This window comes from Lampetra planeri, chromosome 69 (genome assembly GCF_965212315.1).
Source record: "Lampetra planeri chromosome 69, kcLamPlan1.2.h2, whole genome shotgun sequence".
Classification (NCBI taxonomy): domain Eukaryota; kingdom Metazoa; phylum Chordata; class Hyperoartia; order Petromyzontiformes; family Petromyzontidae; genus Lampetra; species Lampetra planeri.
The window spans coordinates 2769457-2841545 of NC_136174.1; the positions used below are offsets into that span (position 1 = coordinate 2769457).

General features: G+C 52.5%; 1 protein-coding gene across 1 annotated transcript; it reads left to right on the forward strand.

Annotated features, from left to right (window-relative positions):
• Nucleotides 1-16899: 16899 nt before the first annotated feature.
• On the forward strand, nt 16900-58627 carry LOC144737430 (uncharacterized). The gene is made up of 44 exons (XM_078620108.1): nt 16900-17028; nt 24959-25121; nt 28588-28761; nt 29072-29228; nt 29965-29992; nt 30861-30963; nt 31428-31451; nt 31666-31686; nt 31818-31910; nt 32176-32239; nt 32377-32475; nt 32591-32734; nt 37710-37805; nt 38157-38275; nt 38535-38687; nt 38937-39110; nt 39268-39441; nt 39550-39664; nt 40206-40426; nt 41181-41302; nt 41579-41648; nt 42408-42568; nt 43282-43390; nt 43514-43645; nt 44304-44510; nt 45737-45874; nt 46089-46212; nt 46507-46678; nt 46816-47028; nt 47663-47807; nt 48415-48621; nt 49756-49860; nt 50199-50351; nt 50721-50980; nt 51385-51595; nt 52152-52364; nt 52598-52759; nt 53393-53521; nt 54276-54364; nt 55461-55584; nt 55867-56075; nt 56313-56421; nt 56589-56761; nt 57978-58627. Exons 2-44 carry the CDS (start codon nt 24960-24962, stop codon nt 58057-58059), a joined length of 5940 nt encoding a protein of 1979 aa, XP_078476234.1. The 5' UTR covers nt 16900-17028; nt 24959; the 3' UTR covers nt 58060-58627.
• The last annotated feature ends 13462 nt before the right edge of the window (nt 58628-72089 follow it).

The window sequence follows — 72089 nt, forward strand, 5'->3', positions numbered from 1 at the left end:
CAATGTTTTTTCCTACAACATCAGAGTGCAGCGCCACATTAAATACGCACTACAATGGCAATCGTTTAAAGATATTTGAAGCATGTTTTCGGTTTTTTGGAGAGGGGAGGGGGGCAGAGCTTTGTGACGTCATATTTGAGGGGGGTCTGACTTTATGTGACGTTGTGTGACGAAGGGGGGGGGTCAAAAATCGTCCAAAATAGCGTGACGTCATTTATGGACGGCCTCTATGGCAATGTGTCCTACAGCAGAAAACACGCGCTACGGTGGCTCGGTGATGTTGTTTACCTCGCCTAATATACAGGATGTCGTGGGTTCGATCCTGACCCTGACGCCTGCTGTATATTTGGAGTTTGCGCGTCTCTCTCTGTGGTTACGTGGAAGTTTGTTTGGGTCCTCTGTTGTTTCCCCTCCACGTTTACAATCAATCGCCACACGTTTGAAGTATTTGGTTACTACTAGAAATTTCCACGTAATGATATCAGCCACTTTCTTTAACGTATTATTTGTGATAAGCCAGGACGCTGGTTCTTCATGTACTGCTGATATATATTCCACTGATTCACGTTCTGTAGCTGTAGATACCACTGGTTCCCCATGTTCTGCAGATGTAGATGCCACTATTTTTCAAGTTCTGCAGATTTAGATGCCACTGGTTCTTCGTGTTCTGCAGATGTAGATGCCACTGGTGTCTTCATATTATGCAGATGTAGATGCCACTGGCCTCTTCATAGTCTGCCGATATAGATGCCACTGGTTCTTCACGTTATGTAGAGGTAGATGCCACTGGTGTCTTGATGTTCTGCAGATATAGGTGGCATTGGTTCTTTACGTTCTGCAGATGGAGATGCCACTGGTTCTTCACGTTCTACAGATATAAATGCCACTGATTGTCACGTTCTACAGATGTAGATGCCACTGGTTCTTCCCGTTATGCAGACGTAGATGCCACAGGTTCTTCACGTTCTGCAGATGTAGATTCAACCACCGCCATTTATTGCACGGCGGTTGAACTTATGAACTGTCGGTCTGAGCAGGAAACCGGACATTATGGATAGCTTTGTTCGTATTTCTGAAAATTAGTAAGTCGTATGATCGTAACCTCGTGAACGCAGTGCCTTCCCGTCTGCCGATTGGCCGAGAATAATTTTAAATGAACATTCTATGACCCATCCAATTCCACAAGGCAACTTTTCGCCGGATCCCACCGTCTACACTTTCTGTTTTTAATTGCTGCAATCATGACACATGTAGAGTATATGTACGTGCAGTATGTCCACCATTTAAGTTGCTTGTAATGTAGTGTGTATAATGTACCGTATATAAATATTTGACACTGAAATCAAGTATAGTTAATTTTTTATGCCATGTACATTAGTGCCGATCGCTCGACTGGGTTTGGGTCTCTGCGTGAGTCTATGGGTATCTGTGTGAGTCTGTAGGTCTCTGTGTAGTGAGTCTATGGGTGTCTCTGCAGGAGTCTGTGGGTCTCTGTGTGGTTCTATGAGTATCTGAGTGAGTGTGAGTTTCTGGGTGAGTCTGCGAGTCTCTGTGTGAGTATGTGGGTCTTTGTGTTAATGTATGTGTTTCTGGGTGAGTCTATGGATCTCTGTGTGAGTTTTTGGGTATTTGTTTATGCGGGTATCTTTGTGGGTCTGTGCGTGAGTTCATGGATCTCTGTATAAATTTATAGGACTCTGTATGAATATGTGGGTCTTTGTGTGGTGATTTTATGAGTCTATGTGTGGTGGTTATTCTTTGGTTCTTTTCGGTTAAGTCACGTCTAAAAATAAAATAATAAATTAAAATAACATATTACGACGTTCCGATTGCAACACAAGCAATCATCATCAGGTATAAAAGAAATAGCAACAAAAATCTAACTAGAAAACTATAGACAGACATACAAGCAGACAGACATCACAACGGCACACTAAGTTAGATTCTAACTTATCAAATTTTGAAACACGTAATCAACCAGGCTATGCGTTAATTGTGTGTTAACCGACTCTCTGTGTTGTATTACATCACATTTCGATATTTTGCTAGGTTATTTAATTTTCGTGTGCCTGTCTCCTAATTTTCAAGCTTGCGTGCCCGTTCCACATTGTCATCTTACTTGCAACAGCAGTACGTTGCCGTACACTCAATGATATGCTAATTCTCTCTGCCCCCTCCCTCTCTCCGTCCCCTCCCCCCCCTCTCTATATTTAAGGGACCGTCACAGAAACGACCCCTCTCTTTGTGCCGATTTGTGTCCTCTCTCTGTGTGCCGTTGTGATGTCTGTCTGCTTGTATGTCTGTCTATAGTTTTCTAGTTAGATTTTTGTTGCTATTTCTTTTATACCTGATGATGATTGCTTGTGTTGCAATCGAAACGTCGTAATATGTTATTTTAATTTATTATTTTATTTTTAGACGTGACTTAACCGAAAAGAACCAAAGAATAATTCCTGCAGTCACGAAAGCTCCTAAATTAAGATTATGTGTGGTGGGTCTATGGATCTATGTTGGAAGCCTTTAGGTCTCTGTGAGTCTATTGGTGTATCTATGTGACTCAATGGGTCTCTGTGTGAGTCTATGGGTCTCTTTCCGAGACTCTAGGTATCTTCATAATGGTGGAAGCAGCCGGATAATTATCGATGATCAGCTGTGTGTACGTTGGAAGCTCTTTCGCTACACATTTATCATTTTCCACGCAATTGATAGTGAAGAATATTGGTCGCCTAAGCCCCACGAGTACTACTCTTACCACCACGTGTTAAACAAGTCCAAGTCCGTTCCGCATCTTTCTATCCCCCCCGGATTTATCGTAACCGGTGTGGCTTATGTTTGACGGTGCGTACGTGCGTCACAAGGCGATGTAGTGGGCCTGATGATGCTGACGATGCTGCTGATGGCGATGGTGGTGGTTATGCTGATGATGCCGATGATACTGGTCGTGGTGATGGTGATTGTGGTGATGATGATGCTGATGGTGGTGATGATGGTGGTGGTCATGATGCTGCTGATGCCGATGATCCGACTGATAGTGATGATGGCGGTGATGATGCTGCTGCTGGTAGTGATGATGATGATGATGATCACGCTGATGATGATGCTCATGGAGGTGATAGTGGCGGTGGTGGTGGTGATGATGCTGTTGCTGGCAGTGATGATGATGCTGATGATGGTAGTCATGATGATGACGCTGGTGATGGTGGTGATGGTGGTGGTGATGATGATGATGCTGCTGATGATGATGCTCATAGTGGTGATGGTGGTGGTAGTGATGATGATAATGATTGTGCTGCTGATGGTGGTGGTGATGGTGCCGGTGGAGGTATTGATGATGCTGATGATCCTATTGATGATGGAGGTGGTAGTGATGATGATGATGCTTCTTCTTGGTTCTTTCGGTAAAGTCACGTAGAAGGGAAGTAATAAAATAATACAATTATTTCATTTTATTATGTTTTATTTTTATTATTTTATTACTTCCCTTCTACGTGACTTTACCGAAAGAACCAAGAAGATGAATCCCTGCAGTCACGAAAGCTTTAAATCGATGATGATGCTGATGATGGTGGTGATGGTGGTGGTGATGGTAGTGGTGATGGTGGTTGTGGTGATGATTGCAGTGATGATGATGATGATGATGGCGGGGATTGTGGTGGCGATGGTGGTGGTTGGTCTCGCCATGGAGACCACTGATCTTTGCAAAGAAGACCCAGACGCTGCTGCTGCTACCGACGAGCCCATTCCGTTGATCAGCGCAGAGACTCAACGCTGCCCATAGACTCAACACTACCCATTGACTCAACACTGCCCATAGACTCAACACTACCCATAGACTCAACACTACCCATAGACTAAACACTAAACCATAGACTCAACACTGCCCATAGACTCAACACTACACATAGACTCAACACTACCCATAGACTAAACACTACCCATAGACACCATTGGAACCTCATTTGCCAGTACACCTTATCAGAGTTGTGTTTTTTTTTGCATTATGACTGCAGGTATTGTGGTCTATGCAAACATGACTCCTTGTAAAAAGGTGTCAGTTTTGTTGCCAGATAGAAGGGTAAAAAACCAATTATCACTACCCATAGACTCAACACTACACATAGACTCAACACTACCCGTAGACTCAACAGTGCCCATAGGCTCAATACTACCCATAGACTCAACACTACCCATAGACTCAACACTACCCAATAGAGTTTAACATGTAGATTTTCCCGACCAATATCATCCATAATACCGGTTTTTTTGGATTAGATCGCGTCAATAAATAAATGTGTTGTTAAACCCGCCACCACCCGACACAGTTTGTCGCGTAAACAGAACATGATAATTCGTCACTAGTACAGCACACCGGTGTGTTGGAGAACAAAGCCACAACATTTACAATTCGAGTACGACGTTTCACCAGTAATTACAACTAGCTTCATCAGGCAACAGCCAGATTTGTGGAGAAATCCTCTTTTGTTCCTTAAATAGGAGAGATGCGATCAGATCATCATGGGTATCTCTGTATAATGAGTCTATGGGACTCTGTGTGTCTATATGTCTCTTTGTGAATCTATGGGTCTACGTTGTGAGTCTATGGGTATCTATGTGTGGTGAGTTTAAGGGTCTCTATGTGAATATATGGGTCTATGTTGTGAATCTATGGCTATCTCTATGTGGTGAGTCTATGGGTCTCTGTGTGGTGAGTTTATGGGTCTACGTTGTGAGTCTATGGGTCTCTGTGGTGAGTCTATGGCTCTATGTTGCGAGTCTCCAAGAGATTCGGAGAGCGAGGCTCGAGGCTGGAACTTGCAGCGCTGCTCCTCTAGCCGCCCGTTTTAAGACGGGCGTGGTTCCCCTGTGACGACAGACTACGTGTTAAACAGCTGTTTTTTGTTATTTTCCCGGGAGCCAAGTTGCTGGGTTAAACAACGCTTAAGGCGTGTGTGTGCATGTACATACACACACACACCACACGTACATGCATGAAAACATACAGACAAAGCTTCCCCGTGTATCCACTCATTCACTAAACCAGTCACCCACCTACTCACGCACTCACTCACCTATTCACTCACTCACTCAACCCACTCACCGGCCCACTCACTTATTCACCCACTCACTCAACCACTCGGCCAACTCACCCACCCACTCACTCATCCACTCAACCTATGGGTCTCTGTGTGCATCTATGGGTATCTATGAATGTAGGTCTCTGTGTAAGTCTATTAATCTCTGTGTGAGTCTACGGGTCTATGTGATTATGGGTCTATGTGTGAGTCTATGGGTCTCTGCGTGAGTTTAAGTCATAGTAGTTTAAGTCTATGGGTCTTTGTGTAAGTTTGTGAGTTTCTGGGTGGTTGTGTGGGTCTCTGTGTGGGGATATGGGTCTCTGTGTGGTGATTATATAGGTTTCTGTGTGGTGAGTCTATGTGTCTGGGTGAGTCGATGGGTGTCTATGTTTGGTGAGTCTATGGTAAATGTTAGTCTATGGGCAATGTCTATGGACAGTGTTAGTCTATGGGCAATGTTAGTCTATGGGCAATGTTAGTCGATGGGCAATGTTAGTCTATGGCCAATGTTAGTCTATGGCCAATGTTAGTCTATGGGCAATGTGAGTCTATGGGCAATGTTAGTCTATGGACAATGTTAGTCTATGGACAATGTTAGTCTATGGGCAATGTTAGTCTATGGGCAATGTTAGTCTATGGACAATGTTAGTCTATGGACAATGTTAGTCTATGGGCAATGTTAGTCTATGGGCAATGTTAGTCTATGGGCAATTATAATCTATGGACAATGTTAGTCTATGGACAATGTTAGTCTATGGGCAATGTTAGTCTATGGGCAAAGTTAGCCTATGGACAATGTTAGTCTATGTACAATTTTAGTCTATGGGCGACGTAAATCTCCCCATCCATCGCTCCGCTGTTATACATCTGTCTTTGCCAGAGCTGTATTTCCCTTGCAATCGTATCAGTCTGTGAGTTTTGGTGATGATATTCACAAGTCAATTTACTCTGACAACAACAGGAATCAATGGAGAGTTTTGAGATGTTAACCACCTCGCCTGATGGGTTCGATCCCGACCCTGATGCCTGCTCTATATTTGGAGTTTGCTTCTCTTTCTCCACGTGGTCGCGTGGATTTTTTCTCCAGGGCCCTCCGGGTTTTCCCTCTACATTTACAATTGTAATGCGAGCGTAAGCGGGGTTCGCTGCTGGGCTCTGGGCCAATCATACGGCCCGGGGTATTGGGGGGCGGAGCCCAGTATGGGGGCGTATGTGAAGGTCCGCCGCTCACCTCGGGTCCAATCGGAAGCGAGGTGAGTGGGGGCGGAACCTAAAGGCGGAGACAACAAGGCGCTATGGGGAGGCTGGATCTGGAAGGTTCGAAAGGGCGTGGTGAGAGGGAGGAGACAGGATCACGTGGTGATGGGGATATAGGGGGGAGCCCGGAAGGGCTCCGGGTCAGTTGGGAGAGTCACGAAGCTGGACCAAGTTGGGTGGCCGAATTAGCTGCAGCTAATTCGGCTGTGACGGTCCCACCTGATGACAGAGACTTGTGTTGCCTCCGAAACGTCGTGATTTTTGTTTTTATTTTTTTTATTTTCATTAATTTTGATGTTTTACCTACGTGACTTTACCGAAAAAACCTAAGAATATGATGCCTTGCAGTCACGAAAGCTTCAAATCTAGAAATAGTAAAGTACCAAAAGTAAATATTAGCTCGAACGAGGCAAAAACCTTAAGAGAGCTTCGTCTATATAAAGATATTCAAATCCTAGCAGCTGATAAAGGCCGCACTAGTGTAGTGATGACACGAGCCGATTATGATAATAAAATTAAAGATTTATTAGAGGAAAGTACCTACATTAAAATTAAACGAGATCCAACTAATACTTTGGAACGTAAGACTACTGCAATCATTGCAAATTCATTAATCCCAAAAAATGAGCAATTCCTAATTAAGCCAAGGGCTTCAAAACCACCTAGACTGTATGGGCTACCAAAGATCCATAAAATCGGCATTCCTTTACGACCCATAGTCAGTACAATTGGCTCTGCCACATATAAATTAGCAAAATATGTAACTAAACAAATACAGCCCTACATCGGTAGGACATCATCATTCATAAGAAATTCTGAACATCTTGTGAATATGATCAAATATATTAAACTTAACCCTAATGATATTTTGGTGAATTTTGATGTGATGTCGCTATTCACTAAGGTTCCAGTGAGCGAGTCGCTTAAATTACTTGATACACTGGTAAAGAATACAGGTTTACCAAAATATATTCCGAAACTCGCTGACCATTGTTTAAATAACACTTACTTCTTATGGAGAGGCGAATTCTTTAAACAAAGGGAGGGAGCAGCAATGGGGTCTCCTTTATCTCCTGCTATAGCAAATTTGTACATGGAAAACTTTGAAACCAGAGCACTTGCCTCGAGCACATTAAAACCATCCTTTTGGTTTAGATATGTGGATGACACTTTGGTTGTCTGGCCACATGGTAAAGATACACTTAACGATTTTCTAAATCATCTCAATGCACAAAACCCGGCCATTCAGTTCACCATGGAAATGGAGGTGAATAACACACTCCCGTTCCTAGATATTATACTTGGGCATGGCCTAAACGGTAAAATAACACACAGCGTTTACAGAAAGCAAACGCACACTGATGCCTATCTGAATGCAGATTTACATCATCACCCAGCTCAGAAATCCTCTCTTATCAAGATGCTCATATATCGGGCTAAATCAGTGTCAGATGGTGAAAGTCTAGTGAGAGAGATTAAACATGTTAAAGAAGCACTAAGACAGAATGGCTACAATAATGCTCAAATTAACAGAGCACTAAATGCCAAATCACGATCGCAAAGCAACACTGCTGAAAGCGATCAGATTATCAAAACAATAAAAATACCATTTATCTCAGGAGTAACTGACAAATTAGCCCGTGTTTTGCAAAAGCAAAACATTACAGTAAGATTTGGTACAGTACACAAAATTCAACAACTAGTAACGTGCACTAAAGACGAATTACCTATATTATCAACAGAAGGTGTATATCGGATTAATTGTGTATGTGGCAAATGCTATATTGGACAGACAGGGCGTAACGTTAGTGTAAGACTAAAAGAACACTAGATAAATATTAAACTATCGCAAACACAATTGTCGGCAGTGGCAGAACATGCATGCCAACAGGGACACTCAATTGATTTTGACAACGTTGAAGTATTGTGTAAAACTAGTTACTACTGGCAAATACTAATTAGAGAATCCATTGAAATTGAGAGAAACAGAAATAACTTTAATCGCTCAGACAGCTACAGGCTTAGTGCGGCCTGGAAGCGTATTATTAAATAAGATACATTACAATTCCTTATAAGAGAAACAAACACTAACTGATTACTAATGTAGCATAATCACAATAAAACACATGCTAAATGATTACTAATCTACAACTCACATCGTAACAATAGCCTGATTACTAATCTAGTATATAATTACAATAACCCCCCCTCAAATATTTGTACCTGACGAATTAATAAGTTAATGATGACGTCACCCTGCTGCTGCTCTATATAAGAACGGGAGACACAGCAGAGCCTCACCATTCTGGCGAATTGCCCGATGATGCTGGATGCAATTACCAGCGAAACGTCGTACTCAAATTGTAAATGTTGTGGTTTCACGCTTCAACACACCGGTGGGCTAAAGCAGTGAACTATTTGTCTTTTGTCAACGTGACACTTTTTTACTGATTGGCCGTGTCGGGTGGTGGAGGGTTACGACACATTTATAAATAACGCGATCTAAACCCAAAAACGTTGATTATGAATAAAGTATTCCGATTGATTCTTGACATCATTCAGAAAACGACAACATCAGTTTATATTCGTCTGCGTTGGTTGTCTCTCTCAGTCCCACGAATGATGTATCATTGATTGCCAAGAAGTCCTTGCATTGCAGGTGAGCTCTGAGAATTGTTTAAAGAGGCCTTGAACAGGATTTATTGATCACTGATCGAGAGCAAAGATGGATCGATAATGGTGTCACGACCAACGAGCCAATAATATAATTGATTGAGAGCAAAGAAGGATCGATAATGTCATCATGATCAACACGCCATAATAGTATTGATTGGGAGCAGAAAGGGATCGATAATGTCAGCACGACCAACCAGCCACTAATAGTGTAGTGACTGGATCGAAGACACGAAGAGTTGGAGGCACTCTGTTTATTAACACTAACCAACAGGTTAACACTCCCAATAAATCCGTCTATAGTCGACTACGGTTCCCAGTCAGGACAGTGGGTAGACTGTCTGAATGGCGACACTGAGATGGTGAAGACAGGGATGACGAGAAGAACGGTGAAGGCTCCAGTAGTATGACGAGGACCTCATTCCAAACGACAGCCCCGAGGTCCTCCCCAGGGGCCCCTCTCATTCATACTATCAGCGTGGCCTCGCTCCGCCCAGGCCACGCCCACTTTCTAGAACCTACCTGCGGGCTCCCTATGTGCCCCTTCCGTGACCTTTCCCCGAGACCCCCCTCTGGTGTATCACCTGGCCTGCTGCTGTCAGGGCTGCTGTAAGCTGTAGAACGCCTTCCCTGCCAGCAGTCACTACATCACCCCACCCCCCCCATAAAAAAACAGCCATCTCGGCTGACACCAATCCAACATGGAGAAATACAGGCGAGAACTCACAATAAGGAACCCGGGCCCCAGAGATTTGAACAATGTCTGACGACAGCGTGCGACGACAGCGTGCCGCAGCCCGCAAACATCAACGACCCCAGGTCCACCAGTAGTCACAGCCCGGCTTGCGTCTGCGGCCACCCGCCAGATGGCGTCGGAATTAAATCAGTCAACAGAAAAGGGGCAGGTTATCGGAACGCAACACTTTTCGAGCGGATCCTTGCCATGGCCCCTCCCGGGAAGAAGAAGAAGGTGGCAACCATTCCGTCACTCCCGGTCCACCTTCCGAAGGCGCAGCCGGTGGGTCTACGAGCGTCAGGCGCTGGAATCCTGCTGAGGCGCAACCTCTGTGCATGCTCGCCCTGGCTCATCGAACACATTAAACATCTGGCACTCAGGAGGTGGAGATGAACTGTCACCACAGGGCGGAATATAGGGTTTCAATCATGACGGGTGCATAAACCAGCACCTGCAACCGACTTGTATATGTAAGCACTGCGGCCTCCTAACCTCAATCACCTCAACATGACCCTGCCACGGCCAGTGCAATTTGGGGGACATTCCCAGGTGCACCTGGGGACAATGTAACCACGCCTTGTCCCCAGTGGTCCATGGGATCCCGGACTCCCGTTGCCCCACGAGCCGAATTCCCCCGAGACACCTCCCGCGCCATCCATCAGCCGCCTGATTGTGAGCAGCATGGGCACAACGGCTTTCCTCTTGCCCAGGTCCATGCCCATCTGTGCCTCCATGGGGGGGGGGGGGGGAGGGTCACTTTCCTTCCCATGCATGAGATAAAAGGGGGAAAACCCTGTTGAGGCATGGGAGGCCATCCTGTATGCGGCTAGGACACCCGGAAATATGAAAGTCCCAGTCCGACTGTGCCTCATTGACCTGTTGGCACAGCATGGATGTAAGAGTCCTGTTTATGTGCTCTACCATGCCGTCTGTCTGGAGATGGTAGGGTGACGTCCGGATTTTTTTAGTACCCGGGGAAACGCACACTTTCTTCAGCAATTTCGATGAAAAATTTCGCCCCTGGTTTATAAGGATATGTTCCTGGGCCCCCTTGTCCAAAATGTACCCATATGGACGTGGCCAACTGATCTGGCAGGGGCCTTGCCACCGGCCACCGGGACAGGTATTCCACCCCGACAAGGAGGCATTTATTTCCCCTCTGAGTGGCGGGAAATTGGCCGAGAATGTCGAAGGCAACCAGCTCGTTAATATACCACACCACGATGGGGCTTACGGCGTGCACAATCAGCACAACCCTTAACCATGTGGAATACATCATCCAATATCCTGGGCAAAAATAAGTCACGCTTCAATGTCAACAAGGTATTACGAACCCCGAGGTGCATTAACTTCACGTGGACAGCCCGTGTAACTTTACCCCGCAGAGCAGTCGGTACCACGATGCAATAACGATGCATCTCCTCATCCCACCTCATCAGCAGCCTGTCATGGAGGACTATAAGAGATATTCCCACTGGTACCTTTTTTCTACCCCTCATTCCAACGTGACGCCGCAATTTTAACAACGAGGCGTTCTCTACCTGGAGGCGTCCCCATTCAACGTGCATGAGACCAATGGTGTTGTCACAGGGAGCAGTTATCATGGGTGGAGGAACATTGACTGACACTACAACAGTGCCCGGCAATTCCGCAGCCAATGATTTACATCGGCCGGCACCCGTAAAACACGTGCAACGGGCCCTCGGTGGTAATGCATCTGCGTTGCAGTGACATACACCCTTCCTGTAGGTGACCGTGAAGAAATAGTCCTGCAAAATTTCTAACCAGCGGGAAAGTTGTCTGGAAGGCTGGTCAACCCACACGGTATATAAAGGTACAGCCTGTACTTCTGCACAGAGCCAACAAATCTCGGTGCATCATGCAATAACGCTGCTTTGCGGGGGACAACACATGGCTTCCATAGGCCACAACTCTCTCCGCACCGTTCATTACCTGGGATAATACAGCGCCGATTCCGGTGTCGCTGGCATTCGTATCTACCACAGAAGGCAAAGAGAAATGAGGCTATCCAATGGTGAGCACGTGGAGCGGCTTAGCAATCGTCACAAACTTGAGGATGAACCGGCGATAGTACGACACGAACCCGACAAAACTGCGGATGTTACCCACTAACGTGGGGGTTGGCCATGTGTGCACGCACACAGTTTTGTCGGGATCCGTGGCTATCCCGGACTCGCTAACAATGTGGCTCAAATACCGCACGAACTTTTGCAAAAGATGACACTTTTGCGGTTTGAATTTAAGGTTGGCCGCCCGCACCCTGACGAACACCGACTGCCACCACTGCAGGTGCTCCTGGAACGTGCGCCCAAACACAATCACGTCATACAAATAAATGAGGCACGAGTCCCATTGAAGATGTGCCAAGACCAATTCCATAAGTCACTGAAATATGGCCAGAGCGGAGTGAAGACCCATCGGGAGGAAGTTAAATTGGAACAACCCCCGTAGTGTCCAGAGCACGGTCTTCGGTTTGGACCCTTCATCTAAGGGCAACTGCCAAAACCCCGACAGCAAGTCGAGGGTGAAGAAAAACCACTCACCCGACAAAGCGTCTAATGAGTCGTCCATCAGGGCGAGCGGGTACATGTCTGCCACGGAAACTTTATTCAATTTACGGAAGTCGACACAAAAACGCAAACTCCCACCCCACTTCCACCATTGGAACCTCCTTTGCCAGTAGCAAAATATGATAATTGTTTTTTTACCCTTTTATCTGGCAACAAAACTGACACCTTTTTTTTACAAGGAGTCATGTTTGCATTGACCACAATACCTGCGGTCGGAATGCAAAAAAAACACAACTTTGATAATGTATGCACTGTCCTTAAAATTTATTTGTCCACACCCGAGACAGCTTTTCTTAGAACCTTGCCTCACGTGGTGTTGGACCAGATGACGCCAAAAGGCGCACAACTCAAAGACATTGCAACCATCAGAGTATGAGTGTTCGGGGTAAGCATTTACACCATTGGAACCTCCTTTGCCAGTAGCAGGACAATAGGAGCCCCCCATGGACTGGTAGAGGGGGAGATAATGTCGGCGGCCAACATTTTGTCAACTGCCTGGCGAACATGGTCTTTTTTCTTGGGACTGAGCTGATGCGAATTTTGCCATATTGGGGCAGCGTGTCGATACAGTGTTCCAATAGTGATGGGCGGCCAATATCAATTTCCCTTCACTAAAAATATCTTCAAATTCTCGGAGCAAGGCACGCAACTCGCCCCGCTGCTCCCCAGACAACTTGGAATTTTCCCCACACAATGCGTCCATCCAAGCCCCATCCAATTTGCCTCTCCACTTCACCATGGCAACGGCCTCTGCAGCCCCCTTGCGGACCTCCTCGTAGCACGCGGCCATCGCGTGCGCCAAAACTGTACCTGCTTGGACCACCACCGCCCCCAGCCCGACGTTCAGCACTTGCAAAAAGGGCTCCTGGTCCCCCGCTACTATAGTTTCGGTTCTTACCAACACGAGACTCCAAAATCGCCCTGTTCAAATGGATTAAAAGGACCCATTCAACAGTATCTGTGCAGTGAAGTTGCTTCCGCAACCGCAAGGGCACCAACATCTGAGCACCTGGAGGAACCATAGCAGTTTCCTTCGCCAGGGCCTGAACCATGGCGTCAGACCTCTTTAACCGAGTCAAAAAGGCCAACCGCCATCCCGACGGCAATTCAATACAACCTTGATCGACCATAATCTTAAGGGCCATCCTCCCGAGAAAATCGATGCCCAAAAGACAGGGCACAGCCAATGTCTTAGAAACTAACACCGGCCCTGTCAACTCAATGTACCCAACGCGGACTTTCGCCAATATTTTACCCATAATACCCAAACTCCCGCCATTCATGGCGACACATACACTATATACCGGGTTAAAACAACAGGACCTCGGCGGCAAGTGCTTCGAAATAAGCTCAGAAATCAGACTAGCTGATGCTCCTGTATCGATCAGCACCCTCAGTTCTACCCCATGCACAAACCCGACCACCACTGACGATCCCAGCGCCACCACCACGACACAGTGCGCAAAACGCATTCCACTGCACCGCGCCTCGCGGCCACCCATTCCACGCCGAAGCCCAACAAGCCAATCATATCATTCATTCAGAGTGGAGAAGGATCGATAATAGTATTATGACCAACGAGCCAATCATATTGTGGTGACTACCTCGGAGACAATAAGAGTTGGAGGCACTTCTTTATTAACAAGCACCATCAGGATATAACACTTCATAATAAGTCTGTCTATTGTTGGCGACGTCACTCAGTCAGGACAGTTGGTAGGCTGCCTGACTGATGACGCCCCGAGATGATAAAGACGATGAGAAGAATGGTGAAGACAATGAGAAGGATGGTGAAGACGACGAGAAGGATGGTGAAGACGATGAGAAGGATGGTGAAGACGATGAGAAAGATGGTGAAAACAACGAGAAGAATGGTGAAGACGATGAGAAGGATGGTGAAAACAACGAGAAGGATGGTGAAGATGATGAGAAGGATGGTGAAGACGATGAGAAGGATGGTGAAGACGATGAGAAGGATGGCGAAAACAACGAGAAGAATGGTGAAGACGATGAGAAGGATGGTGAAAACAACAAGAAGAATGGTGAAGATGATGAAAAGAATGGTGAAGATGGCGAGAAGGATGGTGAAGATGACGAGAAGGATGGTGAAGACGACGAGAAGAATGGTGAAGACGACGAGAAGGATGGTGATGAAGACTTCAGCAGCACGATGGAGATCCCACTCCAACGACAGCCCCGAGGTCCCCTCCAGGGGCCCCTCTTATACCGTCGGCGTGGCCTGGCTCCGCCCCTGGCCACGCCCCTTTCTGGAACCTACCAGCGGGTTCTTGGTGTGCCCCTTCTATGACCTTTCCCCTAGATTCCCCTCTGGTCTATCACGTGGTCTGCTGGCGTCAGGGCTGCCGGAAGCCGCAGATCCCCTTCTCTGCCAGCAGCCAGTGCAATGCTGCTACATTACAATTCTATGCCACTGCAATATTATTGATTGAGAGTAGAGAAGGATCGATAATGCCTTCATGACCAATGAGACGAAAATATTATTGATTGAGAGTGAGAAGGATGACCTGTCACTGATTAAGAGCGAGAAGGATTGATAATATTATCAAGACCGATGAGCCAATAATATTATTGAGAGTGAGAAGGATCGATAATGTTATTGATTGAAAGCGAGAAGAATGGTACTGAGTTGCAGCTGTGGTGACTGTTACATTGGGGAAACGAAACGTCATGCACAAGTCAGATTTGAAACACGGTTAAATTGAGTCTTCCGCCGTTGCTGATCATTGCTACAACGCGGTGGGCTCTCATGATATTGTTTTTTCCGAGACTAAGGTGCTCTGCAAACCCTCTAGCTACCATCAAAGGTTTGTACACGAAGCCATTCAGATATACAAACACAGACATAATTTGAACCGTGATGATGGGTACAAACTTAGTAATCATTGGAAAGATGTTATCAACCATACAAAAAAGATTTAACTACACATTTTGGGACCATCTTATCTGACAGGCACTATTCTACTTTACCGAGTGTTAACATCCCCAGCGTTTAACAGTACTCTATTTATTGTCAGCCAACACTGGTAAAAACATGGGCATTTTCGTTTCTTTTCTATCATGAGCATCAACAGTGACTTGCGCACAAACACGTCCACGTCGACGACGCCCCCCCTCCCGATACATTCCATTCAATGGCTACCACATTTTGATAAGCTCCTCCCCCCCCTCTCCTCCCCCCTTAACTTGTATTTAAGAGCTTGCATCTTGAATCCCTGCCTCACTTGATGCAGCAAATCTGGCTGTGACGGTCCCACCTGATGACGGAGACTTGTGTTGCCTCCGAAACGTCGTGATTTTATTATTTTATTTTTATTAATTTTAATTTCATTTTTTACCTACGTGACTTTACCGAACGAACTAAGAGTATTGAAGAATGGTAATTCATTGATTGATTGACTGGACTAGTTAATTGATCTTGAATTCATGAGTCGGCACTGACGTTCGTCGTAATCCATCTGAAACAATCGATCTGTATTGTGCGCATAACAAGAATTGTACCCGGTCATGTGTGTTATTATCATTGGCCGTTAATAATATACGATAAAGGTGCCACGAATCGATTAAGTGAATCGCATGATCAGCTTACACGTCGGCTTTCGCGACCAATATCATCCATAATAGATGCTGTTTGGGTTCGATCGCGTAAATATATAAATGTGTTGTTAAAACCAGCCACCACCACCTGACACAGCCAACTCGGAAGGGATGTCACGTAAAAAGAACATGCCAATTCGGCGTCGCCTGATGAAGCTGGTTGTTATTACTGGCGAAACGTCGTACTCAGATTGTTAATGTTGTGGCTTGACTCTCCAACACACCAGTGTGCTGTACTAGTGACGAATTGGCACGTTCTGTTTACGTGAAAACCCTTACTAGTTGGCTGTGTCGAGTGGTGGTGTTGGGTTTTAACAACACATTTATATATTTACGCGATCGAACCAAAAACAACCTCTTTTATGGAATCACGTGATCGATTATTAAACGTGATAGGTTGGAGAGCGATCGAGCAGTAAATTGGGCAATTAGCGAATTCCGCCGACAACAGAGTTAAGAGCCGTTACCGCCTCTTCACGGCAACCCTCACTGAGACACCGTTATTGATTGATATTCACATTTCAAATTACACGGATTATAATTGCGCCAAATATGCAGTATTTCACGTGACACATTTAAATGTAACTGACATCACCTCCTCTCCATATTCTCTCTGCCCACCCTCTCCCCTCCCTCCTGCGCCCACTCCCCAACCTCTCCTCACCCCCTCCCCACCCTCTCCCATCGCTCTGCATCAACCTCTCCACTACCTCCTCCCTCCCTCCAATTCCCCCCCCCCCGCACTTAAAATAATGCTAATACGCAACACACAACCACCCCGGTGGCCACGTCACGCATATATTATGTTAAAGTGACGAACACCGCAACACCCGTCGGGCCCCACCCGACGCATAAATTATTATAATTTATAGGCGGAGTCGTGTTGAGAAGAACCCAAGGCTATCGGAGAACACATTATTTGGTTGCGGGTAAATTATGTTAATTTGAAAAGCATAAATTATGCTGATTAAGGGCGCGCCGGTACTGGCTTCCTGAGCTTGCTCAGAGCGAGTTCGAACCGAGAGGTCTTTAGGGTTTTTGCCTCCGAAGCCGCCTTTGTCTTCCCGAGTCTCTGTCCAAGGTGAGTGCCCGTGTCTCGCTCACCCCCCCGTGTCTCTCTCCGTATCTCACTCCCTGTGTCTCTCTCACCCCCCGTGTCTCTCTCACCCCCCGTGTCTCTCTCACCCCCCGTGTCTCTCTCACTCCCCGTGTCTCTCTCCGTCTCTCACTCCCCGTCTCTCACTCCCCGTGTCTCGCTCACCCCCCCGTGTCTCTCTCACCCCCCGTGTCTCTCTCACCCCCCGTGTCTCTCTCACCCCCCGTGTCTCTCTCACTCTCCGTGTCTCTCTCCGTCTCTCACTCCCCGTGTCTCTCTCCGTCTCTCACTCCCCGTGTCTCTCTCCGTCTCTCACTCCCCGTGTCTCTGTCACTACCCGTGTCTCGCTCACCCCCCGTGTCTCTCTCACTCCCCGTGTCTCTGTCCCCGTGTCTCTCTCACTCCCGGTGTCTCTCTCACCCCCCGTGTCTCTCTCACCCCCGTGTCTCTCTCACCCCCGTGTCTCTCTCACCCCCCGTGTCTCTGTCACTCCCCGTGTCTCTGTCCCCGTGTCTCACTCCCCGTGTCTCTCTCACTCCCCGTGTCTCTCTCACTCCCCGTGTGTCTCTCACTTCCCGTGTGTCTCTCACTCCCCGTGTCTCTTTCTCTCTCAGTCTCTCTCTCACTCCCCATGTGTCTCTCTCCCCACTCCCGCTTCCCGCTCTCCTCAAGGTGTGGCTCTCCGTTTCTCAGGTTTCTTTCCGCCAGGTGAGTCCCCCCCCCCACGCCCCCCACTCCTCTCGCCCCCGCCCACTCCTCCAGCCCCCCCCACTCCCGCCCCCCCCCGACTCTTCTCGCCTCCCCTCCCACTCCTCTCGCCCCCCCCACTCCTCTCGCCCCCCCCACTCCTCTCGCCCCCCCCACTCCTCTCGCCCCCCCCACTCCTCTCGCCCCCCCCACTCCTCTCGCCCCCCCCCACTCCTCTCGCCCCCCCCACTCCTCTCGCCCCCCCCACTCCTCTCACCCCCCCACTCCTCTCACCCCCCCCCCAACTCCTCCCGCCCCCCCACTCCTCTCGCCGCCCCCCCCCCACTCCTCCCCCCCCCACTCCTCTCGCCCCCCCACTCCTCCCGCTCCCCCCCCCACTCCTCTCGTCCCCCCCACTATTCCCTCTCGCCCCCCCCCCCACTCCTCCCCCCCCCAACTCCTCTCGCCCCCCTCCCGCCCCTCCCGCCCCCCCCACCCCTCCCGCCCCCCCCACCCCTCCCGCCCCCCCCCCACCCCTCCCGCCCCCCCCACCCCTCCCGCCCCCCCCCACTCCTCCCGCCCCCCCCACTCCTCCCGCCCCCCCACCCCTCCCGCCCCCCCCCCACTCCTCCCGCCCCCCCCACTCCTCCCGCCCCCCCCACTCCTCCCGCCCCCCCTCACTCCTCCCGACCCCCCCCCACTCCTCTCTCGCCCCCCCCACTCCTCTCTCGCCCTCCCCACTCCTCTCTCGCCCCCCCCCACTCCTCTCTCGCCCCCCCCCCACTCCTCTCTCGCTCCCCCTCCTCTCGCCCCCCCCCCCCCCACTCCTCTCGTCGTCTCTGTAGGTCTGGCTTTCTGTGGGTTTATGTGGGTCTCTGTAGGTCTGGCTTTCTGTGGGTCTCTGTAGGTCTGGCTTTCTATGGGTTTATGTGGGTCTCTGTAGGTCTGGCTTTCTGTGGGTCTCTGTGGGTCTGTAGGTCTGGCTTTCTGTGGGTTTATGTGGGTCTCTGTAGGTCTGGCTTTCTGTGGGTCTCTGTAGGTCTGGCTTTCTGTGGGTTTATGTGGGTCTGTAGGTCTGGCTTTATGTGGGTCTCTGTAGGTCTGGCTTTATGTGGGTCTCTGTAGGTCTGGCTTTCTGTGGGTCTCTGTAGGTCTGGCTTTCTGTGGGTCTCTGTAGGTCTGGCTTTCTGTGGGTATCTGTAGGTCTGGCTTTCTGTGGGTATCTGTAGGTCTCTGAATCTGTACAATCACGCGTTTTAGAAAATTTGGTTGCTATCCATTTTCCCGTGGTGGTGGTTGTGATAAACCACTTGGTTGAGCTATCATTTGTGCTGGCCAGGTCGCGTGTCTGAACAAAGAGCTACGTAGTTTAGTGGAACCTTACACCTCGTAAAATATTAATAGTTTAGTTTCAGTGTGGGTCTCTCTGTGGGTGTCTATGGGTGGGGGCTTCGATGGGCATTTAATTATTTACTGACGTTTTATCCAGGTGGTGGGTGAGTGTGGGTGGGGTTAGTAAGTTAGTGGGTGGGGAGGTTAGTAACTTGATGAGTGAGTTGGTGGGTGGGTGAGTGAATCTGTGGTGTTAGTGAATTAGTGAGTGGGTGAGTGAATGCGTGGAGGTGAGTTTGAAGGTGCTTTTGTGGCTGGGTGGGTGAATTGGTGAGTGGATGAGTGCGCTGGGAGGTGGGTTAGTGGATGGGTTGGAATGTAGGCGGGGTGGGTTAGAGGGTGCGTGAGTGGATGGTTGGGTGATGTGAACTGGTGGGTGGGTTGGTGGGTGAGTGACCTGGTGGGTGGGGTGAATAGGCAGACTGATGGGAGAGAAATAGGTGGGTGATGCAGGGTGCTTTTCTGTGTAGGCGGTTGTGCTTCGTGAGCGGTCGGGTTAATGAGTGAGCGAGGTGATGTCGGGTTGGATGAGTGGGTGGTTAGGTGCAGTGGGTCTCAGTGGATTTGGTGGGGTGCGTGTAAGCGTATTGATAAGTTTCGAGGTGACTGAGATGATTGGCCAACCCATGGCACCTTTAGGGTCTGTCCGTACCCTGCACCTAGCCTGGCACAGTAGGGGAGCACAGGTGGTGCATCGGCCGGTCATCTCAGCCAGTCAATCCCATGGCACCTGCAGGGTCTGTCCCGTGACCTCCTGCTCGCGGGCATTCGACCACATCACGTGGCACTCAAGGTGCACCTAGCCTGGTACAAGCGCCGTGGCGACGTCACCGCCGCTTTGTGGCGAATGGCAGTTGTTTTTGTGCGGGTGAATGAGTGAGTGAGTCTGTCTGTGTCCACCCGATATTTGGGGAGCGGTGGTGCAGCGGTTAGCGCTGCCCGGCCACCCGAGTTTGATTCCCATTCACGGCCACCGACACCACAGTGATGGCGATTGTCTAAACGGGGTCCTGGGATTCCCCTAGGTCGACTCTGCCTCAAATGAGTTGCCTGGTGCAGTGGTAGTGCAGTTAAACATCGCCACTAGGGGAGAGACAAAGGCGGCCGGGCGTGGTAGTGCTGGCCACCCACCCCCTCGTGTGCCACGTGCTGCTGCTAGTTACTAACAGCACTTGCCCCTATAGCCCTGCTAGAGGTTACCTGGGGAAGCTTTGTGTATATGGTACATAGGCACTACTGCTGCTACTCGCGACTTACAGCACTTTCCCCCAACCGATCTGTGGGAAGCAACACGGTAATCTTTGTGTGCTGTTGGGTGTGGATGTTTGTGTAGGGTGCGACGGTGTGTGTGTGTATAACGGTGTGTGTGTCTCCCACACTCTCACTCTCTCCCCACCGTGTCTCTCTCCCCCCCGTGTCTCTCTCTCCCCCCCGTGTCTCTCTCTCCCCCCCGTCTCTCTCCCCCCTCGTGTCTTCCCCCCCCCCCCCCGTGTCTCCCCTCCCCCCCGTATCTCTCTCTCTCCCCCCCGTGTCTCTCTCTCTCCCCCCCGTGTCTCTCTCCCCCCTCGTGTCTCTCCCCCTCCCCCCCAGTGTCTCTCTCGCTCTACCGCCGTGTCTCGCTGGGTGTTGTTCTTGTGGAATGTTCATCATCCCCGCGGGGTTCAAAGTTAACTCCCCCCCCACCTCATCCTCCCCCATAGCCCCAGAGAGAGAGAGATTGAGGGGTAGAGATGTTCACACAGCGATAGCTCACATGGGGGAGGCTACACGACCGCAGCTCACGCACAGACACACACTGGTACACACACACACTGGGACACAACAACAACAACCGCCATTCGCCACTAAGTGGCGGTGACGTCACCACGACGCTTGTGCCAGGCCAAGTGCACCTTGAGGCCACGTGAAGTGTCGAACGCCCGCTGGCAGGTCACGGGGCAGACCCAGGTGCCACGGGTCGACTGACCGAGATGACCGAGATGACTGGCTGATGCACCACCTGTGCCCCCTACTGTACCATCTTGCTGTGCTTTAGCCACCCGGCGCTCCGCTCGTTGTTGTGAGCGTCGCTCCTCCGCCCTCTGTTGTTGGAGAGCGACTACCTCCAACTGCCCAGTAGCGTCCTTCACGAGCCTCCTCCACTGAGGCCGATCTTGACACACACTCTGACACACACATTGACACACTGAGACACGGAGATTGACACACACACCGCGCCAGGTGTACGATAGAGTGATTGCACCCCGCCCCCTCCATCCTCCCCCTCACCTCCCTCCACCTGCTTCCCCCTCTCAATCCCTCCCACCCCCTACCCCTCCCTCTATCACCCCCTCCACCCCCCCTCACCCTCACCCCCTCACCCCGTGACCCCCTCCCCCTCAACCCCTACCCCACTCTGCGGGATTTTCCCCACCCGCAGGCGAATTCCTTTCAGATCCGTTACCTGCCGCTCCCCCCACCGTGTCAGATAAGAGGATTTCCCTACATATAGCCGAGTCTGTGTGTCGGATCAGAGGGTTTCCCTCCAGATAGCCGAGTCTGTGCGTGTCGGATCAGAGGGTTTCCCTCCAGATAACTGAGTCTAGCAGTCCAGGTGGGTGAGTCAACTCTCCTGGTCTGAGGACTCACCTGGTGACAGAAACTCCACTTGAACTCAAACCCACTCGCCTGCTCACCCGCTCGTTCACCCCGCTCGCTCCCCCGCTCGCTCGCTCACCCACCAACTCGCTCACCGACTTGCGAATTCAGCCACTCCCTAACCCACTCGCTCACCCACCCACTGACTTGCTCGCCCATCCACTCGCCCATTCATTGTCCCCTCCATTGTCCCACCTGCCTACTCGCCCAATAATCCACCCACCCATCCACTCACTCACCCACTCACTCACCCACCCACTGACCCACCCATCTACTCACCCATTGACTCGCTCACCCGCTCGCCAATCCACTCGCCCACTTTCACCCATTCCACCCACTGACTTGTCAACTCATCCCACATCTATTACCAGACCATGTTTTTGTCTGCATGTTCACCACAAGTATGATTTAATGCAAACATCATTCCTTGCAAAAGGTTTCTGTCTGGCGTTTTAACACTCGCCCCTCTTTCCCAATTATGACTCCTTGTGGTGTAATCTTTCTGTGTCACTCCGAGTTCGAGTCTGTGCCCTCAACTGACCGCACCTATGGGCTCACCTCGCCTGACCAATTTGCTCACTCCGCCTGCTGCAGTAGCCAGAGCCAATGCATGCACGGGCAAGTCTATGGGTGTTTGTGTGGTGAGTCTGTGTCTCTGTGTAAGGAGTGAGTCTGTGCGAGTCTATGGGTCTGTGTGTGGCGATTGAGTCTATAGATCATCAGCCACTCGCTCACCCACCCACCCGCTCGCTCACCCACCCGCCCGCTCGCTCACCCACCCGCCCGCTCGCTCACTTGCCCACTCGCTCACCCACCCACCCGCTCGCTCGCCCACCCGCTTGCTCGCCCACCCGCTTGCTCGCCCACCCGCTCGCTCGCCCACCCACCCGCTCGCTCACCCACCCAGTCGCTCGCTCACCCAGTCGCTCGCTCACCCGCCCGCTCGCTCGCCCACCCGCCCGCTCGCTCGCCTACCCGCCCGCTCGCTCACCGACCCGCTCGCTCACCCACCCAGTCACCCACCCAGTCACTCACTCACCCACCCGCTTGCTCGCTCGCTCATCCACCCAGTCACTCACCCACCCAGTCACTCACCGGCTCGCTCGCTCACCCACCCACCCACCCGCTCACTCACCCACCCCGCCCGCTCGCTCGCTCACCCACCCGCTCGCTCGCCCACCCACCCGCTCGCTCGCCCACCCGCCCGCTCGCTCGCCTACCCGCCCGCTCGCTCACCGACCCGCTCGCTCACCCACCCAGTCACCCACCCAGTCACTCACTCACCCACCCGCTTGCTCGCTCGCTCATCCACCCAGTCACTCACCCACCCAGTCACTCACCGGCTCACTCGCTCATCCACCCAGTCACTCACCCGCTCACCCGCTCTCTCCTGATGGTGACCAGCGCCTAGCGCCGCACTGCGAATCCCCAACAGAGTCGAGAGTTTCGTCGCTGCCCATCCCCTAGGTCGACTCGGCCTCAAATCAACGTGGTGGTGTCGGTGTGGATTCTTTGTGTGTCAAATATCAGCACTGGGAAGAGACGAAGGCGGCCGGGCGTGGTGCTGGCCATCCACCCACCCTCGTGTACCACAGCGCCGACCATCAGAGGCGCTGCTGCTACTCGCTACTGACAGCACTTGCCCCCAAACAGTCTGTTAGAGGCTATGTGGGGGATTTTTGTCTGTGTGTGTCTTAATAGGCGCTGCTACTCGCTACTTAACAGCACTTGCCCCTACAGTCTGTTAGAGGCTACACGGGGGACCTGTATGTGTGCGTGTGTCTTTGTTGCATTTCAGGAATGTAGACAGACCGGCTAATGAACTTACGAGAGCGCCTCATTTAATAGGGGCAGGTTGTGGGTGTGTGGATTGTGTGTGGGTGTAGCGGTTAGCACGCTGCACTAAGAACCTGGCGACCCGGGTTCGATTCCCGCTGACGATCAACACCGGTGATGAGTATCTGGAGCGGTGGCGTAGTGTAGTAAACATCGCCACTGGGGGGGGGAGACGAAGGCGGCCGGGCGTGGTGTTTCCACCTACCCCCTCGTGTGCCACAGTGCCGGCCTTCATAGGCCATGTTACTCGCTACTAACAGCACTTGTCCCTACAGTTTGAAGGCCACACGGGGGGTGCGGGTGCGGGTGTGTGTCTGTGGGTGGGTGGATGTGTGGGTGGGTGTGTGGATATTTGGGTGTGTGGGTGGGTGTGTGGATATTTGGGTGGGTGGGTGGGGGTATGTGTGTGTGTTTGGGTGGGTGGGTGGGGGTATGTGTGGATGTTTGGGTGGGTGGGGGTACGTGTGGATGTTTGGGTGGGTGGGTGGGGGTACGTGTGGATGTGTGGGTGGGTGGGGGTATGTGTGGATGTTTGGGTGGGTGGGTGGGGGTATGTGTGGATGTTTGTGTGGGTGGGTGGGGGTATGTGTGGATGTTTGTGTGGGTGGGTGGGGGTATGTGTAGATGTTTGTGTGGGTGGGTGGGGGTATGTGTGGATGTTTGGGTGGGTGGGTGGGGGTATGTGTGGATGTGCATCTGCCTGTCATCTCTGTCGGTCAACCCATGGCACCTTGGTCTGACCCATGACCTCCTGCTGCACCTAGCCTGGCACAGCGGTCAACCCATGGCACCTGGGTCTGACCCATGACCTCCTGCTGCACCTAGCCTGGCACAAGCGTTGTGGTGAGATCACCGCCACTTAATGGTGAAGGGTGTTGTATGGGTGTGTCTCGTTTAGGGGTGTGGGTGTGTGGGGAATGGTGGTGCAGCAGTTAGCGCTGCGATACGAACCCGGTGACCCGAGCTCGATTCCCGCTCACGGTCACCGACACCACAGTGATGGCGATTATATAAACGAGGTCCTGGGCCTCCCCTAGGTCGACTCTGCCTCAAATGAGTTACGGTGCTGGCGAACCCACCTAGCGTGCTACAGTGTCGGCCTTCATAGGTGCTCGCTAACAGCACTTGCCCCAACCAGTCTGTTCCAGGCTACGTGGGGGATCTTTGTCTGCGTGTGTCTGCGTGGGGTATGGGGTTGTGTTGAGTGCACTGTGGGTTCTGTTTAGAACACAGGACCTCGTATCTGCTGCTCGTCAGCAATGTCACGTTCTGTGCTGCAACGTTAACTGTATGTGTGTCTTGTCGTTTATATTAACCCATGCAATGTTTGTGTGTGGCTTCACCCTGCGTTGGCGCTCGTCAGCATGGCGGACCCCGTGGACCCCGTGTCCCTGCTGTCCGTGAACCGCTCCACAGCCATCGACTTGGCGGCCCAAGCTGAGTGGGCCTCCAAGCGCCTGCTGTGGGTGCCCTCGGAGAGGCTGGGCTACGAGAAGGCCTCCCTCAAGGAGGAGAGCGGAGATGAGGTGAGTGGGTGGTGAGGAGGTGAGTGGTGAGGTGAGGGGGGGGTGAGTGGTGAGGGGGGGGGGTGAGAGGTGAGTGGTGAGGGGGGGGGTGAGTGGTGAGGTGAGGGGAGGGTGAGTGGTGAGGTGAGGGGGGGGTGAGTGGTGAGGTGAGTGGGGGGGTGAGTGGTGAGGTGAGGGGGGGGGGTGAGTGGTGAGGTGAGGGGAGGGTGAGTGGTGAGGTGAGGGGAGGGTGAGTGGTGAGGTGAGGGGAGGGTGAGTGGTGAGGTGAGGGGGGGGGTGAGTGGTGAGGTGAGGGGGTGAGTGGTGAGGTGAGGGGGGGTGAGTGGTGAGGTGAGGGGGGGGGGTGAGAGGTGAGGGGGGGGGTGAGTGGTGAGGTGAGGGGGGGGGGTGAGAGGTGAGGGGGGGGGTGAGTGGTGAGGTGAGGGGGGGTGAGTGGTGAGGGGGGGGGTGAGAGGTGAGTGGTGAGGGGGGGGGTGAGAGGTGAGTGGTGAGGGGGGGGGTGAGTGGTGAGGTGAGGGGAGGGTGAGTGGTGAGGTGAGGGGGGGGGTGAGTGGTGAGGTGAGTGGGGGGGTGAGTGGTGATGTGAGGGGGGGGTGAGTGGTGAGGTGAGGGGAGGGTGAGTGGTGAGGTGAGGGGGGGGTGAGTGGTGAGGTGAGGGGGTGAGGTGAGGGGGGGTGAGTGGTGAGGTGAGGGGGGGGGGTGAGAGGTGAGGGGGGGGGGGTGAGTGGTGAGGTGAGGGGGGGGGGTGAGTGGTGAGGTGAGGGGGGGGGGGTGAGTGGTGAGGTGAGGGGGGGGGTGAGTGGTGAGGTGAGGGGGGTGTGTGAGTGGTGAGGTGAGGGGGGGTGAGTGGTGAGGTGAGGGGGGGGTGAGTGGTGAGGCGAGGGGGGGGTGAGTGGTGAGGCGAGGGGGGGTGAGTGGTGAGGCGAGGGGGGGTTAGTGGTGAGGCGAGGGGGGGGTTAGTAGTGAGGTTAGGGGGGGGGTGAGTGGTGAGGTGAGGGGGGGGGGGTGAGTGGTGAGGTGAGGGGGGGGTGAGTGGTGAGGTGAGGGGGGGGTGAGTGGTGAGGTGAGGGGGGGGTGAGTGGTGAGGTGAGGGGGGGGTGAGTGGTGAGGTGAGGGGGGGGTGAGTGGTGAGGTGATGGGGGGTGAGTGGTGAGGCGAGGGGGGGTGAGTGGTGAGGCGAGGGGGGGGTGAGAGGTGAGTGGTGAGGTGAGGGGGGGTGAGAGGTGAGTGGTGAGGTGAGGGGGGGTGAGAGGTGAGTGGTGAGGTGAGGGGGGGTGAGAGGTGAGTGGTGAGGTGAGGGGGGGTGAGAGGTGAGTGGTGAGGTGAGGGGGGGGGGTGAGAGGTGAGTGGTGAGGGGGGGTGAGAGGTGAGTGGTGAGGGAGGGTGAGAGGTGAGTGGTGAGGTGAGGGGGGGGGGTGAGAGGTGAGTGGTGAGGTGAGGGGGGGGGGGGTGAGTGGTGAGGGGTGAGAGGTGAGTGGTTAGTGGGGGGGGTGAGAGGTGAGTGGTGAGGTGAGGGGGGGTGAGAGGTGAGTGGTGAGGTGAGGGGGGGTGAGAGGTGAGTGGTGAGGTGAGGGGGGGGTGAGAGGTGAGTGGTGAGGTGAGGTGGGGGTGAGTGGTGAGCTGAGGGGGGGGGGTGACTCGACTCCAACTCGGGGGTGAGTGGTGAGGTGAGGGGGGGGGGTGAGTGGTGAGGTGAGGGGGGGGGGGGTGAGTGGTGAGGTGAGGGGGGGGTGAGTGGTGAGGTGAGGGGTGAGAGGTGAGTGGTTAGGGGGGGGTGAGAGGTGAGTGGTGAGGTGAGGGGGGGGTGAGAGGTGAGGTGAGGGGGGGTGAGAGGTGAGTGGTGAGGTGAGGGGGGGGGGGTGAGAGGTGAGTGGTGAGGTGAGGGGGGGTGAGAGGTGAGTGGTGAGGTGAGGGGGGGGGTGAGTGGTGAGGTGAGGGGGGGGGTGAGTGGTGAGGTGAGGGGGGGGTGAGTGGTGAGGTGAGGGGGGGGTGAGTGGTGAGGTGAGGGGTGTGCGAGTGGTGAGGGGTGTGCGAGTCGTGAGGGGTGTGCGAGTCGTGAGTGAGGTGAGGGGTGGGATATGAGAAGACCTCGCTGAAGAAGGATAACGGATATGAGGGTGAGGTAGGACCTCCTTTGCCAGTACCAAAATATGAGAATATCTTTTCCCCTCTTCTTGGTTCTTTCGGTAAAGGCACGTAGAAGGGAAATAATAAAATAATCAAACATAAAATAAAATTCTCATGACTTTTCGGCCACAACACAAGCAGCCGTCCTCATGTGAAGAAACAGCTGTCAGAAAGATAGCGTTCCAATGAACACTGCTAAGCTTGGCAGTGTATTTAAGCTGGGTGGGAGGAGCAGACTGCCTTGACAAAGGAGTTTACATATCAACAGAGGAATTTAACATATTGATGCTAAAGAACTGCAACTACCCTACTAACAAGGGCCATACAAAATTTTGAACTTAAAAATGCGTCCGCTATATTTGGTCAAACATTTGATTAACTCGCCACTAATGTGATGGCTGGAAGAGAACAAATGGGGCGGATGTTCCCCACCCCTGCCCTACAGGATAGAGCGGGGGGGGCGGGGGGGGTGCCAGCCTCGGAACGGGGTTCCAAGGGGCCATGGCACTCTGATTGACCCCGGAGGACACGTGATCAACCCCGGGGGGGGCTGAGGGGACCACGTGTCCAGGTGGAGATCCTCCTCAAGGGTCCCTGAGTGGGACCGATTTCGTTGTTGCCAGTACCAATTTCGTTGTTATGGGATCCACGCTCTCCGTTCTACAACACGGGACTCGGGCCCGAGTTGGAGTCGAGTCCGCTATAACTGCAGTGGTTAGCGTAGATAGCCTGGTGGTCTACCGCCAGGGGCAGTCCCCCCTTGTGTTAGCGTGTTAGTGTTAAATAAACGTGTTGCCTCCAATAGAAGCCTGAGTCTCCGTTTGAGCCCACTACACAAACAAAAAAGATACTCTCATCAACGCTTTGTCTTTGAAACTGATTGGTCCACACCAGAGACAGCTTTCTTTTGAGCCTAGTCTTAAAACGGTGTTAGACCAAAGGACGCCACAAGGTGTACAGCTCAAGACAAGCACTATCAGAGTAATGAGAACTTGGGGTGAGCAGAGACATTATGGGACCTCCTATGCCGGTACCAATTCTGAGAATAGGTTTTCACCTTTTTTGGTGTGGACCAATCGGTTTCAAAGACAATGCATTTCTCATCAGAGTTTGTTTTTTGTTTGCATTCTGACCACAAGCATTGTGGTTAATGCAGACATGATTCCTTGTAAAAGCTTTCAGTTTGGTGTTTTAACATCTCAATACCTGCCATTAAAAAAGGGGAAAATCTATTTTCATGAGGTGAGTGGTTAGTAGGTGATTAGGTGAGTCGTGGTGGTCGAAAATTGCAGGTGGTGGTTGTTGCCAATGGCTGTGGTTGCCACCTGGCGCTCCCCAGGTGGTGGTGGAGTTGGTGGAGTCTCGCCAGCGTGCCACCTTCAACAAGGACGATGTGCAGAAGATGAACCCTCCCAAGTTCGAGAAGGTGGAGGACATGGCGGAACTCACCTGCCTCAACCAAGCCAGCGTGTTGCACAATCTGTGGGAGCGATACCACTCTGGGCTCATCTACGTGAGTAGATCGATCGCTCATGCACGCACTAGCTCATTCGCAGCTCCACCACTCACTCGCTCCTAACGCCACCACTCACAGCTCCACAACTCAGCCACTCACTCACAGCTCCACCACTCACTCAGCTACACAGCTCCACCACTCGCAGCAGCACCACCACTCGCAGCTCCACCACTCTCCATTTTTTAACGGTACTTGGGTCTGTTTCTGCGTGGTGATCAACCCCTACAAGTCTGTGTGGTGGGGTCTGTGTGTCCTGTGTGGTGGTGGTTGTTAACGGTTGTGTGTCTCTCTGTCTTTCTGTATGTAGACCTACTCGGGCCTGTTCTGCGTGGTGATCAACCCCTACAAGGCCATCCCCATCTACACCGACGCCATCATGGACCTGTACAAGGGACGCAAACGGCACGAAGTGCCACCACACATCTACGCTGTGTCGGAAACTGCCTACCGTTGCATGATGCATGGTAACTACCACTACTAGTACCTCTACTACAACACATCTACGCTGTCGGACACGGCCTACCTTAGCATGATGCATGCTAACCACTACTACCACCACTACTATCACTCACTACGACTACCACGACTACAACTACTTAGACCACTACCATACCACTACTATCACTACCATACATCTACGCTGTGTCGGACACAGCCTACTGTAGCATGATGCATGGTGACTACTACTAGTACCACTACTACCACTACTACTATTAATCACCATCACTACTACCACTCACTACGACTGCTATCACGTATAATACCACTACTTCTATCAATCACCACTACTTCTATCAATCATCACTACTACCACCACCACTACTACTACCACTCACCACTCACTACTACCATTCCTACAACTACTTCCACCACTATCACCACTACTGCTACCACGTCACTACCACACATATGCACTGTGATGCATGGTAACTACCACTATTACTACCATCATCACCGCCACTACCACCATTACTACCATCATCGCCGCTACTACCACCATTACTACCATCATCGCCGCCACTGCAACCACCACCACTACCATCATCGCCGCCACTGCAACCACTACTACCATTGCCACCACCACTACTACCATCATCATCGCCACCACTGCCGTCATTGCTGCCACCGCGACTGCCATCATCGCCGCCACGCCATGCTGGTTGTGATATCTGTTTGGTCTCTTCCCCTGCCCCTCTGTAGATCGTGAGGACCAATCCATCCTGTGCACGTGAGTGCATTACAAAGACACAGACAAAGATCCCCCAGGTAGCCTCTAGAAGGGATGTAGGGTCAAGTGCTGGTAGTAGCCAGTAGCAGCGGTGTCTATGTACAACAAAGATCCCACGTATAGCCTTAACAGACTGTAGGGGAAAGTGCTGTAAGTGAGTAGCGAGCGCCTAATGAAGACCGGCATGGCACACGAGGGGGTGGGTGGTCAGTACCACGCCCGGCCGCCTTTGTCTCCCCAGTGGCGATGTTTTTGCGCACCAGGTACTCATTTGAGGCAGAGTCGACCTCGTGGGGGCCAGAACCAGACTAGTTCAGGTAATCATCGCTGGTGTTGGCTGTGAGCGGGGATCGAACTCGAGTCGCCAGATTCGTAGTGCAGCGCAGCGCTAACCACTCCACACATTTATAGCCGAGTTGACCTAGGGGTAGGTACCAGGACCTGGGTGTGAGTTTTCACTCTGTGGTCACCTGATGTTGGTCGTAGGGTGGCAGTCCAAATCGGCCGGTCGTCTCTGCTGGGGTTCGTGCAGCATGCTAACAGCTGCGCCGCCGCTCGCTCACCCGCCCACTCGCTCACCCGCTCGCTCGGCCGCTCACTCGCTCGGCTACTGTCACTCGTTCACTCACCCTCTGATTTGTAAATCGACTCCAGCATCTTTCTTGATTTGAAGCTTTCGTGACTGCAGGAATCCAGACTCTTTGGTGCTTTCGGTAAGGCCACGTGGGTAAAAAAAAAAATAGATCGCGTGCTCTATTATTTTTCTTCCCTACGTGACTTTACCGAAAGAACCAAAGAGTCTGGATTCCAGCATCTTTCTCCTCCTGTCTCTCCACCAACCTCCGCCTCTCCCTCTGCTTTCCCCCAGGGGTGAGTCTGGTGCCGGCAAGACAGAGAACACCAAGAAAGTGATCCAGTACCTGGCTCACGTCGCATCCCAGCGTGGACGCCCTGCTGCTCACGGACTACCGGTACTACGACTACTATCACCACTACTATCACGCACGACCACTTTCACTACCGCTCTCATTACCACTACCTCCGATACTATTACCATTACAACTAACACTGCTAAAACCATCACCACTAGTAGTACCACTCCCACAACCATTAACTACAACCACAACAATAACCACAACCACCACACCAGTCAACATCACCACAACTATGACCACCACAACTACTGCAACCACCACTACCACCACTACGACTACCACCACCATAACCACCGCCACTGCTGCTGCTTCTCGTCTTGTCCTTAATGCTACAAATTTGCTTCACTAACGCTTGACGCCCCCCCCCCTCTCTCTTTCTCCGTGTGTCTCTCTCTCTCCGTGTCTATCTCGCTCGCCCCCCGTGTCTCTCTCTCTTCCCGTGTCTCTACCGGTTTCTCTCTTTCCCTGTCTCTTGCTCTCTCTCTCTCTCCCCGCTTCAGCCCGAGTCTCCACGGATCTCGAAGGTAAGAGCCAGTGCCTAAACAATCACGGTTGGGTGGTTGGGTGGGTGGGTGGGTGGTTGGGTGGGTGGGTGGGTGGTTGGGTGGGTGGTTGGGTGGTTGGGTGGGTGGTTGGGTAGCTGGGTGGCTGGGTGGCTGGGTGGCTGGGTGGCTGGATGGCTGGATGGCTGGGTGGGTGATAACTCTAACGCAATGTTTTTTGTTTATTCCCAAACAGGCTTCTAGCGCGTTCACATATGTAAGTTACTCACTAACTCGCCCGCTCACGCACTCGCGCAGGATGATGACGACGACGATGATGATGATGATGATGACGACGACGACGATGATGATGATGATGATGATGTTGACGACGATGTTACCCCGCAGGGTGAGTTGGAGAAGCAGCTGCTGCAGGCGAACCCCATCCTGGAGGCGTTCGGCAATGCCAAGACGGTGAAGAACGACAACTCGTCCCGCTTTGTAAGTCTACCACCAACACTACTATCACCACTACTACTACTACTACCTCTAAGCCACTACTACAACCACTAAGCCACTACCACCACTACGACATCCACTTCAATCACAACCATCACCAACAACCATTATCAACCACTCTAGCCATAGTGATCAACGTTCGTGTTGTTAATGTTGTTATCCTTTGTAATGCTGCTCATGATTCTATTGAGGTGGTGATGGTGATATATTGGTGGTGGTGGTAGTGACGTTGTTGTTGTTTCTTCAGGGTAAGTTTATCCGGATCAACTTTGACGTCACCGGATTCATCGTGGGAGCCAACATTGAGACTTGTATCCTGCAACATCGCAGCAGTGGTGGTTGCGAGGTGGTGATTGTGGTGGTGCTTGTGGTTGCGCATCGGTGGTGGTGCTGGTGGTGGTGCTTGTGGTTGTTTGTGGTTGTTGTCTTGACCTGGCGGGGATCTCAGATCTGCTGGAGAAGTCTCGCAACATTCGCCAGGCCAAGGATGAACGCTCATTCCACATCTACTACTACCTGCTGCATGGAGCATCACCCGCACAGAGAGGTGAGAAACGGATACTAACCAACTCGCTCACCCACTCACCCACCCACCCACTCACTCAATCATGATGAGTCTACTGCTGCTGATGAGTCTACTGCTGCTTTTCTTCCCACCACAGAGGAGCTCCTGCTGGAAGGTTTTCCGTCCTACCGCTTTCTCTGCGGTGGGCCCATCGCTGTGCCCGGAGCCCCAGACAAGGAAATGTTCCAGCAGACCGTCGAGGCGCTCACCATCATGGGCTTCACGCAGGAGGAGCAGATGGGTGCGTGCACCCAGCCTGGCATGGAGGAGGCTCCACACTTGTGTGTGTCTGTGTGTGGGAAGCGGTAGTGTAGTAGAGGTTAGCGCTACGAACCCGTTGATCCGAGTTCGATTCCCACTCACGTTCAATACCAGGTGACGATTATCTAAACTGGTCCTAGGACTCCTCTAAGGCGACTCGGCCTCAAATGTGTACCTGGTGTGGTGTGTAGTAAACATCGCCCCTGGGGAGACAAAGGCGGCCGGGCGTAGTGCTGACCAACCACCCACGTGTGTGCCGTGTCGGCCTTCATAGGTGCTACTCGCTAACAGCACTTGCCCCAACAGTCTGTTAAGGCTATACGGGGGATATTTGTATTTTGTGTCTGTGTGATTGGAAGGCTGCTAGACGTTTGTGCAGCCCATGGGCTTGTAATTACCAACACACTGTTCCGGCATCGGCACAGCCACACAACATCATGGATGCACACCGGGTCCAAGTAAGAACATCTGCTGGACTATATAGTGACGGAACAGCGGAAGCAGGCCCATGTCCTTGACACCAGGACTTACCGTGGAGCTGATCTGCCCACTGTGACCATCGACTTGTCATCTGTAAGATGCGCCTGCCATTCTTCCACTCTGGTGGTAGGTGTACACCCAGGACCCCATTTAAACCCACAGTGGCCTGGTCTCAAATAGCTGATGAAAGTTGCAAGTGAGAGTGATTTTATTTTTTACCTACGTGACTTTACCGAAAAAACCTAAGAGTATGAATCCTTGCAGTCACGAAAGCTTCAAATCTAGAATGCAAGTGAGAGTTTCATCATCTCTTGCAGCTGGGCTTGGCATCGTCCCCAATTCCTCCTATGCCGAAGGGGAAATGGGCGAGGTTTTGGACTCTGGCTCGTGCAGCTGCAATTTCTGCTTTGGGTGCACAGTCCAGACCTCCCCAGAGACCATGGCTGATGGAGGAGGTGTTCCAGCTGGCTGAAAAAACATGACAGGCCCCCATTCTCACCATCTACAGCATTCTCACATCAGAGAATAAGGAGGCTTACCGCAGCCTTCGCTCGGCGGTTTGGAGAGCCGTATGGCACTGCAAAGATGGGTGGTGGTCGTGGGTTGGCCGACGCGATGGAGTCTGCCTCTAGCCTGTTATCACAAATCATTACTTAACTCCAAAAATGTTAATTGAAGCGCCACACCTATCACGGAACAGGTTTGCAGATTTGCGGAACATTTCTGTGAGGTCTTGGGGGAGGGGAAATCCCTCCGTCTGGGAAAACATCATGGGGCAAAGTGGGGATGACTCTGTTGAGGCTGCGGTGCCTCAAATATTGGAAGAAGTCACCCCCTGTGAGTGGCTGGCTGAAATGCCACCTGTTGAAGTACAGAAGGCAATCCAGAGACCAAGAAAAGCATCGAAGAGGTGATCTCCCAAGCGAAATGCTGAGAGACTGCCCTACATAACACCATAATAACAGTGGACCACTGGATAGGTTCTGCATGATTGGAAGAATGCCCTGGTAGTTCCGCTCTTTAAGAAGAGCGACTGCAAAGACTAGCAACTACAGGGGAATCGCCCTCCTGTGTGTGCAGGGAAAAGGTCCTGGCAAGGATTTTTCAAGATTGTCTTGCCAGGCTAGCTGAGTGAGATGCTCACGGAGCCACAATGTGGTTTCAGTAATGGGCGGTCCTGCACAGATGCCATATTTCCTGTCCGGCTGCTACAGAAGAGGTGTAGAGCATTCCTACTGGACCTACATCTCTGCTTTATTAACCTGGTAAAGGCCTACGATACCATCCGTAGGCCTAGACTCTGGGTTATTCTTCGTGCTTTTGGAGTTTCTGACTCTGCTCAATCATTTTAAGGACCTTCATGATGATGGGCAGGCCCAGGTAAAGCTACATGGCTGGGAGTCTGAACCATTCCTTGTTCACCTTGAGGTGTGACAGGAATGTCCTCTGACTCCCACATTATTTAACATCTATTTCGACCATGTAGTTTGTGAAGCCTTTGATAGCTGTACCAGCGGAATTTCTATCTGGTACAGATAAAACGGGTGGCTGATCGATGCCCAGGTGTGGTCGAGGAATGGCTGCCTATTGGTCAACCATGTTACATTTGCTGATGATCTGGGGATTGATGCTCACTCAAATGAGGAGTTTGAGGTGCTGCTGCTAAACCTGGAGCATGCCACTAAGAGGGTGGGGCCTTACCATCAGTCCCACCAAAACGAAGCACATGCCTGGGTATTTTGTGCCATCAGACAACTCTACCCCCACAACTCCCCATTGGTGATGGGGCAGTTGTTGAGAAAGTGGAGAGTTTCCATACCTGGGCAGTGTGCTCATGCCGTTGTCCAGATTGACAGCAGAGACCTAACTCTGAATCAATCGAGCGGCATTATCTTTTCATCGGCTGCGTAACACTGTGGCAGCTTCCAGGTTTGTCGCTCCACGAAGCTTCGGGTCTTCTTTGCCATGGGCATGCGATTTGTTCTCTCTGCTTGTGAAACGTGGACCCCCTTTAATGGAAGCTCTTCGCCAGTTAGAAACATTTACGTTGGCCTGCCTACGATCCATCCAGGGTTTAACCAGGCTGGATTACAAATCTTTGAAAGATCTAAACAAAGTCCTATCGGTGAGCTCTTCCAGCAGACAAGGCTGCATTGGCTGGGTAATGTAGCCCACATGCCCAGCCACCGCATGCCTAAACATCTTTTGTTCGGCCGGATAGAGGGGGCTAAATGGGTGCGACACGGGCTGGAGAAGAGATTGAATGATGTGGTACAGGAGGACATGGAGCTGAGTGGACTTACCGATGACTGGTACCAGCGGTGTCAAGATCGGCCTCAGTGGAGGAGGCTCGTGAAGGACGCTACAGGGTAGTTGGAGGCCGTCGCCCTTCAGTAACAACGGAGGGCAGAGGAGCGACGCTCACAACGAGCGGCGCGCCGGGCGGCTAAACACAGCAATTTGGCACATTAGGGGGCACAGGTGGTTCATCAGCCAGTCATCTGTCCGCTAACCCATGGTACCTGGCTCTGACCCGTGACCTGCCAGCGGGCGTTCGACACTTCATGTGGCTTTAACTTGCACACAGCCTGGCACAAGCACCGTGGTGATGTAACTACCACATATTGGCGAATGGCGGTTGTCTGTACGCCTTTGTCTGTTGCATATCTAGAATGTAGATGGACCGGCTAATGAACTCGCATCGGCACCTCATTTAATACGGGCAGGTTCACCGTGTGTGTGTGGGAGGTCGTCTGTCTGTCTTTGTGTGTGGGAAGCGGTAAGAGGTAAAAACAACGAGCCTACCTTTACCCTACCACAATACAATCACTCTACCCTACCTTTTTCCCTTTAGCAGGTAAGGTGAAAGGTAAAAAGCAACGAGCCTACCTTTACCCTACCTTTTACCTTTACCCCATACAAATTACCCGATTTACAGGGTAATTACTGGGGTACTACACATGATAAAGGTTTATAATGGTAAATGCTAGAATACTCGGATTCCAATTTTACGCGCTGGTTGTTGTCGTTGTTGTACCCTCAAATCTTGTAAATCAATTTTAACCCACTTCCCAATGTGGTATCGACTGCAAACTTGATATACTTATGTCATACTGATGACAATACTATATTCTATCATAAAAAATGTATATATTTTTAAACATTTTTTTTTATGTTATGTTGCGGCTTGGGTCCAATTGTCCACAGTCAACTGACGTTGGTTGTAATTGGCCACGGTCCCTTACATTACGGTAAGCTTTGCGGCCACTTCCTGGAGTTGTGGAGTTCTGCATTTACTAGTACATTTGTAATAACACGCTGGAGACGGCTTGTAGAATCGGTCCTTTTATTTCACTTCCTTTGCAGTTCACAAACACTCCCCGTTGCTGGCAGGCAACGGGAAGCGGGCAGACAGTCACCAGAGACCCACCACCACCACCACCACGTGGCACCCGGAGCCCCACTCGCGCGTGGCCTCTCCCTCTCTTAGTTCCGTGTCTGACCCCGTGTCTCTCCTCTCTCCCCTTATTTAATGCCTGGGTCACGTGGTACACTCCAGCCAATCCTCAATAGCCTGCGCCGAATTTTCCAGATCCCCCATCAACTCCCGGGACCACGCCCCCGACTTGTCTTCCCATTGGCTGAGGCCAAGACCAACGAAACCAATCAACTAGCTGACATCCCGTGATCACGCCGGGGCCATGCTCCCAGGCTCTCCCCCCATTGGCTGTAAAGCGGGACCGGCAAAGCCGATCACCACGTGAATCTGACATAGGCTCTTATTACACATTTAATAAAAGCGTGTTTAAAAAAAAGTTTTTTTTAAATATTACTTATTAAATGGAGGCCACGGACTGCCACGGAGCTTTTAGCGGTTAACAAGGTACCGTATTTACCGGGGAATACTTTGCGCTACATTTACCCTACCGGGTAATTCTTCCGAGCTACCTTTACCCTACCCTTTACCTTACCCCTTGGCATGTCGACACCTTTACCCTTCACCTTTACCCTTTTACCCGGTAAAAAGGCTAAATTACCTTGCCGAGGCATAGCGGTAGTGCAGCGGCTAGCGCATTGCCCTACGAACCAGGCCACCCGCGTTCGATTCCCACTCGCGGCCAACACCAGGTGACGATTATCCGAACCGGTCCTGGGCCTCCCTGCGATCGGCTCGGCCTCAAATGAGTCACGTGGTGCAGCGGTGTGTAGTAAACACATCACCACTGGGGGAGACGAAGGCGGTCGAGCGTGGTGCCGGCCTGCATAGGTGCTCACTAACAGCAGGCTATAAGGGGGGATCTTTGTCCTGTCTGTACGTATGGGTGTATGCACCTAGTCTGGCACGGCGTGCGTCTGTCATTTTAAAAACGGATCTCCCACCCATGTCTCTGTCACACCCGTGTCTGTTTATCTCTCACCCATGTCTCCTGTCTCTCACCCGCGTCTCTCTCACTCACTCGTGTCTCTTCCTATAGCTGTCTTCAAGATCGTCTCGTCCGTGCTGCAGTTTGGGAATCTGGTTTTCAAGAAGGAACGAAACACAGACCAAGCCTCAATGCCTGACAACACGGGTAAGAATCCACTGCTACATCATCATCGCCACCACCACTACTGCTACCCACTCACTCATTCACTTGCTCGCCCACCCGGTCTCCTACACTCACTTGCTCTCCTACACTCGCTCACTCCCAATTCATTCATTTACTTACCCACCCAGTCATTCGCTCGCTCACCCAACAGATGAACGATCGTTGATTGCCTGCAACAGCATTTACTGCAGCAACACCATGACCTCCTCTCTCCCCGCGTCTCTCTCGACGTCTTTCTCCCCGTGTCCACCTCTCACCCCGTCTTTCTCCGTCTCTCTCTGTCTCTCTCCACATCTGTCTCTCTCTCTCCACGTGTTTCTGTCTCTGCTGTAGCTGCCCAGAAGCTGTGTCGTCTGCTGGGTATCCCGGTCACGGACTTCACTCGCGCCATCCTCTCCCCGCGCATCAAGGTCGGCCGAGACTTCGTGCAGAAGGCGCAGACCAAGGAGCAGGTGTGTGCCGTGCTAGGGTCCGCTCAGCCTGAACGCGCACTGACACACGCGCACTGACGGTGTAACCACTACACTATGAACCTGGTGACCTGAGTTCTATTCTCCTCCCTCCTCCCTCCATCTCCATCACCACCACAATCTCTTTTCTCCTCCATCACTTTCATCTCTTCCTCCACCTCCTCCTCCTGCATCCACCTCCATTCCCTACACACCACCTCCACCACCACTTCCCACCACCTCCATCGCCCTCGTCCGCCAGGCCGACTTTGCGGTGGAGGCTCTTGCCAAGGCGTCTTCGGAGCGCCTCTTCCGCTGGTTGGTGCTGCGCATCAACCGGGCGCTGGACCGCACCACGCGCCAGGGAGCCTCTTTCATCGGCATCCTCGACATTGCCGGCTTCGAGATCTTCGAGGTGACCCCAACGCCCCCCCCCCCCCCCCCCCCCCGGCCTTGTCTCCACAACTCCAAGGAGTTACCTCCCATGTCTGTCTTCTCCCCCCCGCCACCCCGTATCTATCTCTGTCTGTCTCTCTGTCCCTATCTCTCTGTCTCTCTCTTCCTCCCCATGTGTCTCTCTCACAAATATGCTCCTTCGAGTAGCTGTGCACCAACCACACGATGTTCCTCTGTGTCTCTCTTTGTCTCTTGTCTCTCGTCACAGCTGAACTCCTTCGAGCAGCTGTGCATCAACTACACCAACGAGAAGCTGCAGCAGCTCTTCAACCACACGATGTTCACGCTGGAGCAGGAGGAGTATCGCCGTGAGGGCATCGAGTGGAGCTTCATCGACTTCGGACTCGACCTGCAGCCCTGCATCGAGCTCATCGAGAAGCCGGTAAGAGAGAGACTCTGGGAGACTCGGACTCAATTCACTCTACGCCCCCTACTGGACATGTGCGCCAATGAGCTTCATAGCTAATCAAATTGATTCTCCCCCCACCCCTCTCTCTTCCCTCCTCGCCCCCTCCTCCCTCCTCATCTCCCCGCCCCAGGTGGGACCCCCGGGTATCCTGGCTCTGCTGGACGAGGAGTGTTGGTTCCCCAAGGCAACCGATCGCTCGTTCGTAGAGAAGCTGCTCCAGGAGCAGGCAGCCCATCCTAAGATCTCCAAGCCCAAGCAGATCAAGGACAAGTGCGACTTCTGTGTAGTGCACTACGCCGGAAAGGTGAGAGCGAGAGAGACGCGGGGAGGGGGGGGGAAGAGACAGACACGGGGGGAGAGTGAGACACGAAAGATATTTGTTGTGATTGAGCGGTTGACTCCTGGGCTGTAGGTGGAGTACAAGGCCGACGAGTGGCTGCTGAAAAACATGGACCCACTGAACGACAACGTCGCCTCCCTCCTCCACCAGTCCACCAACCCCCTGGTGCAGGAGCTCTGGAAGGACGGTGGGTCCACCTCGCTCGCTCACCCATTCGCTCGCTCATTCAGTCACCCGCTCGCTCGCTCACCCAACCACCCAACTACTCATTCACTCGCTCACCCATTCGCTCGCTCATTCAGTCACCCGCTCGCTCGCTCACCCAACCACCCAACTACTCATTCACTCGCTCACCCACTCGTTCGCTCAGTCGGGCACTCGCTCACCCACTTGCTCATCCGTCAACTCACTCACCCGCCCACTCATTCCCCCACCCACTCAATCATTCACCCCTCCCCCCCCCATTCACTCAACCACTCGCTGGGAGGGAGGGAGGGAGAGGAAGAGACGCGGACTCCAAATATACAGCAGGCATCGGCAGGGCTGGGGATTGAAGCCACGACCTCCTGTACACCAGGCGAGGGGAAATAACATCTCTCCACCTCCCTCTTCATACCCCTCCTTCCCCACTCCTCCTCCCAACCCTCCCTCTTCCTCCTCCCTCTTCCTCCTTCCACCTTTCTTCCTCCACCTTTCCTCTTCCTCCATCCCTTCTTCCACCTGCTCAGTGGATCGCATCGTGGGTCTGGAGCAGGTGTCGGGGATGAGCGGCGGAGACTCCTTTGGGGGAGCTTCCGCCCCGTTCGGCGGCGGAGGCATGAAGACTCGCAAGGGCATGTTCCGAACTGTCGGACAACTCTACAAGGAGCAGCTGGGCAAGCTTATGGGGACGCTGCGCAACACAAACCCCAACTTCGTGCGCTGCATCATCCCCAACCATGAGAAGAAGGTAACGGGGGACGGGAGGTGGAGGGGGAGTGGCGAGTGAGTGAGCGAGCGGTGGGGAGGAGTGGTGACACATCTGAAGCCGATCCTGGGCCTCCCCTAGCTCAACTCAGCCTAAAAATGAGTTGGCAGGTGTAGTGGTGTGAGGTGAGGCGATTGTCGTAGTTAACATTAGCCACTGATGAGTGGGCGAGGTTCGCGGTAATGCAGTGTAGCGGTTAGCGCTGCGCTAACGAACCCGGCAACCTGAGTTCGATTCCCCACTCATGGCCAACACCACTCATGATGATTGTCTGGGGTGGGTTTTGGGCCTCCATTAGGTTGACTAGGCCTCAAATGAGTTAGCTGGTATAGTTGTGTGTAGTAGTAGTAGTAAACATTGCCACTGGGGAGACAAAGGCAGCCGGGCGTGGTGGAGGTGCTGGCCACTCGCTCACTCCCTCGTGTGCCACAGTGCCGGCCTTCATAGGGTGCTGCTGCAGCTGCTGCTCACTACATGGTGATGATGATGATGGCTGGAGTTGGTGATGGTGATGCGATGATGGCTGTGACAATGTTGCTGATGTATATATTGATGATGATGATGCTGTTATAGTGGTGGTTGTGGTTGTTTATGTGGTGGCTATTGATGTGGTGATGTTTGTAGATATGGCTGTTAATGTTAGTGGTAGTCATTGATTTGGTTGCTGGTTTTTGTTGATTAGGCTGTGGTTGTTGATGCGGTGGTTGTTGTGGCTGTGGTTGTCGTCATGCGCCAGGCGGGCAAGCTGGAGCCGCACCTGGTTATGGAGCAGCTCCGCTGTAACGGAGTCCTCGAGGGTATCCGGATTTGCCGTCAGGGCTTCCCCAACCGCGTCATCTTCCAGGAGTTCCGTCAGAGGTAACCGGGGAGGGGGACTGTGGGGCGAGGAGGTTGAGCCCTCGGCTCGGCCTTGCCTGGCCTAGGTGAGGAGGCTTTGCCTCTGTGAGGAGGCCTGGCGCAAGGTGAGGCCTTGCTGAAACCTGGGCCTGGCTTGGGCCTGTTCGAGGCCTGGGTTGGCTCTGCGTGGCTACGCTGTAATCAAGCACCGTGGAGGCAGCATCGAGGGTTGTTCGGTTATGCGCAGGCGGCGGTGGTGGTGGTGGTATTGACGGTGATGGCGGTGATATCCCCTAGATACGAGATCTTGACTCCAAACGCCATTCCCAAGGGCTTCATGGACGGGAAACAAGCGTGTGAGAGAATGGTGAGTCACTCGCTCACCCTCTCTCTTTCACCCACCCATTCACACACCCAACCCACTCAATCTCCCGCGAACAAGGACCAGTGCAAAGATCCCCCCCCCCCGTGTAACCTTTAAGTGCTGACAAATAAGAATAGGTTTCACCCTTTCTGGCAATAAAACAGGAGGTGTTTAAGATGTTCAAACACCAAATAGACACCTTTTGCAAGGAATAAAGTCTGCATTAACCGTACACAGTGCTTGTGGTGAACAAAAACCTAGTCTTATTTTTCACACTATGATACTGGCAAAATGTCCCATGATATGCTGTTTGGTAGCTAGTAGCAGCACCTACGAAGGCCGGCACTGGCACACGATGGGGTGGGTGGCCAGGACTATGCACGGCCTCCTTTGTCTCCCCAGTGGCGATGTTTACTCTACACTTATACACCAGGTACTCATTTGAGGCTGAGTTGACCTAGGGGAGGCCCAGGATGGGTTCAGATAATCGTCAATGCTGTTGGCCGTGAGCGGGAATCGAACTCTGGTCTCTGCTGGGTTTGTAGTGAAGCGTGGCGGTGACCGCCACTACGCTCCTACTAACTCGCCCACTCACTCAGCGACTCTCCCATGCATTTACTCACTCGCCAACCAACTCGCTCAGTCACTTCCACACACACCCTCACGCGCTTTCCGGCACATCCCCACACCCGCTCAACCACCCACGTGCTCTTCCCCCCCCACCCCGTGTCTCCCTTCCCTATGCCTCCTCTCCCTGCACAGGTGAAGAGCATGGAGCTGGACTCGAACCTATTCCGTGTAGGGCAGAGCAAAATCTTCCTGCGCGCCGGCGTCCTGGCACAGCTGGAGGAGGAGCGCGACATCAAGATCAGCGACACGATCCTCTCCTTCCAGTCGACCTGCCGCGGATTCCTCGCCCGGCGGTGAGGGGTCGCTTACCCGCTCACTCACCAAGTCACTCATTTCCCCACCTGCACACTCACCCACCCACCCGCTCACTCACGCACATGCTCATTCGCCCACTCACTCGCCCATCAACCGTCCATGATTATAATCGACGTCGCTCGTTTAAGAGTAATTTGGCTGCTGCTATACATTTTTCCACGTGGTGATGGTGATGATAACCAGCGCAGGCACTTGGTTGAGCTTCCATTTCTGATGGGCCATGTCGCTTCTAAAAAAGAGCTATACAGCTCGGTGTGGGAACTTACGCCTGGTAAACTAAAATAGTGTTTAGTTTTAGTTCGGAGGTGGTGATGAGTGGATGTGGTGAAAGGCGAGAGAGGCGGGAGGGCGGAGGTTAGGTGATGGTGATGATGATGATGGAGGTGATGATGTTAAGTGATGGTGATGTGGTAAGGGAAAGCAGTGGTGGAGGTGATGATGAAGCAGATGATGGGGAGAGCAATGATGGAGGTGATAATGATAATGATGATGGAGATGATTGGAGGAGGTTGTAAACACAAGGTGAGGCTTTTAATGTGGTGATGAGTGAGGTGAGTGAGTGAGGTGAGCGTCAAAAAAACTTACACCTGGTGAAATAAACACAGCTGATAGTTGTATAAGTTTATGTGCGTAGCTTAATAGTTTAATATTATAACCCCACACCCATCACCCCCCCCCACCAACCCCGCAGGGCATTTTCCAAGAGGCAGCAGCAACTGGCGGCCATGAGGGTCTTGCAGAGGAATTGCTCCTCCCACCTGAAGCTCCGCAACTGGGACTGGTGGAAGCTCTTCACCAAGGTGGGAGGGAGTGTGGACGGGGGTAGGGATGGGTGGGAGGAGAGGGAGGCGGGAGGGGAGGAAAATTTGTGCTGCACATGGTAGCCTCACACCCCCCCCCCCCGCCCCCCCCCACCCCCCCAGGTGAAGCCGCTGCTGCAGGTGAGCCGCCAGGAGGAGGAGATGCTCTCCAAGGATGATGAGATTGCCAAATTGGCTGACCGCCAGACCAAAATGGTCTTCGAGATGGCCGAACTGGAAAAGAAGCAGCAGCAGGTGAGGGATTGTTCACTCTAAATCTCATCTCGTCCGTCTCCTCCATCAGTAGGATCGTCAACATCATCACCATCAATAGGATCGTCAACATCATCACCATCAATAGGATCGTCAACATCACCAACAGTAGGATCGTCAGCATCATCGCCACCACCAGTAGGATCGTCAGCATCATCGCCACCACCAGTAGGATCGTCAGCATCATCGCCACCACCAGTAGGATCGTCAGCATCACCGCCACCACCAGTAGGATCGTCAGCATCACCGCCACCACCAGTAGGATCGTCAGCATCACCGCCACCACCAGTAGGATCGTCAGCATCACCGCCACCACCAGTAGGATCGTCAGCATCACCACCATCATCATCTTGACCATCAGTAGGATCGTCAGCATCACCACCATCATCATCTTGACCATCAGTAGGATCGTCAGCATCACCACCATCATCATCTTGACCATCAGTAGAATCATCATCACCACCATCATCATCTTGACCATCAGTAGAATCATCATCACCACCATCATCAGTAGCTTTAGGATCATCAGCATCACCAGACTCGTCATGCAGCAGCAGCAGCAGCAGCGCTAACCGCTCCACTCACCCCTTGCCGCCACCCCTCCTCCCCTTCGCCACCACCCCCCTCCCCGCCGCCACAGCTGTGTGAGGAGAAGCTGCAGCTAGCCGAGCAGCTGCAGGCGGAGTCCGAACTGTGTGCAGAGGCGGAGGACGCGAGGGCACGCCTGGTGGCCAGGAAACAGGAGCTGGAAATGCTCGTGCGCGACATGGAGGGCCGCTGGAACGAGGAGGAGGAGCGGGCGGCCGCCCTCGCCGACGAGAAGAAGAAGCTGCAGCAGAACCTCCTGGTGGGTCGCAGGCATCAGGTTGAGGGCGGCCCCCCCTTTCCCCCCCTTCCCCCCACCTCCCCCCCCGGTATCCGCAATCATCAGGGTTTATATTCCCCCTGATATCCGCTAATCATTGGGGGTGTCCGTTCCCCTAGGTATCCGTAATTGTCAGGGTGGCTGTTCCCCCATATCCGCAATCATCTGGATCGGGCACACGCACACAGTGACACACACAACAACAACAACCGCCGCCATTCGCCACTAAGTGGCGGTGACGTCACGGTGCTTGTGCCAGGCTACGTGCACGTTGAGGCCACGTGAAGTGTTGAACGCCCGTCGGCAGGAAGTCAAGAGGCAGACCCAAGCAGGTGCCACGGGTCGATTAAGATGACTGGCCAATGCACCACCTGTGCCTCCTACTGTGCCAACTCGCTGTGCTTTAGCCACCCGGCACTCCGGGTGAGCGTCGCTCCTCCGCCCTCCGTTGTTGCTGGATGGCGACTGCCTCCAACTTCCCAGTAGTGTCCTTCACGAGCCTCCTCCACAGTGGCCGATCTTGACACCGCTGGTACCAGTCATCGGCAAGTCCACTCAGCTCCACGTCCTCCTGTACCACATCACTCCATCTCATCTCTAGCCCGTGCCGTGCCCGTTTAGCCCCCTCGATCTGGCTGAACACGAGCTGTTTATGCATGCAGTGGCTGGGCATGAGGGCTACATGACCCAGCCAAGGCAGCTTTGCCTGCCGGAGGAGCTCGCACACGTGTACCGACCTACACACACACCTTACTCGTTGGCTGGCAGATGTCTGGGAAAAACAACTCCACCTATAATTATAGATTGTAATGCCGGTCGCGTAAGCGCTTACGACTACTACTATCATCACTAATTGCTACTAATACTACTACCACTATGACTGCCACTGCGACTGCTGCTGATGCTACTGATACCACAGCTGATGCTACTGTAAAAATTATGTTATTGCAACTGCTGCTACTGATACAACTTATGCTGCTACTGCTGCTTCTACAACTTCTGCTCCTGCGGCTACTGATGTTGCTGCTTCTGCTACTACTGCTACTGGTACAACTGCTGCTAGTGTTACTACTGCTACTAATACAACTGCTGCTAGTGATACTACTGCTGCTGCTACTATTGCTGCGGCTACAGCTGCTGATGCTGCTACTGATGCTACTACTGCTACTACTGCTACTTATACAACTTCTGATCCTGCTGCGACTCAGGATATGGAGGACCAGCTGGAGGAGGAGGAGACGATGAGGCAGAAGCTGCACCTCGAGAAGGTGACTCTGGAGTCTCGCGTAAAAAAGGTGGAGGAAGACATCCTCATCATGGACGACCAGAACTCGCGACTCACTAAGGTGCGGGGGTGAGCGGGGGTTACGTGGGTGTTGGGGGGGGGGGGAGACGCGTATACACAGGGGAATGGTGAGGAGAGGGATACATGGGGGAATGGTGAGGAGAGGGATACACGGGGGGGGGGGGGGGCAATGTGAGAGATTGACGGAGATGGTGGAAACGTGATGACGATGACGACTATGATGGTGGTGGTGACCGATGCTGGTGGTGGTGCAGGAGAAGAAGCTGTTGGATGAGCGAGTGAGCGACTTGGCCGAGCGCCTCGCCAAGGAGGAGGAGGCCAACAAGGTGCTGGGCAAGGTGAAGGCCAAGTTGGAGAGCCAGCTGGGAGACATGGAGGGTGAGACGCTCGCATGTCACCACCCTCTGTCGCACTCTCTTACTCCCTTTCGGTCTTTCTCTCCTTCAAACTTGATTTGAAGCTTGCGTGATTGCAGGAATTACTCTCTCCTCGTCTCTATCTTTCCTCGTTCATGTCTTATTCTCGCTCTCTCTCTCTCTCAGTGTCTCTCTCCAGAGCATCTCAAGCGAGAGGAGAGCTCGCGACAGAAGGCTGAGAAGCTGCGACGCCGTCTAGACGGGGAGTCTGCCCAGCTCTGCAACCTGGTGTCTTACTCTCCGTGTCTATCTCCAGAGCGTCTCAAGCGAGAGGAGAGCTCGCGACAGGAGGCCGAGAAGCTGCGACGCCGTCTGGATGGGGAGTCTGCCCAGCTCGGCGACCTGGTGACAGAGCTGCAGCGACGAGTCTCCGAGCTCGAAGCTCAGCTCCAGCGCAAGGATGAGGAGCTGCAAGCAGCCCTGGCCAGGTATGGGAGGGGAGATGGGAGTGAGGTTTACAACATCTCTCTCTACGTCTGTCTTTCCCTGTCTCCACACCATCGCTCTCTCTCTCTCTCTCTCCTCATCGTGCTCTCTCTCCGCAATGCGCTCCCCATTCCTCCAGGCTGGAGCAGGAGCAGGCAGAGAAGCAGACAGCTCAGAAGCAGCTCCGGGAGTCATCGTCGCGCCTGGCGGAGGCCGCTGAGGACGCAGAGGCAGAGCGGGCGGCCCGCGCCAAGGCGGAGAAGCAGCGGAGGGAGCTGGCGGATGAGCTCGAGACCCTGAAGAGCGAGCTGGAAGACACCCTGGACACTACAGCCACGCAGCAGGAGCTACGGTGAGAAACGCAGGGAGAAACACTGGGAGAAACACGTCGTCCTTGGAGCTGATGAGGTGCTCCATCTCGGCCCAGACCTGCCTCAGGCTCTTGTCGAGCTCCGCGCAGCCCTCCGTCGCCTCCTCGAGGGCCCGGGCGAGCGCAAGGGCACGGGTCTCCCGCTCGCGAGCCACCGACTCCGCCCAGTCGCGTTCCTCGGCGACGCGGACGCACGAAGCCTTCTCCTCCACTAGGAGCTGGGCGCGGGAGGGAGGAGGGGAGAGGGAGATTGGTGGGGGGTGGGGGAGGAGAGGAGAGAGACGGGGAAGGGGGAGAGACGGGGGGGGGGGGGGATTTTTACTAATATACTGCACTAACCACCCACCCACTCCCCCCTACCACCCACTAACCACCCACTAACCACGGCTATACAGCAGGCGCTACAGAGAAAGACAAGGAGAGACACACATAGACGGGGAGGGGGAAAGAGATGGAGAGAGAGACGGGAAGAGAGGGAGAGACGTGATGATCTCGCCACCCTGTCCGTTCCGCCATTGTTCAGATTTGTTGTTCCCATCTGTTCCATTTCATTCCGTCAATGTTCCATTCTGTGATTGTTCCGTTCGTCATTTGTTCCATCCCGTGGCTGGGGCAGCACGAAGCGGGAGCTGGAGGTGGTGGATCTGAAGCGAGCACTGGAGGAGGAGGCGCTGGTGCACGCCGCGGCACTACAGGAGTTGAGGCAGCGCAGCGCCGGAGCCCTGCAGGAGGTCACCGACCAGCTGGAGACAACCAAGAAGGTACAGTGGTGTGGGGGATTGTGCAGCAGTGGGGGGTGCAGCTGTGGGTGCAGCTGTGGGTGCAGCTGTGGGTGCAGCTGTGGGTGCAGCTGTGGGTGCAGCTGTGGGTGCAGCTGTGGGTGCAGCTGTGGGTGCAGCTGTGGGTGCAGCTGTGGGTGCAGCTGTGGGTGCAGCTGTGGGTGCAGCTGTGGGTGCAGCTGTGGGTGCAGCTGTGGGTGCAGCTGTGGGTGCAGCTGTGGGTGCAGCTGTGGGTGCAGCTGTGGGTGCAGCTGTGGCAGATGCAGCAGTAGATGCGACTGCAGTGGGGGAATGTGCAGCAGTAGATGCGACTGCAGTGGGGGAATGTGCAGCAGTAGATGCGACTGCAGTGGGGGAATGTGCAGCAGTAGATGCGACTGCAGTGGGGGAATGTGCAGCAGTAGGGGGGTGATACAGTGGGTGGAGCAGTGGCAGCAGTGGTGGTGGCACCAGCAAGCGAGTCCAGCGGTGGTAGCAGTGGATACAGCATCGTCACAAGCAGCGCCGGAAGTTTCACTCCTTTTCTACCTTCTCTCTCTCTCTCATTGTCCCTCTCCCTCACTCTTCTCTCTCTCTCTGTCTACCCCAGGCCAAGCTGAGTCTGGAGAAGGCCAAGGCTGGGCTGGAGGCCGAGCGGAATCAGCTGAGCCAGGAGGTGGCCGCCATCTCCGCCACCCGCTCGGAGCTCGACACTCGCCGCAAGAAGTCGGAGGCGGCCGCGGCCGAAGCGGCCCAGCGTGGCGTCGAGCTCGAGCGAGCGCGCTCCGAGCTGGTGGTCACGAACACCCGCCTACAGGTGAGTCCGCTGCTGTGATCCTGCTCCGCTTCTGCTGCTCCTGCGCGCTCGGAGCTAGTGGCTTCGAAGATCCACCCCAGGTGATACCGCTCCTGCTCTCTGCTGCTGCTTCTACTGCTCCTGCTGTGTTTCTGCTGCTCCTGCTGCTGCTGTTCCTGCTACTCCTGCTCTTGCTCTGTTCTGCTGCTCCGGCTTCTGCTGGAGCCGAACACGCTCGGAACTCGCGGCCTTAATCCTCTGCCTCCCAGATGATATCGCTGTTCCTGTTGCTTCTGCTCACTGCTGTTCGCTTCTCCCTGCTTTTTATCTACTTCTGCTGCTCCTGTTGCTCCTGCTCACTTCTGCTGCTTGCTTCAGCTGCCTCTGCTCCGCTTCTGCTGCTGCACTTTGGATTAGCCGTGCAGCTTCTAATTGTTGTGAGGCCGGCTTCAGCTCGACCTATTACCCACCCCTGTGCTTTGCACTCTCTTACTGGACCTCTGAGAAGAGAGCTTCATAGCTTATCAGATTCTTAGTCTAAGAACATATTCTGATTTGTGGGTGAGTAAGGTGGGGGTGGGGGTGTGTGGAGCGGCGGTGTAGTTGTTAGCACTAAGCTGCACTACGGACCCGGCGACTCCAAATTCGATTCCCGCTCAAGGCCAACACCAGTGACAATTATGGTTCTGGACCTCCCTTAGGTCAACTTGGCCCCAAATGAGTACCTGGTGCAGTGATGTGTAGTCAACATCGCCACTAGGGAGACAAAGGTGCCCACCCCATTGTGTCCCGTTACGGCTTTCGTATGTGCTCCCTAGCAGCACTTGCCCCATAAGTCTGTTACAGGCTATCTTTGTCTTTGTGGGTATAGGGGAAACAGGTGGTGCATCGACCAGTTATCTCAGTCAGTTGGCCCATGGCACCTGGGTCTGTCCTGTAACCTCCTACCAGCAGGCATTCGACACTTCACGTGGCTTTAAAGAGCGTAGGGCCTGACAAAGGCGCCATGGTGACGTCACAGCTACTTTGTGGCGAATGGCGGTTGTTGTTGTTGTGGGTGAGTGTGGATGGGAGTTTGGGTGGGTGAATGGTGGCTGTTGGTGATTTTGTTGTGATGGTAATGATGATTGATTGTGATGTTGTTGTTGATTTCAGGCCGAGCTGGAGTCCGTCTCATCTCAGCTCGCCCAGGCCGAGAGCAAAATCAGCAACACAAACAAACAGAGTTCCAGCCTGGAGACACAGCTCCACGATGCACAGGTTCACTCAGCTACCCACTCACCTACTCACTCAGCTACTCTCCTACTCAGCCGTTCACTCGGATGTTCACTCAGCTACTCACTCACCTACTCATTCAGCTGTTCAATCAGCAACTCACCTACTCGCTCACCTACTCGCCTCATCACTCGGCTGCTCACTTGCTCAGATACTCGCTTGGCTATTCCCAGGCTCAGCCACTCGCCCACTCGGCTGCTCACCTACTCACTCACCTACTCGCTCACCTACTCGCTCACCTACTCGCTCACCTACTGTTGTGGTGGTGGTGATCACGTGCCCCGTGCGTTCTTGTTGACATTGTTGTTAACGCTGCTGTGCAGGAGCTGCTGGCGGAGGAGTCTCGTGTGAAGGTGTCACTGGGCGTGAGGCTGAAGGCGCTGGAGGAGGAGCGAGCACTGGCGACGGAGCGCCAGGAGGAGGCTGAAGCCGCCAAGGCCGCCTCCGACAAGCAGCTGGCAGCACTGCAGGCACAGGTGAGCGGTGCTGGGTAGTATAATCGCTCACCGGCTTGCTCACAGGCTCCTCGAGCCTAATGGCTCACCAGTTCAGCTTCTCACTGAATCATCCACTGGCTCCTACTAACTGAATCGCTCACCAGTTCACTCATCGGCTCGTTAACTACTGGGCCGAATCAATCGTTCGGCAGCTTGCTCAGCTCACCATTTCATCGGCTACTGGGCCCAATCGCTCACAAGCTTGTTCACTGGCTCTAGCTGAACTGCTCACCAGCACACTCACCAGCCACCTGCTCGCCAGCTCTCACTGAATCACTCACCAGATCTCTCTCCACCCCTCTCTGTGTGCCTGTGCATGCATATCTCTCTGTGCGTGCCCTTGCGCAGCTCTCTGATCTCCGTCGCCGCTCAGAGGAGCTGGCCTCCTCGCTGGAGGACTCCGAGTCGACCCGCCGCCGCCTTTCCAAGGAGCTGGAGGAGGGGGTGGCGCGAAACGACGCGGCGACGGCGGCGCTGGACAAGTGCGAGCGCACGCGCGCCCGGCTCCAGCACGAGCTGGAGGACCTCGGCGTGGCTCACGAGGCGCTCAGGCAGAACGCAGCCACTCTCGACAAGCGCCACAAGAAGTTCGATCAGGTGGGGGGTTGGTGGGGGGTTGGTGGGGGGTTGGTGGGGGGTTGGTGGGTGGTTGGTGGGTGGTTGGTGGGTGGTTGGTGGGTGGTTAGTGGGTGGTGGGTGGGTGGTTAGTGGGTGGTGGGTGGGTGGTTAGTGGTTGGTGGGTGGGTGGTTAGTGGTTGGTGGGTGGGTGGTGAGTGGTTGGTGGGTGGGTGGTTAGTTTGTGGTTTGTGGGTGGTTAGTTTGTGGTTAGTGGGTGGTGGTGTGTTAGTGGGTGGGTGGTGTGGGTGGTTAGTGGATGGTGGGTGGGGGTGGTTTGGCAGTATATATTAGTAAAAATCCCCCCCCCCCGTCTCTCTCCTCTCCTCCCCCACCCCCCACCAATCTCGCCTCTCCCCCTCCTCCCTCCCGCGCCCAGCTCCTAGCGGAGGAGAAGGCTGCCGGAGGAGAAGGCTGCGTGCGTCCGCGTCGCCGAGGAACGTGACCGGGCGGAGGCGGTGGCTCGCGAGCGGGAGACCCGCGCCCTCGCGCTCGCCCGGGCCCTCGAGGAGGCGACGGAGGGCCGCGCGGAGCTCGACAAGAGCCTGAGGCAGGTCCGGGCCGAGATGGAGCACCTCGTCAGCTCCAAGGACGACGTGGGCAAGAATGTACGTTTACGCTCCCCCCCCCCCGCCAGCATGGACCGGCGTAGCTCGTCCGGTTTACATAGTACGAGGTCGAGTGACGGCTCGTTCTGACCGGGAGGTTGGGGAGGGGGGGGAATGTGGGTGACGAAATTTGACCGGCGAGCGATCTCTAAGACCTGCGAGCTAGCTCGAAAGAACCACGACCGATTTGAATGGGACCAACACGGTCTACTACCCCTCTACTGGCCATCGGTTACAGCTCCTGCTCACGACATTTTCACCATACGAGGTCGAGTGATAGCTCATTCTGACCGGGATGATAGCGGGGTGTCCAGTGTCGAAGTTGATTCGCGGGCAATCAAAGACTCCGGTGCTGGGTCATAAAAAGCATCGCCTATATTTATTTGGATTTTATCATTCAAATCGATTTACCACGTAGCCTTTCGTGACCCAGTATCATCCATAATAAAAACCTATTATGAAATCGATGTTTGTTTCCCTCTCTCTTCCCCCCCACCCCTTCCTCCACCACGTTTCCTTTGGCTCCTCCCCCTTCTGCTCCCTCCTCCCTGCCCAGGTGCACGAGCTTGAGAAGTCGAAGCGGGCGCTCGAGCAGCAGCTGGAAGAGATGAAGACTCAGCTGGAGGAGCTGGAGGATGAGCTGCAGGCCACGGAGGACGCCAAGCTGAGGCTTGAAGTTAACATGGGGGCGCTGAAAACGCAGCTGGAGAGGGACACGCAGGGGCGAGAGGAGCAGGGAGAGGAGAAGCGACGGGCGCTGACGAAGCAGGTACGCAGGGGTGGGGAGACTGGGTGGGGGGGGAGAGGGGGAGGGGAGACGGGGAGTGGGGGAGGGGAGACTGGCAGAGTGGGGGGGGGTGAACAGTCTATGGAGTATTTCAATGGTTGAGCGTGGAATGATTTGTTGTGGTTGCGAGCGGTTGTTATGGTTGAGTGATTGAGTGGTGTTCCCAGCGGTTGATGTAGTGTTTGTTGTCCTTGTTGCTCCACCACCCCCCCCAGGTGCGGGAGATGGAGGAGGAGCTGGAGGAGGAGCGTCGCCAGAGATCCGCGGCTGTGGCTCAGCGCAAGAAGCTGGAGGGCGACGTCATGGAGCTGCAGGCGCAGGTGGAGAAGCTGAGCAAGAGCAAGGAGGAGTACGGAAAGCAGGGCAAGAAGATGCAGGTGAGATGCTCGCTCACTCGCTCAATCAACTGCTCAACCATCCACTCACTCGCTCAACCAACCATCCATACATTCAGTCAGTCACTCACCCACTCAACCATACATAATCATTCCCCCACTCAACCATTCAGCTCCTCTCCTGCTCGCTCACTCGCCCACTCAATCAGCCATACATTCGAGCACTCGATCGCTCACTCAATCATCTATACATTCGTTAGGTCACTCACTCACTCACCCACTCAACTGCTCACCCACTCAATCATTCACCTAATCTCCCGCTCGCTCACTCGCTTAATCATCCATACATTTGCTCGCTCAATCGCTCAACCTTCCACACATTAATTCAGTCACTCACTCCCCTACTCTCTCTCTCGCTCGCTCATCCATACACTCGGTCACTGACTCACTCATTGGCCCACCCGTTCACTCGCTCACCTACTCACTTGCTCAATACTCTGTCTTGACTGGCTGTTCCTGCTGATGGTGCTGATGATGATGATGATAATGCTGCTGCCCGATGCTACTGATGACGCTTCTTATGGTGACGCTGCTGATAATGCTGATTATGCTTCTTATGATGACGCTGCTGATGATGATGATGTTACTGATGGTAATGTTGCTGCTGCTGCGCAGGCTGCTCTGAAGGACGCCCAGAGGGAGGTGGAGGAGCTGCGGTCGGGGAGGGAGGAGCTCATGGGGCAGACGCGGGACCTGGACAAGAAGATCCGGAGCCTGGAGGCAGAGCTGGTGCAAGCCAATGAGGTGAGGCAGATAGGGGGGGGGGGGGTGAGGCAGAGAGGGGGGTGGGACACTGAAGCACTAAAAAACTAAAACTTCTATAAATTGGCGAAAAATAAGAATAGATTTGCATAGCCTTTCTGGTTAATAATAAAACAGAGTTGTTAAGATGGTCAAATGCCAAATAGATGCCCAGTATTGCAATTCCTGCTTTATTTAGCCAGTAAAGGGTATGATCACATTTTATTTTTAGGTTTCCTCATGTTGGATAACTGCCAAAGAGGTCACGCACACACGGGGAGATGCTGTAAATGACCCTTTATTGTTACCCGGGGTAAGGCCTCCACCTGAGCTCTTCAGCTCTCTTTCTGAAGCCAAACCTGGCCATGCCAAGCGATAGCTCGGCAACGTGGCTCGTCGCACAAGGCAGCGTGAAGTGGGGCTATATAAAAACGGAGTTTCACTTCTTGTCGCTTATCACGAGGAGGAATTTCTAGCAGCAGCCAAATGCTCTTTAAATGCGTAATGAAAATATTCTTCTGCAATGTGGAGGGTGGGGTGGGGGAAACTAGAGGGCCCAGAATGAAAAAATCTACGCAGTGACCAGCACGAGGGGGAGGGAGAGACGTAAACTCCATATACACCGGCTCGGGATAGAACCCACGACCTCCTGTATAGCAGGCGAGGTAGTGAATATTTCACTACCGTGGTTCCAGGATGGGGAGAGAGACACACGCGGGGAGAGACAGAGAGAGACTTGCATGGTTCTCTGCTCCAGGCGCTCTCCACGGCAGAGCGAGTGAAGCGTCTGGTGGAGACTGAGAGGGACGAGCTTACGGAGGAGATGACTGCAGTCAACTCTGCCAAGTAACCACAACATCCACCAGAATCACCACCAACCACTACAACCACCAACACTTCAGCAACCACCTCCACAACAACCACAACCACCACGAACAACCACTCTCCTGATGCCAGAACCAGTCCACCGGGCCACCTGTATTCCCAAGGTCCCGGCAAATATCCAGTTTAGCTTCCCGATAGGGGAACGGCAGCCTCTCTTTGACACACCAGAACCAGTCCACCAGAACTCCTGTATTCCAGAGGTCCAGGTGGTATTGGTCCAGCTCCCAACAGCGAAATGGCAGCCTCTTCTATATACACACACACATGATGTAGTGAGTTCAACTGAGTCGCAGACGTACTCTTTGAGGCAACACATTTATTAACACCAACACAAAGGGGTAACTGCCGCTTAACAGAATAACAACCTATGGTGGTGACCACCAGGCTAACAACACCAATTATACCGTAACCAGCTACAATGGACCAGGACTAACAGCTCGGGTCCAGGTCCACGTGTTGGAGACTCTGTAGAACGTTGGATGTAGATTCCTTCAGGATGAACAACAGCAGCCAGTCCCTCTGGGGGATCCGGCTTTTATCCTCTGCGGTGTTGCTGGCTCTGCCCTTAGCCACGACCACCTTCGAGAATCCTCGAGCAGGATATCCACCCTTACACATGACCACCCCTAGCTCCCACTTGGGGGTCCTGTGTAAACCTAACTGGTCACGTGTCCTCTGGGATCAACCAGAGTGCCATTGCCCTTATTAACTCCATTTCCACGGCTGGCACTCTTGCACCCTATCCTGTAGGGGCTGGCACTGCACGCAGAGCGTGGTGCCATCCACCACTGTCGGTCAGCGCTCAACGAGCCCCTCTAGGGCCGGTACTGCACCCACATCCAAGTGGTGTCTGCGATGTCACTACACTGCACGCCGTGCCTCACTAGGGTCGGCATTACACAGTGACATCCCGCGATGTCACTACACATACACCATAACCTCCTGTGCAAGAGAGGTGTCCAGATGGTACCGTTCCAACTCCCGACAGGAACGGCAGCCTCTCCTTGACAACCTTCGCCGTTGAGTTTGCAGCGTCCTGACGCTCCCCCACCCCCAGGGCTCAGCTCCTGGACGAGAAGCGACGCGTGGAGATGCGCATGACCCAGGTGGAGGAGGAGCTGGAGGAGGAGCAGAGCTCCATCGAGATGCTCAGCGACAAGCTGCGCAAGGCCACGGCGCAGGTGACTGTGGGTGGTGATGGTGATGATGGTGGTGGTGAAGATGATGCTGGGGGATGATGATAACGCTGCTACTGATGACGACACTGTTGCTGCTGCTGCTGCTGCTGCTGCTGATGATGACGCTGATGATGATGCCGCTGATGGTGCTGATGATGATTAGGACGACGCTGCTGCTGATGATGATGAGGACGACACATGATGATGCTGATGCTGATGATGCCGCCGCTGATGATGATGATGATGCTGCTGCGGATGATGACGATGACATCACTGCTGCTGCAGGTGGAGCAGCTGACGCTGGAGGTGCAGGGGGAGCGCAGCGCGAGCCAACGCGCCGAGACCGCCCGCTCTGCCCTCGAGCGGCAGCTCAAGGACGCTACGGCTCGCCTGGCGGAGGCCGAGGCTTCGGCCCGTACCAAGGCCAAAGCGTCAATAAGCCAGCTGGAGGCGAAGCTCTCGCTACTCGAGGAGCAGCTGGAGGCTGAAACCAGGTGGGGGGTGATGGAGTGGTGGATGGGGGTGCTGGTTTGGGGGGGGGGATCGTGTGAGTCGATTGTCTAGTAGTTGTGGGTAGTGGTGGTGGCTTGCGGTTGGTTCTTGATGGTGGTGGGGGGTGATGGTGTGTGAGTAAATTGTATAGTAGTTGATTGGGTTGTGGTGGTTGGTTAGTTGTGTTTGGTTGGTGGTTGTGGTTTGTTGTTGGTTGTTGATGATGGTGCTGGTTGTAGGGAGAAGGGGTCATCGGCTAAGCAGCTCCGTCGCGCCGATAAGAAGCTGAAGGAGATGGCACTGCAGCTGGAGGAGGAGCGGAGACAGGGGGAGGCTCACAAAGACTCGGTGAGCTCACGCTCACGCACTCGCTCACTCGCACTCGCGCCCGGGCCCAGGCTCCGATAATTACTATCTCACCCGGCGTTGGTAGCCGTGAGGCAGGAATCCAACTCTCTTCCACTCCACCCAAATAAACCCCCACCTCTACCCCTCTCTCCCCCCTCACCCCCCAGGCTGAGAAGACCTCGGCCAGGCTGAAGGCGCTGAAGCGTCAGCTGGAGGAGGCTGAGGAGGAGGGCAACCGCGGCGCCGCCAATCGCAGGAAGCTGCAGCGGGAGCTGGAGGAGATGACGGAGCAGGCGGAGGCCACGCGCAGGGAGGCCGACGGATATAAGAGCAAGCTGCGGTGAGGGGAGACACGGAGGAGACACGGGGGTGGGGGGGGAGAGAGAGAGACACGGGGGAGAGACACGAGGGGGGGGGGGGAGAGACACGAGGGGGAGAGAGAGACACGGGGGGGGGGGGAGAGAGACACGGGGGGGGAGAGAGACACGGAGCGGGAGAGAGACACGGGGGGGGGGTGGGAAGAGAGACACGGGGGGGGCGAGAGAGAGACAAGGGAGAGAGAGACACGGGGGGGAGGGGGGGAGAGAGAGACACGGGGGGGAGGGGGGGAGAGAGAGAGACATGGGGGGGAGGGGGGAGAGAGAGACACGGGGGGGAAGGGGGAGAGAGAGACACGGGGGGGAGGGGGGGGGAGAGAGACATAGGGGGGGGGGACAGAGAGACGGGGGGGGGGACAGAGAGACACGGGGGGGGGAGAGAGACACGGGGGGGGGGGGGGAGAGACACGGGGGGGGGGGGGAGAGAGACACGGGGGGGGGGGAGAGAGACACGGGGGAGGGGGAGAGAGACACGGGGGGGAGAGCGAGACACGGGGAGGGGAGAGAGACACGGGGGGGGGGGGAGAGACACGGGGGGGGGGGTAGAGACGTGGTGGTGGTGATGAGCTGTCACTGTCTCCGTCTTTCAGGGCGATGCCTGTCTCCCAAGAATGAGGTACAGCACACACACGCATGTATGTGTGTGTCTATGTGTTAGTCGACAATGCATGCATTGCATGGTAGTGTCCATGTGTGTTGGTCTACACGTGTGTCCGTGTCGTGCAGTGTCTGTGCTCGTGCATTTCATGTCAATGTATGCATATGTTCGCCTACACACGTGTCCGTGTGTTATACAATGCATGGCACTGTCCATGTATGTTGGACTACATGCATGTCTGTGTATTATGCAATGCATGGCAGTCTCCGTGTGTAAGTCTACACGTGTGTTCATGCACGTGTTTGTCTAACATGCGTGTACCCTAACACAAGAAGTGCATTGCTATACGTGCATGATGGTGAACATGCGTGTTTGTAGAACAGTGCACGAGGGGGGAGGCTGTGTGTGCAAGTGGTGCCAGGTGAGAGGGAGTGGCGTGGGCTGTGAATTGTCCTGATGCACGCACCTGTGTCTCCGTGTCTCCCTCCTCCTCGCGCCTCCCTCCTCCCCCCTTTGTGTCTCCCTCCTCCTCCTCCCTCCGTGTCTCCCTCCTCCTCCCCCCTCCGTGTCTCCCTCCACAGCATCGCCACCACCTCCTCCTCTTCTCGCCGCGGGGCCCGAGGAGCGGCTGGAGGTGAAGACCTCTCCGACGACGAGAAATGATTGACCTCCTGACCCTTTGATCCCTTCCCCCTCCCCTCCGAGTCACGTGACTCTTGGACCAAAAAATAGATAATGTTGAGCTTTGCAACCCCCCCCCCCTCCTGCCCCCCTCCTTAGCCTCACCTCCCTGCTGTGACCCCCCCCCCCCCACCCTGGGTGCTGAACTTTGCTTCTGGCCCTTGAGGGTTTAATCTCCGTGCCTTGACCTTTGACCTTCACCAGCACCCCACCTCTCTCTCCTATCATTGACCTTGAAATGTTTGAACACTCCCACAGAAGTGATGGAGGTGGTGGTGTCGCAGATTGTGAATGGATTATCAATGATGATCGTGAAGAAGATATTGATAATGACGTCACTGGTTGATGATGATGGTGGTGGTGCTGGTGATGTTACCTGGATTTGAACTGTGAAATATGACCTTGTGGTGATGGTGGGTATATCCATTTATGCTTCCTTGATGGTGATGGTGGTGGTATCGCCTACGTGCATTCTTGTGGCTTATATTTTTAAAAGATTCTGCATTCGCTATGAAAACAAAAGAGAAAAAAAAATTAAAAATGTAACCTTTGGAAACCAACGCATGTCGTCCGTTTTTCTAGTGATGTGATTAGCCCCTAAATCTCTCCACACTGCACCATAGATTCACACTGCACCGTAGACTCACACTGCACCATAGACTCGGCACTACCCATAGACTCAACACTTCATAGACTCACACCGCACCATAGACTCACACCGCACCATAGACTCACACCGCACCATAGACTCAACACTGCATCATAAACTTCTACTGCACCATAGACTCAACACTGCCCGTACACTCGGCACGACACTAAACTACACTATACACTACACTAACGTTTACGTGACGAACCTTCCTGGCCGTGTCGGGTGGTGGAGGGTTACGACATACTTGCAGTGATCTAATCCAAAAAAAGATTTCTTACAAAAATGATGTTGCTGTTGTTTCAGAGAAGCCCACTTTAACAGTGTGTGTGGTCGATGTGCAATAACAACTTGTTTTCTTATCGTACGTTTACATATAGCACATTGCCCAAGGTGCTGCATGATTAACTAACCTATGGTACGTATTTGTCGATCCCTTATCACTGCCTACATATATGACCATACCAATTCCGGGCGTATTGGCCACTCCGTACCACTTAAATCTCAACGTTCATCGTACAAAGTCCCACCACAAAGGAAAAACGCAACCAAATGGACAATCACCACCTAAAACACGCACCACAAGTACATTTGTACTGACTTAACTCGGAGACACTAAGAGTAAGAGGCACTATATATTAACCTTCACAAGTTACAAGAGATAACGACAACTCTTGGTCAGGACAGCTGGCGGACTGACGATGCCGAGAAGGGGAAGACGTTGACGAAGACTCCAGCAGCCCGACGGGATTCCACTCCCAAGCAACAGCCCCGAGCTTTCGCTCGAGGTCCCCTTTTATTCTCCTAGTGGGGCCTCGCTCCGCCCTGGCCACGCCCCCCTTCTACGACCTACTTCCGGGTTCCCAGCTTACCTCACCTTTTCCCTACATCCCTCTCTCTGGATTATCACGTGACCTGCTGACGGACAGGGCTGCTGCAACCCGTGCTATGCTGCGTAGTGACCCATTCCACGTCACTCCACGCTCGCCACTACATACCTGTCAACCCTTATCAGTGCCGACCTTATCGCAGACCTTATTGGTCACCGTGCCCCTTGTATATCTCAACCTTGATCCTACAAAGTCCTATCACAAGCGAGAAACACAAACAAATCGACAAAACATTGTTTTGCCCATATTGAAACGGTTGCAACGCCGTATGGACCTGATAACTTAATTTCCCCTATACAAGAATACGAGCAAATTGTATGCATTGACCGATATGGACCCAGCTTGACTGCGGTGCCAGGCTAGGTGTACCAGGAGGAGGTCCCGTCACAGACCCACAGACCTGTCAACCCCTTATCAGTGCGTACCCTATTACAGACCAATTCAGACCTTATTGGGAAACCCCGTGCCCTTATAAATCTGAACGTTCATCCTACGAAGTCCCATCAAACAAATAGACAAGATTGTTTTGCCCGTATTGAAACGGTTGTACGCCGTATGGACCTGAACTCAATTTCCCCTGTATAACAATACGGGGTAAACCGTACGGGTTGACAGCTACGATGGCACATGGTGGTTGGCGAGATGAAAAGAGGTGAGTAAGATGGGATACGTGCGTGTAGAATGAGGTGGCGGCGATGCGTGGAGGAAGCGAACATGTAAAATGAGACGAGTGGATTGATGGTGCGTGACCATTGGAGAGGAGTTGGGGGACGGGTAAAGCAGCGTTGGTCCGAGTGGGGAGGACAGCAGTGGGGTTAGGGGCCGTCCATAAATGACGTCACGCGATTTTGAACTATTTTTGACCCCCCCCCCCCGTCACAAAAAGTCAGACCCCCCCTCAAATATGACGTGACAAAGCTCTGCCCCCTCCCCCCCCCAAAAAAACATGCTTTGAAATCGCTTAACTATTGTCATTGTAGTGCTTATTTTATGTGGCGCTGCACTCTCATGTTGTAGGAGAAAACATTTATTAAAAAGTCTATTTAATTAAGTAGAACGTGTTGTCTGTATTTATTTAAAGTTGCGCATTTTGATTTTGATGTGCGTGAGCGAGGGCGATTGCTTGACGTGCCAGGGCAGTGTGCTCCAGCGACGAGGGGGCAAGGAGAGCAAACGAGCGAAGCCTGGAGGAGGAACAGGAGGCATTTTGCCCACTGTGCTTAAGAGGAATGAGTGTTGGGCACATGATGGGAAATCCAGCTGCGTTTTTTCTCGACTCTGTAGAGGGTGGCTCGTCTCATTTTCATTTTTGAAAAACAACGGTTACAGGTGTATTTGAAATGTAAACGCTCGCTGTTGCCCGGCGTGATAACATTTAACTTGACTTTCTCAGCTCGGGTTGCACGCAGTCAGAGGCGTAGCTAGGGGGGGGGCAGGGGGGTATATAAGTCCCCGGGCGCCAAGATAAAGGGGCGCCAAAATGAGGCTTACAACGTTACATTATAACTTATTGCGGCGGGCGCGGCAGCCTGAAACTACTGCACAAATCTACACCTCAACCTAAAAGTTTATATATCCCGCCACACAAAGCCTACATGTCATGTAATTACATTTTGGTACGCGCGCCTATTAAGAACTTACATGGAAGAACGTCCCAAACAACAGACAGGCGCAGTCTTTCAGCCTTAGTCACTGGCCTGTTTTTTGGTGGCGGAAACTACGACGGCCTATTTTGAGTTCTTATTAGTGACACCACCACGCTCCAGGCGGCTGCAGCAGCCGGAGCAGCCCACGCACGTCAACATAGCGTGGCCTTCATTTAGCAGCATTTGCTACAAGGCTCACTTATACGTGTACGTCGCTCGTACCTTATATTTGAATACTCGCCTGTATTAAATTTCTGGTTTCACAAAATTTGGCACGACGTGGCCATGAGGAAAATTTGAATGCGGATGAGGATAAAAATGTTGGAAACTTTCTCGCGCTGATCAAACTCGTTGCTCAGTATGACCCATTGTTAGCAAAACACGTACAGCACGCAGGAGAAAATCCAGGATAAGTTTCTTATTTGTCACCGGAAATCCAGAATGAATTTATCCACATACTTGCGTCGACTGTAAAGAACCAATTGTTGAGTGATATCAGGAATACAAGTACTACGGTATCTTACTTGACTCAACTCCTGATCTAGGACATCGGGAACAGCTTTCTCAGGTCATAAGATTTCTGGATGTGGATTTTCAAACTAAAAAAGTAACTATCAAAGAATCATGTTTAGGTTATATCGAGATACATGCAAAAGATGCAGCAAGCCTAGAAAGAGTCATTGTCGAGAGATTGAAATCTGACAACATACCTCCAGCCGACTGTCGGGCACAATGCTATGACAATGCTGCTGTGATGACTGGGCATATATCCGGCCTTCAACAACGAATATGTGACAACAATCACAGAGCATTGTCAACTGTGACAACCACAGCTTAAACTTAGCAGGAGTACACTCAGCTAAACAGGATGCACTTATCGTCACATTTTTTGGAACAGTTGAAAGTATATATTTGTTTTTCTCTCGTTCAACAATTCGTTGTGAAGAGTTAAAAAAAGCTGTGCCCATCACAGTAAAGCGGGAGTCTGAAACACGCTGGAGTGCACGATCAGAAGCTGTTAAAGCTATCTATGAAGGACTGGATGAACTAGTAGGGCTGCTAGACAAATTATCGGAGAACGTAACTATGACGCCTGAAACCAGAAGTGATGCAGAACAGTTACAGGCATGCGTATTACATTTTTATTTCATCGTTTTATTACATTTCTGGAATGTCATTCTTGGAAAAATGTATCGTGTTCAGAAGCGCTTACAGGATCCTACTATGAATTTCAAGGAAGCAGCAACTGATCTTGAATCTTTGGAGCATGAATTTGTCAAGCTTCGTGATGATTTGAGCCAAGTTGCTGTAGAAAACGCCAAAACAAGATGCACAGCCTGGGGGATCGATGTGGACAGAAGAAATAGGCGACGTCGGAAGATGCCAGGAGAACTGGCAAGAGATGCGGGACTTTCAGCAGAAGAAGAAATTGTGCGCGTTATTAAGAGCGTATTTTATCGACTTCAACAGGAGATGTCAACACGGTTTTTACGACCAAAAGACCTGAACACAAAATTTGTATTTCTGCTGGAAATTGCACAGATTTTGGAAATTTCTATGACACCGACATCAATGGCCACGAACTTTTCACAGAAATTGGAGATTGCAAAATGCTGCTCAGTAACCGGAATGAAGTTCTACCAGAAACTCCTTTGGATCTTCTTGGTTTTATTGTGTTTTATGGAGACGACATATTTCCGAATTTGCGAAATTCACTGCAAATTGTATTAACAATAGCAGTTTCAATTGCAAGCTGTGAGCGGTCGTTCAGAAAATTGAAACTTATTTTGTCGTATTTGCGTGCTTCAAAGGGACAAGATCGTCTCAGCGATCTTGCTCTTCTTAGCGTTGAAAGAGAAACATTGGAAAAAACTGATTTTGATTACGTGATTGACCAGTTTGCGACAGTGAAATCAAGAAAAATGCATCTTTTGTAGACTATGTCAACCAGTCTACGACAGTGACTGAGTGAGCCATGTAATATAATTTCTATAAATTTGCTTCTTTAAATACAATGTTTCATTAAAATTTCAATTGTTATTTCTTATTCGATGTAATAGTAAAATGTGATTAAACGGGGGGGGGGAGCGCCAATTTCATAGTTCGTCCCCGGGCGCAAAATATCCTAGCTACGCCTCTGCACGCAGTTTGAACGTTTAGCTCCCTCTCGACTCTCTTTGTCTCTCTCTCTCTAAGTCTCTCTGTCTCGCTCTCTCTCTCTCTCTGTCTCTTTCTGTCTCTACCTCTCTTTTTTTGTGTTGCGATCGAAACATCGTGATCTATTAATTTTCTATCTACGTGACTTTACCAAAAGAACCAAAGAGTAGTGTTTCGTATTGTTGCTAAATGCCCACCGTTGGTAGATAAGAAAGAAAGGCCAATAACATGATGAGGTTTTTGCTTAATTAGAACACCATCTTTTCAAAGGTCGCTCACAACATCGCCATCGAGTGGCAATGTCACGAGCCGCCATTGGTGTAGAGACTAACTCCTGGGGTAGCGCTGTGGAGAGTTCTGGTTGGTGGTTTGGGAGAACGTGGCGACGGGTGGTCCGAGAGGACGACCGGTGCTGTGGGCAGTGTGGATCCTGCTTGTCATTCCTCCCTCCTCGTTCGTACCTATACCCGTCAAATAATCACCCCCACCTCACTCCATCACCCCACCCCCTCCCCTACTCTTTGAGTGTGAGGAGAGAGTCCTTAGCTGAAAGATCGCGAAGTCACCAATAGTGGGTCAAGCCTGCCTGACTGCTGGTGAGACACCCAGTGTCTCACCAGCAGTCAAGCCAGCCTGACTGCTGCTGATGAGACACCCAGTGTCTCATTAGCAGTCAAGCCAGCCTGACTGCTGGTGAGACACCCAGTGTCTCATCAGCAGTCAAGCCAGCCTGACTGCTGATGAGACACCCAGTGTCTCACCAAGTGTCTCGTCAATAGCGTTAACAATCCAATAGATTTCACCATCCAAGACAAACAGTTTAATCACCCCGCCAGAAAACCGATTTGGACTTCACCCCCTCTCCATCTTAAACTAAACAAAAAATATATTTTTATTTCACCCAGAGACCCACAGAAATTCAATGTTTGTTTAGAAACGTCCTGGCCACAAATGATATCAGCAAAACGAAGTGGTTGATATCATCATCACATGGGATTTCATAGCAGCCAAACACTCTCGACGCATGTTTCTTAATGTGGTGGGAAAAACCAGAGGACCTTGAGAAAAATTCACGCGACCACGGACACAGAGAGAGACGCAAACTCCATTTATACAGCAGGCGTCGTCAGGGTCAGAATCGAACCCACGTCCTCCTGCATACCAGGCGAGGTAGTTAACATCCTCCCTGCATCATTAGACCTCCTTTGTCAGTACCAAAATATAATAATAGGGTTTTTCCCCTTTTTTCTGGCAACAAAACTGAAGCCTTTTTACTAGGATTCATGTCTGCATTAATCACAATACTTGCAGTCAAAATGCAAACAAATAACACACTGGTAATGTATGCATTGTCCTTGAAACTGATTAGATTAGCAAATCGGAGGCATTTGCCTCTTGCCCCCTTTAACTGCGGACGCGTTGGTCACGCGCCATGGATTGGATCCCAGTTGTCGGACTTTGAGAGGCGTTAACCTCTCCCTCAGCAGGCAAAGACTCAAGTTACAATTTGGCTGGCAATGCCCTCGCCGCGAGGAGTTTAATGCGAGACGCACAGCCAAGGTGCACCCACTCATCGCTCCATCCGTGGCTGCACGGAAATAATATTTTCTTTACTTCTTTACGTGTTAACCCTTTGGAGTTAAATTTTAAAGCGTTCATACATCAGCTCTGTCTCAGAGACCCATGCAGGCCCATAGATACCCATAGAGACCCACAGAAACCCACAAAAACCCATACTCATAGAGACCCATACAGACACACAGACCCATACTCATAGAGACTCATACAGACTCACAAAGACCCATACTCATAGAAACCCACAGCGACCCATACTCATAGAGATCCATACAGATACACAGAGACCCATACTCATACAGACCCATATAGACCCACAGAGACCCATACAGACTCATAGAGACCCATACAGACCCACAAAGAACCATAGAGACCCATACAGAACCACAGAAATCCATACTCATAGACTCATACAGACCCACAGAGACCCATACAGAACCGCAGAGACCCATACTCATAGAGACCCATACAGACACACAGAAACCCATACTCAGAGACCCATACACACCCATACAGACCCACAATGACACATACTCATAGAAACCCATATAGACCCACAGAGACCCATACTCATAGAAACCCACAGCGACCCATACTCATAGAGACCGATACAGACCCACAGAGACCAATATTCATTGAGACCCATACAGAACCACACAGACCCATACTCATAGAGACCGATACAGACCCACAGAGACCAATACTCAGAGACCCATACAGACCCACGGAAACCCATACTCATAGAGATCCATACAGACCCACAATGACCCATACTCAAAAAGGCCCATACAGACTCACAGAGAACCATAAAGTCCCACAGAGACCCATATTAAAACTCAACTTTTTATTTTACCAGGTAAAGCTATGAGCTTTTTTTAGGGGCGTCCTGGCCACAAATGATAGCTCAATGAAGTGGCTTGTCATCACGTGGAAATGTATTGCAGCCAAACTCTCTAAACGCACGTTTATTCTCAATGTGAAGGGAAAAATTGTAGGACTCGGAGAAAAATCCACACGGCCACGGGGAGAGAGACGCAAACTCCAAATGTACAGCAGGCATCGTCAGGGTCGGGATCAAATCCATGCCCTCCTGTATACGTGGAACCCTCAAAGCATTCACTCTCGTGGCACAACTGGGACTGTGGAGCTCTCTAAGCCTTCACTCTCGTGGCTCTGCTGGGACTGTGTGACTCTCTAAGCTTTATCACTACCTGTGAGATTTGCACTCGAAACTGCTCTTGAGGAGCTGTATACCCCCTGCTGCGACAGCTATGCTGAGTGGCCTGAAATTAAATGCATCACTCCGGATGTCCGCTGCAAAGTATGATTTAAAGTTTTTATTATCGTGTGCTGATCTTAAAAGGTGCATTGATATAGTATGATACTACTGCTGATATTTGTGCTGTTATGGAATAACTCATGCTAGTGGCTATGGCTACAAAGTTTGTATTGTACATGTTATGGATATTGTTTATTGTTCAATTGCAATCAGAGTTCCTATGATCCCTGTTGTTACATTGTTTTTATAGTTTTATTTTGATGATTTCAGAAACGTTATGAATAAGCCATGTTTGTTTGTTGAAGTACTGAGTTAGCCTGATAACTTTCATCTAAATTGTCTTTTGGTTATTATTTTGTACTTAAATCCCATTGGGATTTTCGCACACAGTCTTGTTCTACGATAGTTTTTTTCTGTAAGATTTTGCTGGTTTTGCCTGAATGTTTTTGTTGCATGTCATCATTTTAAGATGCTCTGTGTTCATCTTTTTGTTTGTTGCGGCTACACCCGAGTCAAGAGCCACATTGCTCACAGGGTTATACCTAATAAATAAGCTTGAAACTTGAAACTTTCACTCTCGTGCCACCACCCGGACTGTAGAACTCTCTAAGCCTTCACTATCGTGTTACCACTGGGAATGTGGAACTCTCTAATCCTTCACTTTGGTGCCACCACCCATACTGTGGAACTCTCTAAGCCTTCACTCCCGTACCACCACCCGGACTGTGGAACTCGCTAAGCCTTTGCTATCGTGGTACCTGTGGTGCCACCGCAACGGAGCAACTCTGCCGGCGCTGCCATCCCCTCGCACCCCTCCACACGAACGCACACACACCCCCACTAAACACACACACGCACCCACGTAGGGTCTCGTGGGGGGGTCACCTGGGGATGTCCCACGGTTTCCCAGTGCCAGGAGATTAGCCGACCCCCCCCAGGCCAAATTGCATTGCGGCCCTCGTGAATTGGCTTAAAATTGTATGGGTGCAATGAAGCTCACCGGGCTAACTGCAATGAGACACTCACAGCACAGGGAGATAGGGCCTCGAGGGCAAACACTCCGTGAGCAGTGCATAAGAGGAGGTGGGAGGAAAATTCATGGAGCGACTGCAGCTGTGTATTCCGCGGACGGTCACCCTGACCAAACCAGTTTTGGCCGGGGTGGGGAGGACGGGGGGCATAGACAATGGGTGAAGGCGCACCGGAGAGTAAAGCTCCAGGTAAGGGCGGGGCATCGGTTTAAAATCGAAAGGTGGGCACCCGATTGGCCGCGCAGGATAACACCACGTGACCCTGGATCTTCGGATTCCGAGGGCATAAAAGGAGGGAGGGGAAAAACGTTGAGCAGTTCTCCTCCAGCCGTTCAGCTGCCCGGTCCGACTCCCAGCCGCTCGCAAGGTCCGGGGGATGCTGGCGACCCCAAGCAGAGACCTCTCATACCCTCATCCCTCCGACTCTCACCGCGTCTGTGCTACACCGTGAGTGCGTCTGCGAGGTGAAAAGTAGGGTGAGGGTACACCCAGGGATTGAATAGGGATAGGCTAGGCGCTGCTCGCTGAATATTTACTCCGGGCCGCACAGGGTTTCCTATAGACGCGCCATTAATAAACTTCAGTCCAGAAGATCAGTGTAGTGTGATTTGTGTGTGTGGGGGGGTGAACTTCGGCGTGGTGTCTGTGTTTTTTTGAGTGGAGCGACTGTGTGCGGGGCGGGGTGCTTGAGAGAGCGAACGCGGGGCTGCAGGGTGTCATCGCGGGGTTGGTGTGGAAGGTGCGCATCTATTACCATCTATACGACCGTCATTGTTCACGCGTGCTTGCGCTCGCGTGCGTGTTTGTACAGCGGGTTAAGGCCGATCCACAGGAGGGGGGGGGGCGTGCATATTAATATGGCTATTTTTAGCGCTAACCGTCGTGGGCGACGTGCGCCTGCACGGGCACGTGCGTGCACACAGCCACCTCCTCATTAGTGGTGGTGTAACTCCGGGTGGTGGTGAGCCAGCCACTTAGCCATGTCCCTCGGAGAGGACGCTGGTGCGGGGGGGGGATCACCAGATCGGTGGGGGCCTGGCGAGAAGTGGGCGAGGACGAGGGGGGGGTGGAGGAGGTGGGCGTCACCCGCCATATACCCACTGGGACTGTGGAACTCTCTAAGCCTACACTCTCGTGCTACCACTCGGAATGTGGAACTGTCTAAGCCGTCACTATCCTGGTGTAATAAAAGACTCCGTCAGGCATTGCTGGTCTCCGTTGGTCTTTTATTCAAGTTCTTCCTCCGCACCCCGATGGTCTCCTCTGTGGACCAGCGTCGTCTCTCGCGCGCCCCGCACGCGCCCCCTCCTCAGCGCCTCCACTCTTCCTCACACCCCGCTGGTCCTGACAAGGGACCAGCGTCTCCTCTCGCGTGCCGCGCACGCTCCTCTCGCGTGCCGCGCACGCTCCTCCGTTAGCTCCTCCTCGCGCGTGCCCCGCATGCCTTCACTCCCATACCACCACCCGGACTGTGGAACTCTCTAATCCTTCACTCTCATGGCTCCACTGGGACTGTGGAACTTTCCACCAACAGCTAAGTCATAAAGTCTGGCTCGGTTCGGATCTTCAAGAGCTTCAACCGAAAAAGAAAATCTCTGTCAGATGGCATCTCCTGTCTTGACTTGGCCACTTCTTACCTTGACCACCCATCACCTCCCTCACCCCCCCCATACCCCCCTCCCCCCAAACCCCATTGTCATCGATGCAAAGCACATTCTGCTCCATCCAGTACGTAGCTCGGGGCTATGTGCTCGGGAAAATGGAGTGGGTAAGATCGGGGATGAGAGTGAGGTAAAGAGACCTCTTCAGTGATTGACTCAAGGGCGTTCTTGCAGATGCGAAGAGGCCGGGCAGGCAACGCGTTTAAGGGAGCGGTGGAGAGCAGACGAGGTGGCCAGGTGAGACTCCAGGGCTGAACATCGTCTCCTACAGATCCAGATCACTCACCAGGACCACACGGGTACAGACTCTCACTACAGACACCCTGCATCATCTACTACAGATCTAGATGACACACCAGGACCATCACAATAATCAACCACGGCTGAGGTATTGGTCCTACCGTGTTTCAGATCTGCCTTATGTTCACAAACACGGTCCCGAGACATGTCTCTTAGTTTCCGCAGACACAGCGTAGTTTGTAGACGCCGGGGTATTACAATGACAGGGAATTTGAGCATGGGGGCGAGTGAGGCGGCGCGCCGTATTAAGCCATTACCTAGTAATTTGAGCATGGTGGCGAGTGAGGCTGCGCGCCGTAGTAAGCTATTACCCAGTAATTTGAGCATGGTGGCGAATGAGGCTGCGCGCCGGAGTAGTCTATTGCCTACGCCCGCGTTTGGGGCAGCAGCCGCGCTATTTTAGTGCGAGCCGGGGTGAGCGACGTGGACCGGCACGGGCACGCGCGTGCACATCGCCATCTCCGCATTGGTGGTGGGTTACGTGAGGAGTGTGTGGGTTAACCCGAGATGGTGAGGAGCCAGCCACGAGCCATGTCCAACAGGGAGGACGCTGGTGTGGGGAGGCCGATCACTCGATCGGCGGCAGCCCGGCGCGAAGGAGAGGAGGTCCAAGGGGGAGAGGAGGAGGGCATCAACCCCCAAGACATCATATTTACCTCCTCTATTTAAGACCGAAACAGGTGGATTTCTACACAATTCTGGCTGTCGCCTGATGATGCTGATTGTAATTACTGCCAAAACGTCACAGTACTCGAATTGTAAATGTTGTTGTGGGTTTACTCTCCAACACACTGGTTAGTGCTGAACTAGTAATGCATTTAAATGTTTTGTTTACATGACAAACCATACTAATGGACTATGTCAGCTGGTGACGGGTTTGATGACATTTATATTTACGTGATCTAACCCAGAAAACCTCTATTACGGGTGTCGAATAAGGTATGCTATCTGGAACACGGGTAAGCTGTTTAGGTTACATGTGGTTTGACACTGCTAAGATTTGTAATCTTAGCATCTCCACATCAACAAGTAGTGCCGTGAGTGTTGCATCTGTAGGAAGGTGTGAATGAATCGACTGCGAGCATTCTTTATTTACAATGTATGTTCTAGTGTGATAATGCTACACATACTCAACACACAATGGCACATCACAAATGTTCATATTGGCGAATGCATTGAGCAGTTGGTCCGCAGACCACCCAGACCCCCACCGCTGGTGACAAAACGCAATCACTTATCTCTACATACCACTGATAGAACATTCATATTACCAGAACATAAGCATTTCGATTTAAAGCTTTCGTGACTGCAGGGATTCATCTTCTTGGTTCTTTCGGTAAAGTCACGTAGAAGGGAAATAATAAAATAATAAAAATAAAACATAATAAAATACAATTATTTTATTATGTTTCATAAAAATTAAACATAATAAAATACAATTATTTGATGATTTTTTATTATTTTATTATTTCCCTTCTACGTGACTACCGAAAGAACCAAGAAGAGAACATAAGCAGTTGTTTTTGTATAGAGATATATGTTTATTTTGGTTGAGAGAGGGGGGGGGCGTTCAGATCTCAGGGTTAGGGTAATTTAGTCAATGTAGGATCGTCACAGACCACACTGGTGATCTGGATACCACACTTTGAGAACAACAGCATGAGTACAATAACGAGGGCAGAAACCACGTAGAATTAGTTCAACAAAGAGAGATGGCCTTATAATTTTAGACCCAGGAACACAACCCTATTTTTCTCCAACAAGGTATATGTTTTTTTTTACGCAGTTTGACGAACAAGGCAAGTTTCCATTAATTGTAACTAACCGAGTTCGGCGAGGTACGTCTGTATTTACACATGGTCTGGGTCATTTCGTATCCAGAAGCCTATCTCTTTAAACAACTACGCTGGTTTGGTCGTCTGCGTGCGTGTCTGGACGTTAATTTATTTATTTACGGACCCGCCGAAACAGCTCGCTCTGATTCGATAAAAAATAAATAAAACAGCCGGCAAAAAGCCACAGCTCACTTTCATTCGAAAAATATAAATAAATAAACCTGCCGCCCGAGAGCGTCTCTTCGGTCAACAATTGCACCTACTTTCACGCAACACCATATTCAGAGTGATGGTCGCAACGGAAAATCTACTGTAGGTACAGTGTTGCAGTTGCACCCGCCGAACACTGCGTCCTCGTGGCGATATCTCCCCAACGACGAACGTCCGCGGGTGCAACCAAGAACCCTCCACTAATCAGATAGCCACATACATTTTCAATTCCAGAACTTTCAATAAAATCTGTTCATTATTGGTGGGGTTCGGTTCGACGGCCCAATGGACAAAACTGACCACTCTTTTGTATGCAGCTCCATCAATATTGCGCTCATTCCCTTGAAACCACTGTGCTTAATCTTTCATTGGGCCGAAACAAGTGTGTGCAAAGTGGCCCTGCACAGTTCCCGGCCCTACATATCAAACCAGCGCTCGAGAAATTCTGTCGGTGTCGCCTTCAATCTCATTGGACTAATTAATTATCCCTTACATTTAATTGCCTCAAAGTGGCCTGCGTGCTTTGTGGCGGCAGCACGCGTCAGTCAGTCAGTCGTCCATTTCCAAACATGCAGAAGCACACAGAAGGTAAGTGCTGTGTGATAGCATAGATCTGCCAAGGTCTGCGTCGCAGTGCTGCAGTGCACTGTGGGCGCAGACCCTGCGCTGTGTGAGTGTGGTGTGTATGCAAGTGTGAGAATGGTTGTTACGGTTATATACGTATATTTATGTATTTTTCTGTAAAAATGGGTGCTGCGTGCTGCGATTAGTGGAGTCCC

Excerpts from the sequence above, each read along its gene's own strand:
- LOC144737430 (XM_078620108.1), top strand. The coding sequence starts at position 24,960 with ATGGCGGACCCCGTGGACCCCGTGTCCCTGCTGTCCGTGAACCGCTCC. Across the intron at positions 41,649-42,407 it reads AACAAGCGTGTGAGAGAATG|GTGAAGAGCATGGAGCTGGA; the intron begins GTGAGTCACTCG and ends CTCCCTGCACAG. Across the intron at positions 56,422-56,588 it reads GGGAGGCTCACAAAGACTCG|GCTGAGAAGACCTCGGCCAG; the intron begins GTGAGCTCACGC and ends CTCACCCCCCAG.